The sequence below is a fragment of the Lactuca sativa genome, chromosome 6 (assembly GCF_002870075.4).
Source record: "Lactuca sativa cultivar Salinas chromosome 6, Lsat_Salinas_v11, whole genome shotgun sequence".
In the NCBI taxonomy this organism is placed as follows: Eukaryota; Viridiplantae; Streptophyta; class Magnoliopsida; order Asterales; family Asteraceae; genus Lactuca; species Lactuca sativa.
Window position 1 is genome coordinate 202,915,248 of NC_056628.2, and position 72,089 is coordinate 202,987,336.

The window sequence follows — 72,089 nt, forward strand, 5'->3', positions numbered from 1 at the left end:
TTGGTAAGTACTTGACCCGGTTGTGGATGGTCCTTTTAGGTTGCCTTCACCAAAGCAACATGATAGGATGATTTATAAATAAAGAGGTTATTATGATTTATTAATATAATATATGATTAATATATTAAAGGAGAAATCATATAGTTTAATTAATATTAGACAAGAATTAATTAAGAATTAATTATGTGGCTAAAAGAGATTAATTAAATAAAGGGGGTTGTAACTGTGAATTGTGTGATAGTTGGTTTTGGGCTATGGATCCTTATGGATTATAGGGTGGACGAAATTAAGGTGTATGGACTCCTTGAATTCGTCCAAGCCTTATTCAAGAAGGATCCTTGGACTGCTTAAGGCCTAAGTTATCCAATTAGGGTTTCAAGTTGTAACCCTAGCAGCTCAAGTATTTAAAGACCCCAAGGGCTACAGAAATCGGCTACCAAAAACCCTAAGGAGTTCCTAGAGCCGATTTTGTGCCCACAACCTCTCTCTAAATCATTCTCTTGCTCTTGGTGTTTGTAAGCCATTAGAGGAGTGACATTTGTGACTCTAAGCTCCAAGGATAACAAGATTCAAGCTTTCAAGAAGAGGTAATCATCTAGATCTACTTTGTTATGTTAGTTTCGAATTGTATATCATAGATCTAGGGTTTGCAAGTCTTGGATGAAAACATGTTCATTAGAGAAACCTAGATCCAAGTATTAGTGTTTGAATGTGCACATAGGAATGTTCTTATGGCTCAAACCCATCATCTATGTGCCTGTAGGGCTGAATGTTTAGTGTCTATGTGTGTGATTGTTGGTATGCTTAAAAGTTAGTGAGGGTTGATGGCACAACGAACAAAGTACGAAAGCCTATAGATCCGTGTCTATTTAGTTAGGGTTAATGGTAGACCGAACAAAGTATGGAAGCCTATAGACCCGCGTAGATCTTATGGCCGAACGATTAAAGTAAGGGAGCCATTATGTTTATGCATTTATAAGTATTTCGGTATATGATATATTGGAGGAACTCACTAAGCCTAGCGCTTACCCAGTTGTTTATAAATGTTTTTCAAGAACTTCATTGGTTCGTAAGAAGCGCAAGGTTTGACTGCACACACACGCATTCACAATCATGTTTCTGCATAATGTAAATTATACCCTAATGTAAATGAACATTTTGGGAATTAATAAAAATTGAAAATTTTGGGTTGATGCGATCAAGACGATTGAGAGATAGGTCGGCAAAAACATACCAGCAACAGGTCGACGACCGGGGGGGGGGGGGGAGCAGAAGGCTAAATGTGAACAGCCAGAGAAACCAATCGGAAAAAAATGTTGTCACTGGTGATGATCCGATGCAGAGGCAGTGGTCGACACTTCATAGATCAAGGGAAGAGGGAACGAAATCCATAGCTTGATACCATGTTGAATTGTGAAAATACTCGTTAGGGTTTCTATGTATTCCATTCCTTTAAATAGTAAATGTTGATAATACTCTATTCACAATAAAAACACTACGTTCTTCATGAACATGATATACCAAAAAGATATAAACTAACATTGTGTCTAATACCCATACTTCTGTTTTATATTTATTAGACTATATAAATTATTTTCGATCAAATTCGAATTCTAATCATTTCCCGGTTCATGAAATCCCATTTATGGATCAATCAAATTATTTTAAAGAAAGTTGTTAATATAATAAGCTAATCAATTCCCAGTTATTTGATTGCTTCATAGGTTAGTTTCTTTGTGTATTTTGGTCATAAAAGCCAAGGATCTAGTCATCTAGATGAGACATAAGATCATTTTTGTGGTTTTGCTATCTTTGATATATGTATGAAACATATTGATTAAAATAACGAAGCATATGCTTATTATGAGAAAGACAAAGTGCTACTAAACTATGATTGTTGACTCTTCACCATAATGGGCTCTAGAGATAGAAAGTGAAAGGCGCCTAGAAAGAAGACACAATACAAAAATTTAAAAATTAAAATATTTTTTTTAAATGAACAGGTGGGAATGGTCATTCGCCATTGATGGTCTTTTATACCGGTGGCAATGGGTTGGGTTGGGTAATAATGGGTTGACCTGTTTAATTAAATGTGTTCGGAAATCTCTATCCAATCCAATCCAACTTATTAACCTATTTAAGTAAACAGGTTGAGAATTCTCAACCTAACCCAATATTTTCAGTAAATGAGTTGAAATTATGTTGACATGTTTACTATTTTTCCAACCCAACTTATTTACTAAACATATTTACTAAACAGGTTAACCTGTGTTGACCCATTTAAATTTTCACAAAAACATCTTAAGAATCATATAATCCATCAAATAAAGTTACACATAATTTAAAGACCATAATATTTGTCCAAGTTTGAAAATTATACAACAATGACTTTATAGACCCATAATACAAACATAAATAAGTGTTTATAACCATAAAACACTATAAATGTTTAATTTATAAATTGTAAGCGACTATTATTTTTACCAACTTGAATTCTAGTAATGGTTACTCACCAATGGTTTTTGATAAATAAAAAATAATCAAAATATAACGATCAAGTAAATAATACAACCCAACCCATTTAATTAAATGTGTTAGACGGGTTGATCTATTTAATTAAATGAGTTAAAAATCTCAATCCAACCTGTTATTTATTGAGTTGGGTTCGGATTGGAGTTGAGATTGTCACCCCTAGTCTTTTACTCTTTTCGTTTTTTTATAAACATAAAATAATTGGTAACATTTTTTTTAATGGAGCCTTTCAAAAATTTTACTTCTTTATCTTTGTAGAAATAAACTGGTAACACAGTCTGTATTTAAAAATACAAAGTGAAAGTAGAATTTGTTCCAAAATGTAAATAATAATTTATTGGAAAGATATCTAACTATCCAAAATGCTATGCATAATTTATGCATTGTTGATAGTACAAAACATGTTTGTTGTTTTAAATTTACCAACATCCAAAAAGTTTTTTAGGTGGCCCCATGCTCTAGACACAAACCAATTCTGTTAGTGTAAGGTTTATAATTATTGTATTTTATCATTATATATATATATATATATATATATATATATATATATATATATATATATATATATATATATATATATATATATATATATATATATATATATATATATATATATATATATATATCCTTATTCTAATAAAAGAATAGTTTTTTTTTGACATGTGTCATCCTATTAGGCCTCCTAATTAATGTATAATTTATTCTTTTTTTGTCATGTGTCATTTTATTATGTCTCTTAATTAATGCGTGCTACTTGTCAACTCCATTTCAAATTTCAAATTTTAAATTTTCCACTCTAATTACATAAATTAATAACATTAGAATAAAAATTAAAATAAAATTAATACAAATTATATAATGGTATAATTTCACATATTTATTTAAATCAATGATTAAAATTTATATAACTAAAAAAAATCTCTTAATTAGTAATTTATTTAAAATAATTAATTAATAATTTTGATTTTTTACTATAAAAAAAATTAATTAAATTTGTAACCATGGTTCCCACGGGTTATAACTTATAAACTAGTATATATATATATATATATATATATATATATATATATATATATATATATATATATATATATATATATATATATATATATATATATATATATAAAGGATGGAGTCAGGATCCTACAATAAGGGGGCTTACGTCGAGTGTAGGATCTAGAATATGAAACCAGGGTATGTAGCAACCAACAAGTTCAAAAAAGATAATAAAAAAAATCACCCACAAAGCTCTAAATAATTATATAACAAATTAATTTTCTGCCTTTAATAATCATATAAACAAAAAATATACTCTTTCGTTCAAATGGAAAGCAACAATTTTTTGGTTTATAAACACGAAAATAAATAAGAATATTAAAAGATAACACATAAATTGATTAATAATAGACTAAAACAATAAAAGAAGAATTATAGATACAAAAGAAAGAAAGAAACAAGAAACAAGAAAAATAGGATACACAGTGCCTTTTTTGTGAGGAATCGTTTACTTTTTATTTTATCTACATTTTGATTGCATCTTTCCCCAATTCACAACTGTTAAAACTGATACACATAGTTAAAAAGCCTTAAAAGAAAAATATATGTAGATTGAGAGATCTTACAGAGCAATAGTCTTCAACGGTGACTGTATTTTTTCTTGAAGAGGAGAATGAAGCAGCAAACAAGCGGAATCTTGAAGGAAACACTACTGGATTTAGAACTCGAAGACTTCAGCCTTCAGGTACAATGATCAAATGGTAATTAAGGCTGGAAAATCATCTCCACTGTTCCAGAAAATAAGGATTCGGAATGATGATGGCGCACACGATAACCCTTTGAAAAAGGATTTTGATTTATTTGAAAGATTTCCGACTTGTTATTTTATCTATATAAGGAGCCTTCAAATTTTTTTGAAACATTTTGAAATATTAAGTTACTATACTTATCCCTCTAAAAGATTTGAGATGTATTTTTCCTTTTTTCTGTAAAATATATGGTTTTTTAATTAGAAAATAAAGTTGACGACTTAGATTAGATGTACTTGCCTCTTTTTTGTATTGTCTTCTTTCGTTTCAATGTGTGAGTATGTGCGATGGTTTTAGAATTGGAGGTATGTTAGTCAAAAAGTATGGTAGCCATAGACAAGTTAAGGGAGCCAAGCATAGACAAGTTAGGGGGGCCAAGCACCTCCCTGCGCCCTACTCACTCCACCACTATATAATTGATTACAGAGTCGAATTATACATAGTTTTGATTTGGGTGTCGTTCATCCACTATGTGTCACTGCCTCTTTATCTTACCACCGCTTACGATCCGTATTTATATTATATCTTTAATATATATTTCCAAGGGTTTATGCAGAAAAGTCTTGTTATTTTTGAAATTTTTTTGATAAAATTCTAAATTGTTTTTTTTTTCGAACAGAAAAGTCTTATTATTTTGGATCACATAATCATTCATTTTCTTTTAAAATAGAAAAATAAATTTATCGTTAATTTGGACAAAATATTAAATAATTGAGAATTTTCTGTTACAAAAAGAAAAAATAGAACTTTATCAAAAATATAGAACTTTTATGCATAAAACACTATTTCCGGTTAATGAGAAATGATCAAGAAATGATCATCATGTGAAACATTGTCCATGCTCTATACACAAACCAATTTTGTTAGTGCATGCACTACAAAAAAGATGCCAATTAGCGACGAAAACAAAATGGTTACTGACAATAGTAGGAGTCGTCACTAAATGATTTAGTGACTAGATTTTTGGTCGTCAGTTTTCGTCACTATAGAGCCGTCACAAAACCGATTAATGACCAAATATAAAAATGGTCACTATATCTGTGACGACCCATTTTGTCACTAAATATCGTCACAACGAAAGTTGTCACTGTTTTATCTACTTAGTGACCATAAAAAAAAGTGGCCATAAAAAATCATCACTATCTTATCCGATTAGTGACCATATAAAGTTGTCACTGATTTTTCCAATTAGTTACCAAAAAAACTCGTAACTGATTTTTGTTGTTATTTCTTGTAGTAAACCCATTAACAAAAAAGAAATCACCCCACTAATAAGGATTGAAAGTTACCACTATATTTTAGTATTTCTCATCAACTCTTTACACTACCAACTTTTTTGTATATACAAAAAAAGTATTTTCGAAAGGAGATTTTTACCAAAACTCATGCTTTTATACCGACATGAACCTCTTGCCAAGGAACCCAAAAGAAACATAAACTTAAATCTATGGACGAATTCATCATTAGACATCTCATTATTTTTCTCAACGTGATCGAGTATCATCCCTCAACCCGGATCATTACTAATCTTTCTTCAAAAATTTCTTGGAGGAAATTATTGGTTAGATTAATGTCTTGCTGTTGTTCCTGTATAACAAACATCTTCATCGTCTTGGTTTGTATGAACACGTGCATGGCTCAAAACTTTTCTGCAATCTTTATTTTCGGTGATTCACTTGTAGATGTGGGTAACAATAACTACATAACAACATTTGCTAAGGCGAATTATGAGCCCGTCGGGATTGATTTTGGGAAGCCAACAGGAAGATTTACGAATGGAAGAACTGTTTGTGACATATTAGGTAACTCAATCTTTTCCATATATTGTTCATCCATATTTAAAAGCTATTGTCTTTGTAGTTTATTTAGTTTCATTCTTATTAAGGTTTGTTAATTACCTCAGGTCAATCATTGGGTTTCAAACATTTTCCTCCACCATACCTAGCTCCAACCACCTGTGGTTCTGTAGTTCTTGATGGCGTAAATTATGCTTCTGGTGCTGGTGGAATTCTTGATGAATCGGGAGCAAACTACGTAAGCCCTATAAAACTGTATACTATACAATGGCTTTTTCTTATGATTACATGAATTTTAGAGGGTTTATGATGTAGATGAGCCGGTAGACAAATGGACAAAATATGATGATTCGCTGAAATTTGAAAAAGTCATAAGGTGGTGCTAATTTTATTAGAAAAACCATGTGAATTTTCACGAATTTTGCCCATGTGTGTGAAATTTCTTTAGAGAGTGTTTGGATTATTTTTCAAAAGGATTTTTTGACTTTTAGTTTTTTTAAAAAGTTAAAAGCTTGAAAATATGTTTGGCAATTCTAAAAATCTTTTTTTATAATGACTTTTTGGCAAAAAAAAAAAAAAAAAGAGTGATTTTAAAAGCTAGAAATTATGACTTTTTTGTGACTTTTGGCTTTTTAGCCTTTGCTTCCTCAAAAAATAATCCAAACACATTTTAAAACTTTCTTTTGCAAAAACCTATAAGACAAAAAATCCTTTTATTGAAAAGGATTTTTTAGGCTAAAAAGCAATTCCAAACACCCTCTTAATTTGCAGTATTAAACACTAGTTGTAAGACCCATGTAATATATGAGTTAATTTAAAAAAATTAAATATAAATATCAAAAGGTTTGAAAACTTTGAATTTATAAGAAAATAAAAAAAATTAATAAATTATTATAATTGAAATGTTTTTTTTATCTTAATAAATAAAAAAAACTAATGAGCTTTAATTTGAAAATTTTGTAATTAAAAGGTAAGTTCATTAATAAAATTGATATCTATTTATTACTACATTTATTGCAATTATTACATTAAAATATTATGTGAAATTTAATAAAATAGAAAAACTCATAAAATGATGTGGAAAAAAATTTAATTCAAAATAACCAAAAAATAATATTTGACAAATCGAATAAGAGTGTGACATTTGACAAAAATAGATACATTTATTAGAGAAGATTCTAACTAAGAGCATACATAATACAATAATACAATACTAGCTTATTAGCAATTTTTCCAAAAGATTTTTGAAACCAATAAACTATTAAAAACTGTAAAATAAATTTTTAATTATTTATTATTTTTTTAAACAAAGATTTTTGGACAAACTTATAATTTTATAAGTTATTGTCACAATCTTTTCAATGGTTAGAGTGAGTTTATAGATTTTCATCGGTTATAAATAAATAATTTATCCAAACAATAAGCAAAAAGATAAAACTCTCTTATTATAAAAATAATGAATTTTTTAATTAAAAATACCAAAATAAGAAATTTATTTATTATAGATGCTTTAATTTTTGCATTTTAATAAAGGAGAATTTTGTATATATTTTTGATAAATATTAAAATATTATATTTGTCCAACTTAATTTCTAAACATAAACATAATGTTTATCCTTTTAACTTTCAAAATATTATATTTAACCTAATAATTATTTTTAATTATATTTTTATCATTCTATAATCAACTTTTATATTTCAAAATTGTTATAAGTATAAAAAATATAGATTGACCACATTGCCCCTAAATATCAAAACCTAACTGAATCTAGACATCTGATCATATGAACAACGCATGGATTTTTCCCATAGCCTTCAACATCCCCATCCGTACATAGAATGTTTACAATGATAAAAATACATAATTTTCTGATTTCATTACACGAGTTGCATACCGCTTGACACATAGACTTGAATTAGGTACAACGATTTCTGTTATTTTATTTTTTCAATATCAAGTTTTATTTTTTTCAAAATTATGTTTTTTTTGTCAAGTATTAATCCATGTAATACATTTCTACGATTTTTTTAATTGATTCATCTTGAAAAAAATAGTACAATTTAAGTCGTTTTTTTAGGTATATATGTAATCAACTTTACAAAAATAAACTAATCAAATGATAATAATAAAAGATTAAGGATTAGACGAAGTAATTAGACAAATTTATATTATCATTATAAAAAAAAGTTTTATTTAATATTAAAATATCATATTTATCCAATTTAATTTTTAAATATTATATATATTTTTTAAAAAATTTAAAATATCATATTTACCCAAAAAAATTATAAACACTTTTATAATCTTATTAAATACATAGTTTAATCAACTGACTATTATACAATCTTGTAGATCTATGTTTAAAATATCACCTATACCGTTTATAAAATTTTTAAATATCATATTTATTCAAATCGTTTTCGGTATATGTGATGGAGGAATTAAGAATACATCTAATCCTTAATCTTTTTTTATTATAATTGATTAGTTTATTTTTGTAAAGTTGATTACATATATACCTAAACTAGTTGTGAAACCCGTATATTATACGGGTTGATTAAATAAAATGTTAAATAGAAACGATTAAATGATAAGTTTATTTGAATTTGAAATTTAAAATAAATAAAAATTATGAGAAAAAAAACATGCAAAAAATAAATAAGTTAAAATTATTGTTTAGTTATCAGACCCGTATACTAAACAGGTTAATTATAACAAAATGTTAAACACAAAAGTTTAAACTGTAAATTTATTTAAAATTGAAATTAAAATTTAAATATAAATTTTGAAATTAATATCATTATGGTAGGTTTAATTTATGGAAACAAATTAATAATATATTAGAAATGGAAAAAATGAAATAAATGACAAGTGTAAAATAAATATATTTCTAAATTATGACAAAATGACATGTGGCAAATTGAATGAGAGAAGAACATGTGACAAAATCATTCTTATTTATTAGGGTAGATGTATTTAATAAGATTATAAAAGTGTTTATAATTTTTTTGGGTAAACATGATATTTTAAATTTTTTAAAAAATATATATATATAATATTTAAAAATTAAATTGGATAAATATGATATTTTAATATTAAATAAAACTTTTTTTTTATAATGATAATATAAATTTGTCTAATTACTTCGTGTAATCAGCTCACATGTGCACACTCGCTAGCTAAGTACAATCTACATTGTTAAAAGTGTGACAGTACAAGACATATTCGGGAAAAAAAGAAACTTTGATCAATTTTTCCATTTTATATTACTTATAAAATATGTTAGATTGTGAAACAATAGTTAGTATTTTTTTTAATTAGTTAAAGGGAAAAATCCACAAATTGAAAGGCTCTATTTATTTAACGACTAAATTATTTTTTATTTTTAATAAAATTTTAAGTTAATTTGATCATTCTTGAAACAGTTAAAAAAATCATAGTAACATATTACTTATTTAATATAAACAATTATTACATATCTCTACATGATACCCCAAATACACAGATATTGAATATACTATTTAATTTGTTTTGGATAGTTATGTACATGTAATTATTATTACAATTATTGTAATAAATAAATAAAAAAACAAAACTTGGTCTCCATGTAATGGTTTAAAGAAGATCAAAATAAGCTAAATGGAATGTTGATCCGAAATCCGGAACATCATATTGAAATTAGTCAAAAAAAATATTTTTTTTTTTGGTCCGGAATACCTCATTCCGGACAAAGTGGTTATTTTTGCAAAAAAAAAAAGTTATTTTTTTTTCAAACATACATTAAAAAGTGGCTAGATTACTTAATTTCCCAAATTACATTGTTCATATTTTCATTAAGATGCTAAAAGATCCAATGTTTTAAAAACCGGTTTTTTAGTTGAACCGATATGGTGACCGGTTCACGGTTCAACCGGTTCGACCGTCGGATTAACCAGTTTCTATAGTTTTCATGTTTTTTTTTTCTTAAATTTTATTTTCCTACATATACATACATATATAAATTATGAATTTGATATTTATAAGTTCAAACATTAAAAATACACATAAAAATATGTTGTAGATGAATTCAAATACATTAAAATAACACATAACCATAAGTTTTAGTGTTTATATCAATCCATATATGTCAGAAAGAAAATAAAGTATAATACCGAAACGAAATATAGGTTTAGATGAATACAAACATATCAAAAAACATTATAATATTTACCATATGTTTTTATTTAGAGAAAACTAAATAGATTTGAAAAAAATTATCAAAGTTTATTATGTAAATTATTCATTTTCATGTGTTTTTATTCGGTTTAACCGGTTCAACCGGGTTTTTCTAAAAACCGGCCGGTTCAATCTGGTTCAGAAATCAATGTAAAACCGGTGATAGTTGAACCGCTCCTTCTTACGGTTCCCGGTCCAACCGGTTCGACCGGTCGGTTCAAACCGGTTTTTAAAACATTGAAAAGATCGTAAACAAACAAATATAAGCAAACATATATTAACATATATTAATTGATGTTGTAAAAATTGGTCTATGTGACGACACCTAGGTGTTTGGCGGGTCTTACTGTTGACGATTAATGCTAATGGTCCAATTAATCGGAGGCGGTCATCGTCGGTCCTTGACGGTATAGATAGTCCAAGCCGATGAAAAAGTAAGACATGCAAGAGTTTTACAACAATTTCCTGATTAGTCAATTTAAGATAATCGTTAAGTAAAAATAAAGTCAATCCGTTAGTCTAAAACTATGAGGTTTGGTGATTTTACTATTTAAAAACTTGAATATGTCAAATTTTATAGTTATTTACTTATTTTTGTAGGATATATGTAATATTTTTTTTAAAATAAATTCTATTACAAGGTCATCATCTAGACAAGTTAGTCATTTGACCCTTATCAACCATCAGACTACCGTCTAACAACTCTAACAATTTTGATATGAACATAAACAAAAATAGATATACGTATATAAAGGAAAATAAATGAACACCAACATCAAAATCAATAACCTTAAAACTCAATTTGGATGTAGTTAGTAGTTCTACTTTTGATATTTTATCAAATCTAGTAAGTACAACTTAAACAATTCTATAAGCTCTATTTGCACTTTCACTATTTGTATAATACTATATAGATGTAGTATAAAAGGAATGAGCATAGACGGCTACATAAACAAATAAACATAAATAAACATTCGAGAATGTAAATTAACAAGAGAAACCGTTGTAGTTATTCATTCGTTGATCTAAATGAAAAAATTGTTTTTATGTTCGTGCCCTTATTAAATAAATGAACATAAATGAGCTTCTTATAGAACAATTTCTTGAGTTATTTACTAAACGTTCGGATAGAATGAATTTCCAATGTGACAATGAAAAAAAGTTCAACTTTTTTATCGATTGAAATGAAGTTTCATTGATGCTTTTCTTTTTGCCGTAATAAAGCTAGCATTACTTTTGTTTTCTTTTAAAGATTGGCAGAATCGCTATGGATGCGCAACTCGACAATTTTGCAAAGACGAGACTCGACATAATCTCAATCTTAGGCGCTCCTAAAGCACTTAATTTGTTCGCTACTGCTCTCTTCACAGTAACAATGGGCTCCAACGATTTTATCAATAACTACTTCATTCTACCAGGTCATTCGCACCCGGTGCCTTCGAAAACTTTCATTAAATCCATGATTTCAGCATTTAGAAGACAACTTACGGTAACTTACTCCATCCAGCTACATATATTTTTCTATCTCTAACCAATAAATGATTTTATATATTTGACCTAAACAATGTTGAAAAGTTGACCTAAAAAGGTCGTATTTCAAACAAGTCTAGTAAAACTGTAAAAAAGTGGGTATCTTATATAAGGAAACCAAATACATAAAAAACTTTGGTGGTGAAAATTTATAGTTGTTTGTACATCTGATTTTTAAAATAAAAGAGGTTGAAATGAAGATTTGAGGAAAGTTGAAAAATGATCCAACCAGGCAATCATATTTTATTATATTACATTGTGTTTATGGATATGAATGGATGATATATGAGAGAAATGGAGATATTTATGATTCGTTTAGTTTTTAGGAAACTTTTACGAGACCCGGTGATCATAGGATGACCCAGATGGGGCCAAAGCGTTTAACTGACCAAGGGAGCATGGGAACCCTATGGGGTTCCTAAGGCGAAAGGCACAAGATAACCAGAGGAGATATCACTCTTGGTGTTAGGCACAACCAAAGGATATGGGGAAAGAGATGAGAAGTGAGAGAAAGGAAAATGGGAGAATAGGAGGAATATCTTCAGGGTTGAGGATGTTATAGTAAGAAGGAGGAAGAAAGTGATGAAAGTTATTCAAGAGGAAGTAATCTTTATCAAAAACCATATGTCGTGGGACGATCACTTTTTGAGTCATTAGATCAAGGCATATATAGTCGTGGTGGTTCGAACTTGGTCCAGATAGACGCATACAGATGATATTGGAGAAAGTTTAATTGTGTTACTTAGTAGATGACGTGATAGGGTAGAAACCCAAACACCTATCAATGAAAGTATAAGGGAAAGAAGACAAAAATCATCTCAAATTGAGGTTTTGAGAGCTAAAGGTGAGGTAAGTAATAGACTTAGAGTACGGACATGCACAAGTAATGCTTCAGTCTAAAAAAATATGGTGTGCATTAAACGTTCAACCTTTCCATTTTGATGAAAAGTATATGGACATGAAAACCAAAATTTGATACCATTAGATTTGAGAAATTCCAATGGTTGTTGGTTATTTAACTCACGTCCATTGTTGTATTGGAAATGCCAAATATCGGTTTCAAGTGATTTGAGACATAAGCACAAAAATTTTAAAAATCATAAAAAGTCATATGTGATACGTTAAGGAAACACCCATTAAAAATGTGAAAAAGAATTTAACAATAAAATATAATATTTAAATCAGAGTGTATTAATTAAACAAGCGCAAATTTTTTTAGTTGAAGAAAAAAAAAGGAAACTTACAATGTTTGCCAAGTTTATATGCATGGCCAAGTAGACAACTTATTTAAAGAATTAAAAATAAAAAAAATGAGATTGCAAAGACCGGAGGATACACATGCCAAGGTGTCAGAAGACAACGATACTAAGTAGGGAGTGACTAATATTGAGTGACTGTTGATTGTTGAAGACGGGAGAACCCGGTACAAATCACCAAGGGTATTTCAACATTAGACAATAGCACATGATTTAAGATCCTTAGCAGAAAAACCAAAATATCAAATTTCAACATAAACGAAATTAATATTAGTAAATTGACAAACATACAAAAATATTTAACATTTTTTTTTGAGATAACATGTTTTTAAAAAATATAGTTTTGCGAAAAAAGGAAAAAAAAAAATTGTACCCGTGTGGTTATTGGAAACAAAAGACCATTATCAACTATGATAAATTTAGGTGCTGTTTGTTTTTTCGAAGAGAAAATTTATTAAGTCTGTGAACCATCTCTTCAATCATCTGTAGCAGAAGAGGTGGAACAAACGACTGCCACATATAATAAGAAGCATGTTTGTTTTTTAACATCTACAAACTGTTGCAGTAAGCTGAAATTTAAATAAATTAATTTTATAAACTAAAAATAGTTTTCAACACCGAAATTGTAATAATTATAGTCTTAAAACATTGAAAAAAAATACTAAAAAGAACATGTAAAAAAACAAAAATATAAAACTTTTTTAAAAAAACTTTAAAAAAATATAAAAGAAGCTAACAATTTTATTCTAGAAAAAAACTAATTGTAAAAAACATAAAATAATAATAATAATAATAATAATAATAATAATAATAATAATAATAATAATAATAATAAAGTATTGCAAACGATGTCTACAAAATTCGTAAAAAGTTACACACATTAAAAATGATGCAACTGAAACCGAAAATATTATTAACAGAAACGGTAAAAAAAATTTAAAAATCGAAGGTTTTTTTTTTTTTTTAAATCAAGTTAAAAAAATTTGTGGAAACTATAAAAAGAAATTGTATGAAATCCGTAAATAAAATGTTAAGTTGTTGTTTTTTTTTTTTTTAAAGTTAAAAAAAATAAGTTATACTAAAACTCTAAAAAAAACATTGGAAAAAATGAAAGTTGAATAGGATTGAAGAGACAAGTCAAGTGCTATGCCACGCAGCACATGCACTCGACTTTCAAAGTCTGGCTGGATGGGAATGATTTCTGGGGAAGAAGCCCCGGCTGCCATGCCAACTCGATCTAAGGTGGGAAGGGATCCAGACCTTTCTTGAGAAGATGGTCTTCTATAGTTTAAACATCTCGACTTTAGAACAAAACTACTTTCTTTCTACCATGTCGCCATCGAAGGCCTGACTTAAAACATTGACTTGGGTCTTGCAGCTGCCAACCTTCAAAGTAGGAGTTCGGGATCTTGTCATGAGCATGCTCCAGAGAAGGCTTTTTTCCTTTATTTATCTACCTGTGAGCGAGGATGATCTTCTTCATGATTGGCTAAGTCCGAAAGCTGCAAGAAAAGGGGGCCAGAGAGAAGTTCTTTTCATCACCTCCTTTGGCTCTTATTGGTTCTCTTCATGATGATTGGTCAGGGCCTTTGTTCCCTCTTTTAAGTAGAGAGATGTTCCCGGAAAGAGGAAGTGGAATGGTCATTAGAAGGAGGTGAAGGGCTTAACAGCGCCTGACGGGAATAAGAAAATAAGGAAATTGGGTCGGGTTTGGTCATTCATTCTTGTTTTTTTGGGATTGAAGGATAAATTACAAGCAAGTCGTGTTTGGAGCGAACGAATCTAGAACCCTAGAGGAAGTTTTCTCCTCGTACGGCTCGAGAAAAAATGATTTGAAGTCTTCCAAAAAACAAACTGTTGCGAGAGGGAAAGTGTTGCGCGTGTGCTGTTGAAGAGGTTTTAAAAAAAAAACAAACAACACCTTAGAGTTACTGAGTTACTGAAGTTAGGTTGGTTGTTGTCGGCTGATATTGGGGTAGAGGTGGCATCATTGGCTAAAAAAGAAGGGTATCAGAAGGAAATGAAAGTTTTTGGACTAGGGCTAAAGCCGAGGCTACTTGGTGTAGCCGAGAAGTGTTGTAGAGTCGTGTACTCTCGAAAAACGCTTAACTGTTCCCTAAAATTATTGCATATTGAGATTGATTTGGATTTTTTTGTCCTACAAAAGGGTTAGGGACATCATAAGTACTAGAATTACCCTTGGAAATAGCCCGATGATTTTTACAATTTTTAATCCACTTAATTTTCAATTTTACAGATGTGTTTGTGGTGGAGTATCAAACCAATTTTTGTGATGTATTTGTATCATCTAATAAGCCAGAGTTCTCTTTCATGAAGTATCCGCATAACCAGTTCAACTTTGTTAATAGTAGAGTCTACATTTTCAAGAGCACATGCAAGATTATTGAGTGAATGACACACGATAATATAATTGATAAGGCCCCCTTTTTGGTGTTGCAAAACTGATATTATAGTTAAAGCATTCGAGACATTTTATTATCTTAAGAATAATTCGTCAAGTTTGTCTCATTGGTCTTTAGTAGTGCAGTTATCACTTGAGTTAATCTGAAGCAAATTTGGGTCACATATGGAGTAGAACTACGATTTCACCATAGAGTCAATGGACTCCTAATCCTCGTCATCGTCACGAAAGGGTTTTGAGTTGATAGAAATATGATGTAATACTTTTTACCCGTACAAACGTCTTGAAAAATACATCGCTAGAGTTTCTACTTAGAACCATTAACAATTAATTTGAAACTAAACTAGGAGTACACCTTGGTAACAACATAAACATATTAATGTGATGGTCGAACAATGGTCAGGATGGCGACATGAGTAGACATAGTAGTACAATCGAAAAAAAAAAAAAAGTAAAATACAAAATCAGAACACAAAGATCAAGAATTTTACCATATAAGGAGGAATATTAACATTCAAACTGCATTATCTTGATGGTAAACCATTATGCCAGAGAGGATATGAGTAGTGGCATGTGAGACGTAGGTATAAGTAGAGATCATTATGGAGCAACGACATACATTCCAAAGGTGTTGTTGGAAGACAATAGTTAATGTTGATGTGGCATGTCTATGACTTCAAGAAAAATAAAGGAGCGTGGGTGGTAGCCTTCCTGGCTCAATACCATGTATGAATATGAAATCCCTGTAGGATTTATACTATATTACTCATGGTATAATATATATATATATATATATATATATATATATATATATATATATATATATATATATATATATATATATATATATTATAAATATATATATATATATATATATATATATATATATATATATATATAAAATATATATATATATATATATATATATATATATATATATATATATATATATATATATATATATATATATATATATATATATTATAAAACAGACCTTAAACCTGACCTATCAATGGAACAGATTTTGACTCTAATTTTATCGAATTCCATAAGGAATATATATATATATATATATATATATATATATATATATATAGAGAGAGAGAGAGAGAGAGAGAGAGAGAGAGAGAGAGTGTACACACTAAGTTACTTCCCATTGCCTACCGGTAAATACCTATCAGATATGATTGGCGACTATTTGATTTCCCTTAATTTTAGGAGTGGCAATTTATGACACGACACGACATGACAAAAATACACGACACGAAATGAAATTGAGACGAAACTGAAATTTGAATTCGTGTTCGTGTTAACTGTAAAAATACGATTTCGTGTCGTGTTGTGTTCGTATTCATAATTTGACATGAAATTGACATGATTTAGTAGTTCTTTATCGTGTTTGTCGTGTTTTTCGTGTTATTTGATAAAGTATTTATTAAATAAACTAGTTTTTAGTGTATGATATATTTTCATGTCGTGTCGTGTTTGTCGTTTTTTAATTCGTTCGTTTTCGTGTTAGTTAAAAAAACACGACATTGTGTAGTGTCGTGTTTGTGTTACATAAAACATTGTCATGTCGTGTCGTGTCAGACAGAAACACGAAACGATAGCACGATTTGCCACCCCTACTTAATTTCTTTAAAAACCTTCATTAATCGTCAAAATTTTGTAACTTTAGTATTGTAAAATGGCCAGGTTAGCATGTTGGTATTCATTAATTCTGTCGATATGAATATGTATTCGATTATTGAAAACCATAAAGGTTAATTGAGTTCAAATTTTCAAATTTATTAAAAGGTCTTTGATTAAAAGTAATTCGCTTCAAATCTACCAAATTGACAGATCTAGCTTTAGTCATATACATTGAAAATAATATTAAATAAAATATATTTTAATACATCAGTGAAGATGTATATAATCAAATTACTTTAAGGTAATCATAATTGTTAATGCCCAAGTGCATACATTTGCTAATTTGGTTGTCTAACAAGGGTCCAAAACTCAAAATTTTGAATAGAGTAAATTACACGAATGGTTCCCTATGGTTTGGAGTAATTTACATACTTGGTCTCTAATTTATCTTTTTAACTCGAAAGGTCCTTACTGTTTGTTTTTGTTACGCGCTTGGTCCATACTATTTATTTTTGTTATGCTCTTGATCTCTGTCTTACCTAAAAAAAACTATTATTTAAATAGAGAAAAATGATGATGTAGACAATGTGATGTTAGAGGGGTGGGGTTGGGAAGTGTTTATTTAAATAAATTAAAAAATAAAGGAAAAAACTAGTCTTTTTAGGTAAGATAGTAACCAAACTCGTAACAAAAACAAACAATAAGAATCTTCCGAGTTAAAAAAATAAGTTAGGGACTAAACACGTAAATTACTCTAAACCATAGGGACCATTCGTGTAATTTACTCTTTTGAATATGGATGTTAAAAAGTAATGTGGGATCCTTTCCCATGTGGTACTCGTCTCGTATATGTGTATTTGTTTAAAACAATAGGGAGTGGGGGCAATCTTAACTCCCGTTTTTATTTCAGGGGCAGGGGCGAGTCGAAACCCCTATTGAAGGCCCCATTAATATATATATATATATATATATATATATATATATATATATATATATATATATATATATATATATATATATATCAGTGTCGTAAAAATCCCGATTAGATCCCAATTAATCTTCGATTAATCCCTAGGCGCTAGTTGACCGATATGAGAGCGCCTAACGATTAATCCATGCATACAAAATGACTGAAACAGTAGAATCCGATGAAATTTTAATACTTTGAAGAAGTTATATCTCAATCGAAACTATTTGAGGTATGATTAGTGTTGTATTTATCATATTAACCTATTTTGTTATGATATTAGTGGTATTTATGAACTTTTATATGATATTAGTCATATTTAATTTTTTAAAATCTAACAAATTAGCAATTAATGGTCCCCGATTAATCTCCGACTAGCCGATTAATCCCTTGGCCCCAGTCAACCGACTAGCTAACGTCGAACGATTTTTACAACCTTGATATATATATATATATATATATATATATATATATATATATATATATATATATATATATAATAAACAATAATATGATTTTCACTTGCCAAATTTATGAAAAAAACATGTCTTAAAGTTGTTTGTAATATGTAAAACTCTGTTATAAATAACTATTTGTTACCCAAAAATTAACTTCTTTTAGCCCAAACAATAACTTCGTTTAGCCCAAAGAAGGTAGCCCCAAATCAATCACATAGGTGGGGGGGGGGGTGTGGGTCGGGGGATACAACCCTCGTCCTGTTTGCCCCCGTTGAGATCCCTAACTTTGAAATTTGAATTATCGAAATTTGGATAGAGGACACATGGTTATCCAACTAGAAAACAAAAACAAAAGCATACTATAAACATATCTTTATAAAAACCGAAAAACAAACACAAACACCGCAAGACCAAACTGGTCTAAAATCGAGACTGGAAAAAATGGACCGTTCTAATAACGATCTGGGTCCAACCCTTGTAGGTCTAGGTATATGTTGGTGAGAGACCCCTACGATATTAGAGTTTGTGACATGTGTATGTGTTTGTTTTCTTTGAATTATATTGGAGAGCGGAAGATCGTCATAGGCCCAATAAAAGCTTAAAACACTTAGAAAATAAATTATAACATCGTCTCTAGCCTCAAATTCTGATTTCTAGATATACTAGGATCGCTACTTCTCGATGTAGTTATACTATTTTAATGCCTATACATACTTCATATAATGATCTTCTATGGATCCCTCTTAAGGACCAATATCTAGTATCCAAAACTACTCATATAGGGAATCTAATGTATTTCTACTTTCATCATAACTATTATTATAGTCGATTGTTTTTTACGTTATTAATACATAACACCATCTTGATCACACCAATCATATGTTGGTGATTTCAGTGTCACCATATCATTTTAAGTAACTAGAACTAACATGTAAGCTAAAGGGCTTCATAATTTGTACTCTAATATATGTACGGGGTTGTGTGGAGTGGACACATGTATAAGATCGAATTAGAAGCCGGTTCGACGACTAGTCGGGGGTCCGAGGGCAGCGCCCCTGGGTCCGGGGTTTCCAAAGGGGCAACTCCCCTAGCGGGGTCCAAGGGGCAGGGCCTCTGGCTGGGGTCACCGAATTTTACATATGGGAACATAGTGAAAATTTTAATTTCTTGAGGGCGATTATAGCAAAACTAACGAAACTTGTTAGTTTTGGTAACCCTAAATCCTCATTAAATCCGAATTATCATGACTTGCTTCCAAAACAACTAATGACAGCCCAACCCTAATGAAACTCTAATCTTGTTTAATATATAAACAGTTCTTCCTCTTCAGAAGAGGGTTACGATCTTAAGCTCTCGTTTTTCATCATACTTTCACAGAATCCTCTAGCATATTGGCTTACGATTTCTATACCTACAATCGTTAGTGTACATTTGGATTATCCTATGCTGAATTTCTTGTAACCCATACATAGGGTAGAAATATCAGTTCGGAAAGTGATATCACGATCCAAGTTGGTATCCAGATCTCCACCACAAACCCTAAATTTCCCTACATCATATACTTAAAATAGTAAAGTAAATGGATACAAATCATGTACGTCATGCTCTATAAATTCAACATGTGTGCCTTTGTGATTTTTTATTACCGTATCTCATGTACATGTTCGTATGGCATTTCCGTTTTTATCGTCTTAGGTTGGAGTGAGACAAGATGGGAAGCGGGTTGGGCATTACCATCAATGTCACCATTCCGTTGTGGGTGGTACCATGGTTTTTTTTTTTTTTTTTTTTTTTTGTGGGTTGAGCAACATGGCTAACCCGTTGCTCTCACTCGTTTTTACTCATCTCCACTTGTATCTTATGCATGATAACTTATTACAAAAGGTTCGAGACGGCCGATTTTTGTGAAACCCTGAGACCATTTTTTTTCCTAATGAAATATTCTAATTTTGTAAAAAAATATTGTTCATACGTTTTACATTGAAATATTCTAAAAAAACATAATATTAAAATATTATAAATATTATATTTTTACGAATACTAGAACATTAGAATATTTTACTAGAAAAAATTAGTCTCATAATCTTACAAAATTAAGTTCGTCTCAAATGAACTTGTTAGGTTCATTTTAAGGTTAGGTTCATTTGAGACAGACTTATATTTACGTGACCGTGGGTCCATTATTTCTAATGAAATATTATAATATTCTATTGTTTATAAACCTATAATATATGTAATATCCTAATATTGTTAACATATTTTACACTGAAATATTCAAAAAACATATAATGTTAGAATATTAAGCATATTATATTTACGAACACTAGAATATTAGAATATTTTAATAGAAAAAATTGGTCTTCCGGTCTCATAAAATTATATATATATATATATATATATATATATATATATATATATATATATATATATATATATATATATATATATATATATATATATATAGACTTAGGTTCAAATGTTTTCACTATCTATTGTGTGTATGTATGATTAATTCTGGACCAATCATTTTAGTTATTTTAAGAAAGTAACTAATGCATATTAAATGCTGAAAATGTAATTAATATCCATTATATCTTCAACATGTAATATGCATTAATTACTTTTTAATATTCGTAACCAACAAGCCACATAAACCCTATTTAGTTTTCTTTCCTTTATTTCCAGCTAATTGTAAGACCCGAATACTATACGAATTAATTAAAAATGACGAGATTACACGGATGATGATATGTTGACTAAAATAATCCCAATAAATTAGGAATCAAGAATATATATCTTTATTAGAAAATAAAGCATCAAACAACTCTTAAAACAACTCTTAGCTCGGTGTCTATGTCTTGAGTTTAAATCCTTTTGAGGACATATTCTTCCTTGCGCGTTGCATTTATTTTTCAAATCAAAATAACAAGTTGACGTGGCAGCCATGTCATATCCATATCTAAAGTGAAAAGCACCAGAAAATGAAGTGTAGATAAAATTTAATTTAAAATTACTATAAAATGACATGTATCAAAATACATGAAAAAATGACATGAATCAGAAATAAAAAAATGGCTTTATTTATTAAAGTAGATACTTCCACCCTATAACATATGATCTGGCATCGTTTCCATATCTTTTAATTATTATAACTTGTTACAAAAATAATTAAGACATTTAATAAGTTATATATATATATATATATATATATATATATATATATATATATATATATATATATATATATATATATATATATAGAGAGAGAGAGAGAGAGAGAGAGAGATATGAGGGTTCAAATGAAAAAAAATGTTAAGAACAAGGGAATGAATCTGAACCATTCATTTTGAATCTTCTGTTTAAATGCTCCAGCGTACTGGTAGGACTAAATAGATTTTATTCGTATATGAATACATATTCAAATATGAATAACTATACTTATTCATATATGAATATGTGCATTCATATATGAATTTCTAAGAATAAGCATATTCATATATGAATAAGTATGTGTCTGTTCACAAGTGATTGTTATCTAAATATGATGGTTGGTGGCGGTGACAGTGGTAGTGGAGGTTGTGGCAATGGTGGAGGCGGTTACGGTGATATCGGTGGTGGTGTCAGTGGTGATGGTGGTGGACATGATGAGAAAGGTGGTGGCATCGATGACGAAGGTGGTTGCACGAGTAGTGGCGGCGGTGGCAATGGTGGTGACGGGGATACCAGAGGTGGTGGTATTAGTTGTGTTAGGGGTGGTGGCCGGGGTAGCGGTGGCGGTAGAAATGGTGGTGGCGGGGTTACAAGAGGTGGTGGTCTACTATATTATAAAACATATTAGGCATATTTTAAATTTTCAAAGGATAAGATACAAATTTTTTTGTACAAATCAGTTATACATAAATAAATCATTAATACTTGCTCAAAGTTTGAATACTTAAATTAAAAAATTTAATTTTGAGCAAAATAACCATTTTATGATACTAAATTTATCTATATAAATTAATTTGCATTTCTTAAATTAGATACCAATAATAATTATTAATTTACATCATATGTATAAACAGATAATATAAATATAAGTTCTAAACATAAATATTTTATTTAAAATGGTAATTGTTTTGTTACATAATAACTAATAATAAAATTTAATAATTATTTCCCCATAAGAAAACTAATCGTTAAAAGAGCTATTTTATCGTTGTTACTTTGTGCGGGCACACATCTTGTATATTCGAGAATTCGATTTGGACACCGCGTTATTTGTCATCTGAAATTGGACACTGCATTTTTTTTTTTTTTTTTATAATTCTGACCACTTGACCGGTCAACCCGGGTGTCTGCTGACGTGGCAAGATAACGTGTTAGTTTTGATGATATGACATGTTGGCAAGACATGATGATGTTATGAAATTGAAAATAATTACACAAAAGACACTAAGTTTTCACTTTTTCGATTTTGACACTAAATTAATTTTTTTAATCAATTTTAACACCTTTTTTTGTTGATAATCGAACATCATTTTTTATATTTTTGTTCATTTTTAACAATTTTTCATTTGAAACCGTATAAATAATTTTATTTTTGCATTTGAATATATATTATTTTTATTTAAAAACAATATTTGTTTTTGTATAAATATAATGTTTGTTTTACATTCAAACCGTAATGTTATGTATAAATATGTATTAGTTATATTGTAACCGTATTTTTTCATTAAATACGTAACTTTAAAATGAGTTTAGTGTTGTAAAATGCACAGTCATATAAACTAAGGGTTGTGCTATAAGTACACCCCTTAACAAACTTTACCCTCCTAATATGAGTCTAATCAATCATTTACTTTTGATTTGACATTATTTTTTTGTTTCTTTCCTTTTTGTTATTTTTCTTTTCTTTTATATTTTAATCTTGTTATTATTATTATTATTATTATTATAAATTTCGATAACCATATAAAATTCAAATGACATTTTAAATTTCGGACAATATTATAAAATTCGAACGGCTATATAAAATGGAACAAAACAAATTTTGTCTTTATTTTAGAAACAAACCGATACCATTATCGTCTATTGATAAATTACAATTCATCCTAACCATTATGTAATGGTTGATTAGAAGGAGCATATCATGTTTTGTCCGGACTTCTCCGTACATATAAATCAGAATATTTGGCAGCATGGGTATACAATTGCTCAACTAAATGTTTTCAATCTGCATAACGCACCACGCAAATGTAATACCAATTTAATTAATATCCGTGATAAATAAAGACAAACTTTGCTTTTGTTCCGTTTTATATAACCATTCAAATTTTATAATGTTATCCAAATTTTTAATGTCGTCCGAATTTTATATGGTTATCGAAATTTATAATAATAATAATAATAATAATAATAATAATAATAATATAATAATAATAATAATAATAATAATAATAATAATAATAATAATAAATGAATAACTAAATAAAAAATAAAATAGAATTAAAAAAACAAAATAAGAAAAAATCAACACAAAAAAAAAAACATCAAATCAAATCAGAGGTGAAATTAAAAAAAGGGGAGTTATTCATAGCATTAGCCATAAACTAATGTGATTTGGAGATTTAATTATTTGCTTTTCCTTATGGTCCCTCACATTTCCTTTTTAATTTCTCGCCATTTGTTTTTGTTGTTTTTATTAAATTTTTGGTTTAAGTGTTTTTTTATAATCTTTTGAGAAGTTACATTTTATATACTTTCTGAAACACCCCAAATGTTCAAACAAAATTTTCATTTTAAAATCACATAAATCTCATCAACACATTTCACAAAATCCCAACAATATCAAATTATCAAAAACACATATTCATAATTGTTTGGATAAAATCCAAGATCCTCAAAACATAACTCCATCTTGTGTGTACAATCAAGCCGATGCCTTCCCGTTGTCCTGAGAAGTACCTGAAACACATAACACATAACACGGTAAACACGAAGCTTAGTGAGTTCCCCAAAATACCACACACATCTCATTAGCCTCTCATGGCTATATCTCGAATAAGACCCTCTGGTTAATATGTCTCAGTAGAACCCTCCGGTCCCACAATTCGGGTAGACCCTCCGGTCCTGACTCAGTAAAGCTCAGAATAATACACAACATAAATAACAAAGACATAATGCAGGATATCACGATACTCAATAAAACATATAAGACCATCCTGTCACACAAAATTACCACTCAAGGTAAGTTTAGTGAGAAGACTCACCTCGTAAGTAAGAAAAGAAAACCGCATACCCCTCGAATGGTCCAATCCCCGCCTACATGTCATAAGTATCTCTAATTAACACTTAAAATCATAACTCTAAATAAACCAAGCTATCCTCTCTCTAACTCTTCGGATGGGTACAAGATCATTTTACCCCTCCGTGGTCTCCATAATCCCTGTCTTGACCAAACCCTAAAAGTCAACATAAGTCAACACTCGAGTCAACAGTCCATGTTGACCCAACTCTTCGGGTGCATCTATGTGAGCCAACGAGTTCCCTCGTTTCTTCAGCAATGTCGCGAAAATCCAACTTAACTCATCGAGTTGTCTTATCAACTCGCGGAGTTACATATGTCCAGTCTCGTCGGGGGGAAAACCCTAGCTGACTCGTCGAGTTAGATCATCAACTCGTCGAGTCCCTTAAGTCTATTTTCTCATTCAGACGTTTTAAGGTAGAGTTACAACCCCAAACTCAAGATCTAGCCTCCCAAGGCTGAGATACCACGTAAAGCTGCAAACTTTACGTCCATGCATGGCACTTAGGGCTTGAAATGCCAAAACAAGTTCCATTTAGAGTCCTAAGCATAAAAGCTTTCCTCTAGCTGACTCGTCGAGTTAGATCATCAACTCGTCGAGTCCCTTAAGTCTATTTTCTCATTCAGACGTTTTAAGGTAGAGTTACAACCCCAAACTCAAGATCTAGCCTCCCAAGGCTGAGATACCACGTAAAGCTGCAAACTTTACGTCCATGCATGGCACTTAGGGCTTGAAATGCCAAAACAAGTTCCATTTAGAGTCCTAAGCATAAAAGCTTTCCTCTAGCTTGATAAAGCTTGGACTTTTGGGCTCAAGGGACCTCGTAAGGTCTGAATCTGTAGTCTCAATCTCTTAGCAAGCTCAAAATACTCAAAGTCTCAAGGAAAGATGGAAAAAGCCCTAAAACTTCCTAAACACGAGATCTAATGAAAATAATGAGCAAGGTGGTGACTTTTACCTTTAAACAGATGGATCCAACAATCCTTTATCGTTCCAATCCTTGATACTCTTCTCTTCTCTTCCAAAAGTCCACTAGAATGCCCAAAGTCAGCTCTTCTTTCTCTCTTAAATCAATCTAAACGATTACGGTTTCACACAGGGGATAAGGTGACATGAGAGGCAAAAATGTGGGCTTAAGGTCCTTTAAATAGGACACAACCCCGAAAAATTAAGGGTTCCTATCACAACGCCAACTCGTCGAGTTGGTTGTAAAACCCAAATGACCAAATCTTTCTCTACTCGACGAGTTAGGGCCCCTAACTCGTCGAGTTGCTCAGTCAAAATCATGAAAATTATATAAATATTATATCTGAGAGTCGGGATGTTACATTTTCTTATTATTATTATTATTATTATTATTATTATTATTATTATTATTATTTTTCAGAAAATCAATTTTTACAATGTTGCTTTATATGGATTTTCTTTTTATAAATTTATCACTTTTAAGGACTTTGCTTTTTTACAAATATTTTTCCAATCCTCGTATTATATGTGTTTTAAAATCTTTTGTAGCGCTTTTTTCTCCGAATCTTTTTTACGCATTTAGTTTTTAACTTTTTTTAGACAATCAATTTTTACAAAGATTTTTATATCTTTTTGTGTATATATTTGATTTTTTTTTAAATTCATAAAAGATCGGATTATCTCATTATTTATTGAGTAAATTAGGTCCCTGCGTTTTAGTCAAATTCGTAATTTTGGTCTTTAAGTTTAAAAACTGATAGGATGCATCCCTATGGTTTATGAATATTGTAGTTTATGTCATTGTTTCATATAAGAAGACTAACTTACTATTTCTTTTTCTTTTTCTTTTTCTTTTAACAATTTATTATTATTATTATTATTATTATTATTATTATTATTATTATTATTATCCGAAAAAACCTAAACTCAACCCAATTGCCAGACTTAGTCATGGGTAGGGCTGCAAATGAACCGAACAAAACGAACAAAGGGCTGTTTATGTTCCTTCGTTTAAATTATCCTAACAAACGAACGAATATGAACGGATAAACGAAAAAGTTTTTCTTGTTTATGTTCGTTCGTCTAACAAATTACATTGTTCACATTCGTTTGTTTATGTTCATGAACATGCTAAACGCACGAACATAAATGAACAAAGATAAACAAACACAATTAAACATATATGAACATAAACAAACATATAATATAATAATGTAACAAAAAAAATTTGAACATATATAAACATAAATAAACTTAAACGAACGTTCATGAACATAAATAAACGAATGTGACAATTGTTCATGTTCTTTCGTCTAACTAAATGTAAAAGAATTTGTGCTCATATTCATTCATTTATTAAATAAACGAACTTCCGCCGAACGATTTACTGAACGTTAAGTTTGTTTACAATTGTACTCATAGGTTTACAACTGATAGTTTTTCTACAAAACAAATGGTTTGTTTTTCCAATTTGAGGATATAGACAAGTGTCAACCGACATTGTGGATTTGTGGTAACATAGTTAGTTAAAATTGAGATATTATAGAAATGGTTAAGTATATAAAAGACTAGGTGTGAGACCCATGTATTACATGAGTTTATTTAAAAAAAATTAAATATAAAACTTTAACAATTTAAAAATTTTGAATTTATAAGAAAAATGAGAAATTTTTTGAATTATTAAAATAAATGAGACTTTAATGTTTTGAATACATTACATATATAAACAATTTCTAATAAATACCTTACATATATATTATCTTATTTATTAAATGTGAAATTTTAATTTAATAAAATAAAAAATACAATAAAATGACAAGTGGAAAATAGAAAATTTAAAAATTCTAGAAAATACCATGTGTCTAAATGAAGGAGAAGAGGACATGTGACAAAAAAAACTTTCATTTATTATAGTAGATTATTTGTGTTTTTTTGGATTAAATACAACTTTGATTTTTCTTCTACAAAAATTCTTTATCCTTTTTATATATTTGATTTTTCCAACCCCCTCCCTTTTTCCCGAAAACAATCACAATTTTTTTTTGATTGTTTTTGCTCGTAATTCCTATATTTTTCATGTTGTTATAGTTGACGGTATTCGTCTATTTTTGAAAATTGTAATATGATTGAGATTTTTTTTAAAAACGATACCGTGTCTAAATGGCAAAACATATATATATATATATATATATATATATATATATATATATATATATATATATATATATATATATATATATATATATATAAAAGATGCACAAAGATTGAAGCAAGTGAATAATAATGATTTAAGCCGACATGGTATCTTAAATCGCATGGAGTTTGGAAGTTTTCTTTCTGCTTGATTCTTAAAAAAAGCTATGGTGCCAAGCCAAGTTAGACGGCTGGTATTCACCTCTTAGCTCTCCTTTAACATATAAAGATTTTGAAATGTATTTTGCCAATAAGAATTGAACATCTTAATTATTAGACAAAACCTCATAAATGGTCAATGTAGTTTCAAAACTTTTAACGAATAGTCTTACTCCCACATAAAAAGACTTTTATATCATTTTAAATTTATTTTACATTTTCTTTTTGACTAATTTTACATTTAAAAGAATTCTTTTTTAAATAAAAATATTAAAACACTTACCCCATCCTATCCTACACTACCCCTTGCCTCTCCCTTTTCAGTCGACGCCCCCCATTACCACCACCGCCACCACCAGTTTCCACCACCATCGCCATCATCAACTTCCAACTATGGGACCATCATATACCGAGCAACGCAACTATCACATAACGTCGTCCACCACCACCGACTACCCCTCAACGGACCATCACAAAACACCACCATCACTACATACCATCACAAAACACCACCACCATTGTCTACTAGTATCGCCATCATCAACTCCCACTACCGTCAGACCACCTTTAACATCTTCCAACCAACATTTTCATAAACCACCCAACTCCCATGCATCACCACATATCCATCAGCATCGCACATTACCAACTAGCCCACCTTTCCTTATTTCTGATCAAATGCGGCTAAAAGGGCACTCCCTTATACTCACCTTCCATTGATGTTACCACCACAAATCAATCATTCACAAGTTGAGCTTAAACACACACACACACACACACACACACATATATATATATATATATATATTAAACCTAGAAATTAGTCACAAAAATATGTTTCCATGAAGGAAATACACCTAGATGAAATCAAAGGGTTTAGTTTCTCGATTGTGATGATATTAAACCTAGAAATCAGCATTAAAATTTGATTTTTGGTTCCATTATGAAAATCAAATATTTGTAATCAAAGGGTGGCCGATTTTGGAAATGAAGATGGTAGTGATGTTTGTTTCTTCTTCCCAAATGGTGGTGGCTGTTTCCGATTTTATCTTTTCCTAATTTATTATCCGATCATTTTTCTTGTCCTTCGATCTTAACTTTTATCTCTATAGCAACTACTATTGCTTCCTTATTCCAGATTCAATATCTAAGTCATCAGCGATGGATGGGGAAACCACCATAACGGAGGAAATCACCGGTGATCTTGGAGAAAGAGATGGAAGCAACAAAGGTTATGGAGAAGAGGAACAATGCAACATGGGTGAGATTGAGATTCATTTTCATTTAAAGAAAATTAATTGTAGAAAAATTTAAAAAGGGAAAATAAGTCTTTTTATGTCGGGAATTGACTATTTGTTAAAAATTTGAAACAACATGGACTATTTGTTAAAAGTTTTGAAACCACAAACACTGTCTATGAGATTTTCCAAACATAGAGACAATGCACTAAATTTCTGAAAATCGGGCCGTTTATAAGGCTTTGTCTAATTATTATATACTAGTTTATAAAATTAATTAAACTTTCATAATAAAAACTCAAAACTATTAATCAGTTATTTCAAATAAATTATTAATTTAGAGATATTTTTTAGTTATATAAAATTACAATAGTTGATTTAAATAAATATATGAAATTATATCACTTTATAATATATATTAATTTTATTTTTTATTTTAATGTTATTACTTTAATGTAATTACATTATGAAATTTAAATTTTGAAATTCGAAATGAAGAATTAATTATTAAGTTAATGTAATTAGAGTGGAAAATTTAAAATTTAAAATTTAAAATAAAGATTTAATAGGTTGACATGTGACATGATAAGTGACATATAATATTAATGATGATTTCTAATATTGTGACACTTATCAATTGACAAATAAACTTTTTTATTTATTAAAATACATATTTTTCCACAAGAAATTAGACATGTCAAGCTAAGTTAGACCGTTCGTTTAGATTTATGAAACACAAATGCTCATATGAATGATGTTTTCATTCATATTTAATTCTCATTTCTAAATTATATTTATTAATTTATCAAACTATGTTCTCTAAAATACAAATTCCTCTTGTCATGGAGCTCGTTGATTATAGAGTCTTATCCCAAAAGTGAGGTATTGTGTTCTTGGTATGCTTTATTTATTGTTAGTGTTCCATTATTAATTTGTAACGTGTGACCTTATGGTGGTATGTGTGTATCTATTATAGAGTATGATTTATCGATATTCAAAATACATAATAATTTAAATAGCTACATAAATTATACATGAGCTTGCCTACTAAAAAGGCTAAAAAGACAAAAGTAAGTCATCATTATTTTTTCTTTAGATATGAAGGTTAATTCCTCTAGAATTATCAAATTTTGTATCCATAGTAATTCAACTTTTTATAAAATTTACTTGAATTGGGAGTCTTTTGTTTATTATAAATAGAGACTTTATCATATGGGTGCTCGAAAGATTCTCGTTACAAATGTTCCTCCGGTTGGATGTTGCCCGTTTGAAAGAGATTTTAATCAACACTCCGGACAAGTGTGTGTGAAATTTCAAAATCTATTGGTGCAAAAATACAACAACCAATTGAAATGGATGCTCAAAGAACTTACGAACACGCTTAAAGGATCGACATTCGTCTATGCAGATGTATATCATATCTTCGATGACATAATGAAAAACTATGGATCATACGGTGAGTAAATTGTATGTGAAAGGCATAAAAGTACCATACATAAATATAAGTAATTTCATTCCGATTTGATGGATTGTGGCATTTTTGGAAGGAAATCTTATTTATGTAACTTATTAATTTTTTTTTCTCTTCTTGTAGATTTTGAAAACGTTGATAATGCATGTTGTCACATGTCACGCTTACATAGTGGTTTAGCTCCATGCCTACCACATGCTACTATTTGCCCAAATAGATCAAAGTATCTCTTTTGGGACTCATATCATGTTACTGAAAGCGCTAATCTTATCGTAGCAAAACGTATATTGGATGGAGATTCTATTGACATTTCGCCGATTAACATACATACACTTTCAAAGACATGAGAAGTGAGACAAAATATGAATGGTTGTATCATAAAATATTTTAGTCGAGTATACTCTTTTGGACTTGTTTAGTTGCAAAAATGGAGTTATCGAAGTAGACATGTTTAACATGATTGATATGTAGTATAATGGAAAAATATATAATTAAGTTATCATTAACTATAAAATTACAAAAACACTTTCACATGGAGATACTTTCTAGAATTGTGTTTAATGAAGCCATGAATCATTTAAGGAGCAACCAATCAAGTTTTATTCTTCCTACCGAATCAAATGAAGTATGTCTTCTTATTTTCTTATTACTCTTAATGGAAAAACTTTCTTAATGGACTAGTGGGATTATCCACTTTTTTATCATTAGTTTGGAGTAGGGATGCAAACAGGGCGGATATTTCCGGATAATGTAATAACCGTCCCAAACCCCACCGGATACACAGGGAACCAACGAATATCCATTTAGTAAAAAAAGTAAAATATTTTTATAAATATAAATATATAAAACACAGATAATCACAATAATTAAAACATTCAACAATTCATATTTTATTCTCGTAAACAAAATAGTAATAAAAAGATAAACACGATGTTCTCATGTCTCTTAAAGAACTAGAATAAAGACAATATTTTTTTTCATAAACTAAGTATCAAAATCCATAAAGCTTGGATCGACTTCATCATCTTTGCAAAATGTTTTTCTTTATTTGAATGTGCACCTAGCAATAAAACTAAAAAAAAATATTAGTATTGTTACAAAATATTTTATGTTAAAAAAGTTTAAAATAAAATATATAAAATGGTTGGGATATAGAAAACCATACCTAATTTCTGATCCCATAGCCAATTTTGTACACAAATCAATGTTTTCATTGTATTCGCATGAAGCCTATTACGATGAGGAATGACATGTCTTCCACAGGTACTAAAGGTTGATTCGGAAGAAATTGTTGGCACCGATATAGCAAAGACATCTCTAACAACTCATTGCAAAGTAGGATATTTAAGAGTTAAGACCGTTAGTCTTCTATAACACCCCTACTTTTAACTTTCCAAATTTACTATGGTTGTCCAATTACTGTAAAATTCAATCATAGTAAAATCTGATTTTACAAAAACCTTTCCATTTAGTTTATAAGAGTTACAATTGTTTGCTATTACAACAAAATATCAACAACCATAGTAAAAGATAAGGGATCAGACCACCTGTAGACTTCGCTAAGCCTTCTATAAGCCTTATCAATCAACATCTCTCTAAGAGTTACTTTGATACCTAAGTACATAGCACATCTAAAAATAACATGAAATTCGAAAAGACATGTGAGCTACATGAGTTTTAACCGAATAAAACAATGCAAACGGGCTTTCAATATAACAATTAAAACATACTAGAAATCTTTTAACATTTAACTATCATAGTAATAAAAAGTGAGGAATCCCACATTCCCAAAACATAACCTTTCATATAAAACTGTACACACAAGGATTTCATATCCCAAAACATAACCTTATAGATAACACTACCCTCCAAAACATAATCATGCATATAAGACTACATTGAAAGCATAATCCTGCAAATAAGACTACACTTCAAACATAATCCTGCAGATAAGACTGCACCTATAGATATAACTATGCATATAAGAGTACGCTCACATATATAACCCTGAACGGGACTAAATGTCCCAAAACATAAAATTGGACATACGAGAATCAATACCTATAATTAGTCCATATTCAAATATTTACTATCCATGAGAACATCAATTATACTGAAGCCAATGTGGAATAATTACTTCTTGTCACTTTGTCCTGCTACCAGGACCTATAAACTAGGTTATCTATATGAATTATAACCATAACCTATAATTAGGTGACCTGTGACCATAACCTGTCACTAGGAAACTCGTAATTGTAATCTGTCACTAGGTTATACAACATGAATACATTCATTGACAACTACTACATACGAGAAATAATATCTCGATAATTTTCATGTGTCCCAAATTGTACTCTCCAATACTCAATGTGGAGTATCTCACATAATGCATTCTAATACCCATTCGCTTAAAGCCAATAAGCTCATTTGCAACTATGCACATAATAACATCAATTGTCCCAATATGCAATGTCCCATTTTAACAAACATTTTTTTTTTCATTTTTAGTTAAGGTAAAAAAATTGTTTCCATAAAACCCAGGTTAAGAAAACTCTTTTGTTCCAAATTATAATTGCTTAAAATAAGAGTGATCTAATAAATGTAAAATCTCCAATGTTGCTGATGAATGTGTATGGCCACACCTTCACCTTCCCACGTTCACGACTGGTACATGAAAACATTTAATCCACAATTGTAAGCCAAATCTTAGTGAGTTCCCCTAAAATATCACATACAACAAACCATAATAATCAACTATGAGTTATCAACAATCCTGGGATTATCAGTAGTCCTGAGGACTACCAACAGTTCTATGGGCTTACATCATCCCTATGGGTTATCATCAACCCTATGAGTTATTAATGTAACACCCGATTCCAAGGTATTTCTCATTTTGACCATTTATATTAATTTAGTTTTCAAAATTGGTCCCAAGGGGTGAAAAGTGAAGTTTTAGTGGAGGGGCGTGTATGTTGGGAGTACGTTTGGTACGAAGGGCGTACGTAGTCAGGAGACAAACCCAAATTTTTAGGGTTTGGAGCCTATTTAAGGATCATTATGGGGCTTGAGGCTACCTCATCATTAGTGTCCTTCCCTCTAAAGATTACCCACAAAACCCTAGCTTGTTCTTGAGTTTTCTTGAGAAACGGTGGTTAACTTTTGGTGTTTTTACACACTTTAAAGAAGAAGGTGGTTAGTGTTCAAGCATTGTTTGGAGTGGAGCTCATAGATTAAGAGACTTCATCAATTTTACTAGCATCTGAAGGTATAAGGCTTCTATCTTGATGACTCTATGTGTTATATGTAGTCTAGGGCTTTGTTTTGGGTATATTATGGTCCATTGAGTCATCCTTGTGAGTATAAGATACTCCAAGAGCTTAGAATGTTAGATCTTAGCATTTCTGATGTTGTTAGTGCATAAAATGTCATCATTATGGGTTTTGATGAAACGTGCTAGAGTTGGTGCTCATATTATGGACTTAGATGGATAAACATGGTTTTGGGTCCTATTAAGACATGAAAAGGAGTATAATTTCCAACTTTACTGATTAAGACCTTATTTAGACATAGATCTGAGGTTTGGATGTGAAGGTCTTAAGGGATTAAGACCTTTGGTTGAAGATTGGGACTCTGGCCAGTACCCCGGACATACTTCTTGGTACGTTGTGCGTACTGGTTTTGAGGCCCGTTTGTGGTCAACATGAGTATGCAAGGGTGTACAGGTTAGGTATGCAGGGCGTACTACCTATTGTGGGCCTAGGATGCTTTTTGGGCTATTTTGAGGGTTTGGGCTTTCATTGAATTGGTATAGCCTTGAAGGGTAGAATGTTCTTTTATCCTAAGAGTTAGGATTAAGGACTTAGGCTATCGGTTATGATTTTAGTTTTAAAGGAGCGTATGCTGGTTGTATATTTGGTATACAAGGCGTACGTAGTTAGGGGACAAACCCAAATTATTACGGTTTGAACCATATTTATGGATCATTATGGGGCTTGAGTCTGTCCCATCATCAGACTCCCTCCCTTTCAAGATTCCCCACAAAACCCAAGCTTGTTCTTGAGCATTCGTGGTTAATAGGCCACTACCGGGTATGTTTGATGTTGTATTGTCGGATAGGGTGAGTCTGGGGTAAAATACCTCACAGTGTTAGACCATTGTTAGGCACAATTATCTAGATAACCATCCCTGACTTAATTGTCTTGTTGTATTTATGAATGGAGGTTCGTGGTGAAAATTATTCCATTCCCTTTATTTGATGTATTTATTGATCCTCATTTGCTGCTAGGGAATTTTCGAAGCAACATCGTCTGTTTGTTGTTCATATTGATCCTTTAGGCTAGATCTTGTAAGATCATTGTATAGGATCTATACGTAGGAATCGATAGGAGGGGATAAATTGTTTTAGAGATATGATATGTCTGTGTTAATGATAATAGTTGGATTTGCAGGTTTGAGATATACATTATTATCACATCGAGGGATTGAAATTCCTATGTACTCACCAGGTTTCCCAACATGATCCACTGTGTTTATTATATCACAGGTAGTTATATGAAAGATACATTCTGCTGAGAGATTCAAGGAGTATTCAGCTACTGGTTTATTTACTGTAAGGCTTTTAATATTTCGTTATTCTTATGTTTATGTATTGACGATAACATCCCAATTATGGACTTGGGCTCTCGGTTATGGTTTTAGTGGAAAAGGCGCGTACGTTTGGTATGCAAGGCCTTCGTAGTCAGGGGACAAAACCTAATATTTAGGGTTTGGACCCTATTTAAGGATCCTTATGGGGCTTGAGGATGCCCCATCATCAGCCTCCTTCCCTTTAAAGATTCCCCACCAAACCCTAGCTTGTTCTTGAGTGTTCTTGAGCTTTCGTGGTTAACTTTTGGAGTTTTTGCACACTTTGAAGAAGGATCTTGGTGTTCAAGCATTGGTCGGAGTGAAGCTCATAGATCCAAAGTCTTCATCAATTTTGCTAGCATCTGAAGGTCTAAAGCTTCTATCTTGATGACTCTATGTGTTAGATCTAGTCTAGGGCTTTGTTTTGGTTATATTATGGTTTGTTGAGTCATCCTTGTGAGTATCAGATTATCCATGAGCTTAGAATGTTAGATGTTAGCATTTCTATTGTTGTTAGTGCATAAAAATCTCATCTTGATGGGTTTTGATGAAAGATGCTAGAGTTGGTGTTCATATTATGGACTTAAATGGATAAACATGGGTTTTGGGTCCCATTAAGATATGAAAAGGATTAAAGTTGCCAACTTTATTGATTAAGACCTTATTTAGACATAAATATGAGGTTTGGACGTTTTGGAATCTTGCCAATATATCGGGCGTGCTTCTTCGTACGGTGCACAAACTGTTTTTGAGGTTCGTTTGTGGTCAACATGAGTATGCGGGGCGGACAGGTTAGGTACGCGGGGCGTACTACCTACTGTGGGCCTATGATGCTTTTTGGACCATTTTGAGGATTTGGGCTTTCATTGAATGGGTTTAGACTTGAGGGGTAAAATGGTTTTTTACCCTAAGAGTCAGGATTATGGACCTGGGCTCTCAGTTATGGTTTATAACTTAATTATTAATTAGGGTATTATTTAATTACATTTAGTGCAGGAATTTTCCGGATTAGCAGCCCGTGCATTTATCTAATTTTTCAGTAGATTGAGGTGAGTCTCCTCATAGTGTTTGGCAGGTCGAAGGCATCAATTCCGGTCCATGGATTATGTATGCTAGCTATATGTGTGACTATTGCATATGTTGTATGTTTTGTATGTATATCGGGCGGGGCTCGATGCCAGGCAGGGCCTGATGAGTGTGTTGGGTGGGACCCATCACATGATACTGACATATTTGTTCCGGGTGGGGGCCGATGTCAGGCGGGGCCCGATGGTTGTCGGGAAAGGCCCATTGTATGTATGGTATGGTGTATTTTGAGGAACACACTAAGCTTTATGCTTACAATTTTTAGTTTATGTGTCAGGTGATGGATTTGGTGTGTAAGCCCATAACTATAACTCAGATTTACTTGACCCGACTGTAGCATGGTCCTTTTGGGTTGCCTTCACCAGTGCAATTTGATAGGATGGATTTTAAGAATAAGGTTATTTATGGTTTATTAATATATTACAAGTATAATATATTAATATGAAATCATATTATTTAATTAGTATTGATCAAGAATTAATTTGGAATTAATTTTGTGGTCAATAGAGACTAATTAAATATATGGGGATTGATTATGTAAATCAATGATTCTTGTAGGATGGGCCAATGATCCATAGTTATATAGATGGGCTAAACTAATCCATGGATAGTCCATAGAGGTTAAATCCATGGAGCATGAGAATGTGGAAAGTCATGGTTCATTAGGGTTTACAAAGTGTAACCCTAGCATGTGCAACCCTATAAATAGAACCCTCATGAACCAATAGAGGCATCACACTTGAGGTGATAAAGCTTTCAAAGGTCAATAACTCTCCCCTACTCAAGAGGTAAGCATCTAAACTAAGTTTATATTGTATAGCTTCAATTGTATGCTAGCTAGGGAGAATGCTTTGGAGAAATTAAAAATGCATGTATAATTAGAGAAAACATAGATCCAAAGCATTTAGGGTTACATGTGCACCATAGGAATGTTATAGTGCTCAAAACCCAACAGTGGTATCAGAGCCTAGGATTGTTTTCTATTATATTTGATGCTTGCTAGTTTTTCAAAGTTGAAAAAGTCGAAATTTTGGCCTCTGACTGGTGAACTCGCCGAGTCCATGAACAAAATCGACGGGTCCATTCAGTAACAGAGCAACTCACCGAGTCCAGTTCATGCACTCGACGAGTTGAAGGCTCTGTTTGTAGAATTTCGAGTTTCTTGGCCTGGTTTGGATTGGGAACACTACCACAAACTCTTTTGGATCATTGGAAATGTTTTTTATGATATGGTAGTTCTTGTACTCATCCAACCACAAGATAATCATCAAAATTTTAAAATTATTGTTGTTTTTATATGATAAGCAAAATTGCTTTCAAATTGTTGACTTGAAATTATCTTGATTATGAGTTTAGTTTGATCATAGATTATGTGATAATTTTAGTTGTTAGAAAAATGATCTAGATGAATTTTAATGACCTCCATAAATTGTCCTCAAGTTATGGAAAATGAAAGGTCTCATACATTAAAATCCAATTAAACTCATAAGTTATAAATGTGAAGAGTTTTGAAAAGTTTCAAAACTTGCCCTCAAGTTTTGGAATTTGTAAAGTCTCATCAATGAAACTTTAATTCCAAACCCTAGAGTTTTGAAAGTTAAAATTCAACCGTTATACTTTATAATATTATAAGTCTAGTAACATATATATATATATATATATATATATATATATATATATATATATAAGACTAGTTAGTCTTACCGTTAGTAGGCCTCATTCACGAAGCCAGTCTATAAGGGGGTATAAGGTTACTGCCTATAAAATGACGGTTTAATGGGTGTCCACTCTCACCTACCGCTTCCTTGACTGGCGGATGGTCGTTAGTCGAACTGGTAGGATAGGACATTAATTCTCCCTCATTAAAAGTATAACGATAAATATAAAGTAACTAAATTTTTATTAAATTCCCAATCTTAGTTACTTTACTAAAAATGTGAAAATGGTGCTAATCCATGAAATTACACTTTGCACCTTGTTAAGTCGTTAGTGAAGCGTGTGTGGTTAACCGACACACTAATCTGGGATTGACAATGTGTGGCAAAGGGTAGCTTGATGTTAATCATAGATCAATGGAGCGTGTATGGTTAACCGGCACATTAATTAGGTGATTTGTAACATTGGGTGTACCAAGTTAATTTGCATGGTTATTCACACCTTGTTTGTGATCCTCGACATCCCAGTCACAAACTTGAAGGGCACAATCGAGATTGAAACATGCCATTGAAAATTTCAATGAATCTCAAAGATGTAGGAATTTCATACCAAATAAAACTTAATAATCTATTTCATTTTTTATGGTGGAAATTGGTAAATCATCATTTACCTACCTTCAAATATTTTACAATTGGATTACGACATCCCTCTTCGCAATTGTAGAATATTGTGTTGGGTCTTAGCCTTAATATTTCATATTGGGAGTAATATTAAGGATTATCATCTAACCTAAACTTTTTTCTTCTTCTTTTTAGGTGTCTATCCCAAACAATGCTTTCACACCAATTCCTTCAGGCTCTTTCTCCCTCATGAACCTATGTGGGAGGGTTATTTTTGATGGATCGAAATTCAATGACTGGATTCGTAACATCAGAATGGCTATTCGCTATGAAGACAAAGAATATGTCCTGGATAAAGAGCTTAAGGAGATTGATGTAACCACTGCCACTCCTCAACAAATCATTGAACACACTACTCATGAGAGGGATGCGACAACGATGTCATGTCTAATGATTGCTACCATGACTGCTGAGCTACAGAAGTACTATGAGGACTACTATCCCTATGAAATGTATCAAGATTTGATGGGAAGATACCATCAAAGTGCTCGGCAGGAGAGGTATGAGATCATTGCCTCCATGATCACAACCAAAATGAAGGATGGTGAACCCATCACGGCCCACTTGCAAAAGATGCAGAGATTCATGGACCGCTTGCTTAAATTGAATGTGAATTTTGATGAAGAGTTAGCCATATATATAATTCTACACTCTTTACCTTCTTGTTATGATCAATTTCGTATGAGCTATCATATGAACAAGGAGGAGGTCACTCTTAGCAAGCTTCAAAGCCTTTTAAGGACTGCAGAAAGCAACCTAAAAGGCTAATCGGTTGTGTCTACTCCTACTACTAATACTTCTGCCCCTGTTCTGGAAATCGAACATGGGAAGGGAAAGAAGAGGAAGGCTCCCTCCAAGAGTCGCAAGGGAAAGTCTCTTGATGGATCCTCTTCCAGTGGGACCAAAGCTGGTTCTGCTAATTCCTCTTCTAATCCGAAGGATGTAGAGTGCTTCCATTCTCATGAAAATGGGCATTGGAAACGAAGCTGCCCCAAGTACTTGCAGGACATAAAGGATGGGAAGATCAAACCCTCCTTTGCATGTATTTACACTATTTAATCTAATAAATCATCACATGCTAATTCTTGGGTCCTTGATACAGGTTGTGGATTTCACATTTGTTCTGATTTGCAGGGACTAAAAAGAAGTAGGGATGTTGAGCACGGGAAGATAAACTTAATCATGGGAAATAGGAAAATGTCGCCTATGACCAAGATTGGAGTTTATTCTTTATTTCTTAGTAATGGTTTAAATTTATATTTGAATAATTGTTGTTACTCGACCGATATGGCGAGAAATATTATTTCCTTTCATAGTTTGTATAAACAAGGTTTTACCTTTTCTTTCAATAATGAAGTTGGTACAATTAATGCTTATTATAACGGTGTACTTTATTTTGAAGCATTACCTTCCAATGGTGTATATGAAACTTGTTGGATTAGGTGTCTAAGTTCATAACTATTTCTGGAATGTACTTGACCCGATTAGCATGGTCCATTTGGGTTGCATGGCGTGATGCATTTGGATAGACCAAAATGTGAGAAATAACACTTAAGGTTTATTAAAATATTATAATTTCTAATATATTAATATTATTATTTAATTAGTATTGATCAAGAATTAGTTTGGAATTAATTAAGTGATCAAAAGAAGACTAATTAAATATATGGGTTGATTGTGTAAATCACCCATACTTGTATAATGGGCTAATGCTCAACGGATTATAAAGTTAGGCTAAAACCCATAGGATGCTCCATGGTGTCTTTGAACCCATGGATCATGGAAATGAAGAGCCATGTCAAGTTAGGGTTTACATGGTGTAACCCTACTTATGACACACTATAAAAGGAATATGTGAGCAACCAAAATTGGCAAAAGTGTGAGAACAAGATGGAATAGCCGATTTTAGAAGTGTTCTATTTCTTTCAAGGTTATTCCAAGTGTATTTGGTGTTGCGTGAGACATTTGAGGCATCATACTTGAGGTGCTAGGCTCACAAGGTTCTCAAGGAATCCAAGCAACTAAAGGTATGTATTTCTTATTATCTTTTATGATTAAAAGTTCCCCATGTATGCTAGATAGGTTAAGAACCTTGGAAAATCAAATTTTCATGTATCATAGATAAAACATAGATCCAAGGTTTCTAGGGTTGCATGTACATCATAGGAGTGTTAGAATGCTCAAAACCCAACAGTGGTAGCAGAGCCTAGGCTTGTTTGCTTGATATTTGATGCAAAATTGTGAAAAAAGCTGAAAAATTTGTTGTTTGGACAGTGGACTCGCCAAGTCCATGGGGGGACTCGAAGAGTCCAAGAACAAACTCATCCTACTCGTCGAGTAGGTTCATGCACTCGACGAGTAAGAGCCCCAGAATGCAGTTTTTCGACTTTTACTGCTGGAAATGGACTAGAAACATTACCCTAAACTGTTTTGGTCTTATAAAACTTGTTTTAGTTGGTGTAATGGTTATGCTAATCCATTTTCAATAGCTTTTATCAAAATTTTAAGTTTTATATGGTTAATTTTATGATTCTTGAAATTGTTGATATACATGTTCATGAACTTATGAGTTTAGAAGATCATAGGAATTATTTGTAACTTGCTTGTTAGTTTAATTCTTGATCATTATGTGTTTTAATGGAATCCATAATTTGTCCTCAAGTTATGGATTACCAAAAGTCACTCTTTTAAAGTCCATTATTAAACACATAGGTTACATAAAATGAAAAGTCTCTCATTTTATTAAACCTATAACTCATAAGTTATGAAAGACGAAAAGTTTTGAAAGTTACAAAACTTGCACTCAAGTTTTGGAACATGTAAAGTCACTTTAAAAACTTTAGTTCCAACCCCTAGAATTTTAAAATTTAAAATTCAACCCTTATACTTTATAATATTATAAGTTTAATAATAATTATATATGTATAAGAAAAAGTTGTTTTACCATTAGTAGACCTCATTCACAAAGCCGGTCTATAAGAGGGGGGGGGGTATAAGGTTGCTGCCTATAAAATGGCAGCTTAATGGGTGTCCACTCTCACCCACCGCTTCCTTGATCGGTGAAGGGTCGTTAGCCGAACGAGTAAGACAAGGACTTTAAATCTTCCTTAAAAGTATTAATGATAAATATAAAGTAACTAAATGTTTTTTTATAACTAAATGTTTTTTTATAATTCCCAATCTTAGTTACTTTAGGAAAATGTGAATAAGGTGCTAACCCATGAAATTACACTTTGCACTTTGCTTAAGTCGGTTAGTGGAGCACGTGTGGTTAACCGACACACTAGATGGACTTAACAAGGTAGGCAAAGGGTAACTTAATGTTTATCATAGTATCGATGGAGTGCATGTGGTTAACTAGCACATCGATTGAGGGGTAATACATTAAGGGTACTAAGTAATTTGCATGGTTAATTCACTCCTTGTTTTGTGATCCTCGGCATCCCAGTCACAAAACCTGAAGGGCACACTCGAGATTGAAACATGCCATCGAACGTTCAATGAATCTCAAAAGAATCTCAAAAGAATCTAGGAGTTTCAAAACCAATTAAAATCTAATAATTTATTTCGTTTTTCATGGTAGAAATTGGTGAATTGTCATTCGACTACCTTCAAATATTCTATAGGTTGGATTACGACATCCATCTTCCAAGTTATGAAATATTGTGTTGGGTCCTAGCCTTAATATTTCATATTGGGTGGTATATTAAGGACTTAAAATCAACTAACTTGAATATCTCCCATTGTAGATGTCCAGTTTAGACAACAATGATCTTCTCAAAACTCTTGGATTAAGCTTTCCTAATGAAGATGATGTCCCGTGACTGGATCATGGAAATCATTCTTCAATTCCTCCACCTCCTCCAATTATTTTCCCTATCCCACAAGTTCAAAGTCACTCAAGCCCTATTGGCAAGCAAGGTCTATGTGTGATCACATCTTGGAGATGAAGTCACATACTGAAAAGTCGGGAGAGTTGGGTGTCAAAGTCTTGAGAAAGTTGGTTGTTTAATCACTTTCTATGTCACATAGTGAGTGTCCTTTGGGACTACTATGTAAAAGACTATGACATGACCCTTAATGATCTTATCTATTTGCTTGGTGCTGCTGAATCAAAAATAATTTGGAGCTCTGGTAAAGCAAATTTGATTAGTAGATCAACTTCCCAAACTACCATGGACATTGACAAATTGGTGACATTGGAATTACATAAAGCTTTCTCTTCCCAATGGAAAGGGATCGGCCATAGTCAACTCGGTTGACCAGAAGGTAAAGAGAAAGGCTAACTCTGAGATGGTCTTGTGTACTATTCTCGAAGGGTCAATATGGTTCTATTGCCAAAAGGGAAGGGGCGTTGGTTGCAAAGCTGCCGTAACTACCTGAAAGATCTGAGAGAAGGTCTAGTCAGAAAGTTTGATTCTGCTTCATGTAAGTCCACTATCTAACTCTATTAAGTTCCTTATTGATGATTCTTAATACAAAATGTGACTCAGTTACATTTTGGTGTTTGGCATAATCAAGCAAATGGAAGGAAACTTAAAGAAAGAGTATGCTGAATCTGATTGCGAAGATGGATTTCAATCGCATGGTTCGAAGATCGGATTCTTGAGCTACTACTTATAGAGTTATGATAGATTGCTAGGAAATATGTAATAGCATAGTTTTCATTTGAAGCTGCATTGTAAGGACTTTTTTTCCGCATTTTTTGTAAATAAATAAAATTTTGATTTTATTTTAGTTTATATCTCCTTACAATGGATTTTATGGAAAATTGATGTTTATATGTTTCTAGGAATAATGGAAATATGAATTTGATTCTTTCATTTGTGGTAGTGTCTAAAGTTACTAAATAAGGACAGATTCTCATCGCCCAAGTTTTCAGTTGGATAGAAACTTGGAATCATACAAGTTGTATAGTATAATGAATGAGAATTTTCATATTTGGAAAATTAAGACTAATTCCTTGTTCACATTTATGTGTGAGTCAAGGGAAGGACTAAGGGATTGAGTATACTTTTTTTTTTGCACTGGTCAAGTCCACCACAAAAGATCGATATGACTATTCGTCATTATTTACTAAGTTGAGTAAATATGGTTATACTTACCAGTTTAAGTATAATTCTAAAACATTGGAAAAATTTCAATGTTTTGCAGGATGAATGAGAAGAATCAAATTAGGCAGAAAGATAAAAGTTTCTCAAATCTGAAAAGATGCGAGAGTACATTAGTATCATGTTTTGTGATCATATTAATGATTAAGAAACCATATCACAATTGGTTCTCTAAGGACATCTTAGTGCATTCGTATGGCTAAGAAGAGGAATCAAGAATTGCTAAAATGGTTAAATCAAGAAGATGAGTCATACTTTGTTCCAAAACAAGTCTTAGAGTCATACTCCAAGATTGTAATTTGAGTGACACATCTTAAAAAAGGTTTATAACGCTAGTCAAATGTAAGAGTAAAATGTGTCCTACTCTTGTACATTTGAAATTGGTAAGTTGTGATGTTTTGGATAAAACCAAGACCAACTAAGGCCAATTGTGTGAAGTGTTTGTCTTGATAAAGAGTCCACACTATCTCTTGAATATTTGGCAAGTGAGTCTTATATGTCAAGAGGGCAGTGGGAGTCTTAAAAATCTTGAAAAAGCTTCTAGATCTAATCAAAAGGAAAAACCTATAGTTTATCACTAGCACACGACTTGAGGTTTATAACCTATGTGTTGACATATTCCTATTTCTGTGCCCATTCCAGTTAAACTTGGCTTTGCATATGAGTTTTGAGAATTCTCAATTGGTTGCATAACAACTTGGAAGCAATGGTAGGCCCTTGAGCTGCCAGGTGGCAAGAAGTTAAGACTGCACAAGTTCAATCCTTAAGAGTTTGGATTTGTCACTAACTTTGTCTTGTGATTATGGTTTTGACAAATTCACATGGATAGGAACACATACACCAAAAAATGTAAGTGTCATAAGGTTTCTCTTCGATTCATGAAAATGATGGTAAGGAAACGCTTTCACTATGTAGACTTTAAGTACATAGCAATTGTGATATTTGCATTCTCAAAGTTGTTAGTGGAGCATGTGTGGTTAACCGGCACACTAACATGGAGTTGTGAGAAATGGAAAAGGTCTAAACAATTGAGACTATGATTACGACATCCCTTTTCATAGTTCTGAAATTGTTTTCATAGTTCTGAAATTGTTTAGCCACATATGTGTGCTATCTAAGGAAAGGTGTATGATTTTGATAAAGTTATATCAAAGAATCTCGTATCATAAATATGAACTTTGGTAAGAAGGAAAATAAAGTATTGATTTATAAAAGTCCAACATATTTTTAAGTTCATGTCAAAGCTAGTGGGAGCATAAGCTTCATGCTAATAATCATCATGTAAGTGGGAGCATGATAATTATAATAAGTGTTGCAAGTTAGCAATGTTAATTATAGAAAACAAAAGGTTTCAATTGGGAAAAAGTTGTTTTGCTATAATAATGGGAGAGGAAATTATACTTCACTTCAATTCTAAAAGCTTAGATTAAGGTTTTAATCATATTTAGTCAAGGATATATATATATATATATATATATATATATATATATATATATATATATATATATATATATATGTATATATGAATTTTATGTTGGAAGGGCTCAACATAAGGACATTCTATATATGGGTCCATTATTTGCTTTCTAAAATTCGATTATGATTACAACATTCCGTTTCATAATTTGAATTATGAGAAGTTGCAAATAGAAATAGAAATATTATAGCAAAAGACTGGTCTAGTATCATGTCTTTATGAATCGTGTCCCGTATGCTTTGGATGTAGGATCGATTGCATATGCTATAATATTCATCTGCTCTAAATTTTTCCAAATGCCCAGAGCATTAAGAGGGAAAAAGTACTCGGACTAGATATGACGAATTTGATTAAGCAATTGTTGAGGAAAATCTAAGGTTTACCAAAGATTGGTTGCTTAGGAACAGTTGGAAGTATAGTGTTAATTTTGGAAAGACCATATTGACATATTCTGAAAAGAGGCAACTCTTGTTCAGGAGTAATAGTAAAAAGGGGAATAGGAATTGTTCCCATAGGTGGAATTTATTCATTAAATATGTGTAAGATTAGGAAACTTAATGCAAGAAGAATGTTCAAAGGCAATAAACTTTAAATATGTGACTTCGGTTCCATGGAGTTGATCTCCATTGGAATACCCTGTAATGTCTGTTGACAAGTCTTTGTGACTTTGTGGATAATCATTACAAGAGGACCAATGAATATAAGTTTAGAATCTAACAGATTTAGGTAAATGGCAGGAATTTGGAATTCTTGCATTTGCGGTAATGATTTGCGATTGTGAAATGAGTATCATTGGAATCATGTTCAATCGATCTATTTCACAGAATTAAGATCATTGACAAACTTAGTGTGCATACTTGGTGTATGGCATAACTAATGTTTGGAAAAACATAGTGTGCATACTTAGTGTGCATACTTGATATCTAGAACAGAGGATTATATGATCACATATCTTAAATGGAGTATCATCGTCATCTCAGTTTCGTGAGACCTTGAAAAAGCTACGATTGCTGATCGGTTCCTGAAGTTATTCTTGCAGATATAGTTATTAGACTTATCCAAGTGGGATACTGTTGGATTAGGTGTCTAAGTTCATAACTATTTCTGGAATGTACTTGACCCGATTAGCATGGTCCATTTAGGTTGCAAGGCATCATGCATTTGGATAGACCGAAATGAGAGAAATAACACTTAAGGTTTATTAATATATTATAAGTTTTAATATATTGATAGTATTATTTAATAAGTATTGATCAAAAATTAGTTTAGAATTAATTAAGTGATCAAAAGAAGACTAATTAAATATATGGGTTGATTGTGTAAATCACCCATACTTGTATAGTGGGCTAATGCTCCATGGATTATCAAGTTGGGCTAAAACCCATAGGATGCTACATGGATGCTCCATGGTGTCTTTGAAACCATGGATCATGGAAATGAAGAGCGATGTCAAGTTAGGGTTTACATGGTGCAACCCTACTTATGACACACTATAAAAGGAATATGTGAGCAACCAAAATTGGCACTAGAGTGAGAATAAGAGGGCATATGTGATTTTAGAAGTATTCTATTTCTCTTAAGGTGATTCCAAGTGTATTTGGTGTTGTGTGAGACATTTGAGGCATCACACTTGAGGTGCTAGGCTCACATGGTTGTCAAGGAATCGAAGCAACTAAAGCTATGTATTTCTTACTATCTTTTATGATAAAAAGTTTCCCATGTATGCTAGATAGGTTAAGAACCTTGGAAAATCAATTCTTAATGTATCATAGATAAAACATAGATCCAAGGTTTCTAGGGTTGCATGTACACCATATGAGTGTTAGAATGCTCAAAACCCAACAAAACTATGAATGTTGTAGATAACATAGGAAATAATGAGTTACACATTGATTCTTCCAATGTTTTGGATAAGGCATGTTTATGGCATTGTCGTCTTGGACATGTCAACAAGAAGCGTATAGCCCAACTCCAAAAGGATGGAGTTTGGAGTCATTCGACTTAAAGTCGGATGACACTTGCGAATCTTGTTTACTTGGAAAGATGACCAAGTCACCTTTCATTGGTACTTATGAAAGGGGTGAAGGTCTGTCGGATCTTATACACATTGATGTGTGTGGACTATTCAGAACCGCCACAAGGGATGCTAACCACTTCTATGTGACTTTTACTAATGATTACATCAGGTATGGCTATATCTACTTATTCAAGCATATGTCAGAAACCTTTGAAAAATTCAAAGAGTTTAATCAAGAAGTGGAGAATCAATTGGTCAGGAAGATAAATATGTTGCGATCCGATTAAGGGTGAGAGTATCTTAGTATCGAGTTCCTTGACTATCTTACAAAATGTGGAATTTTTTCACAATTGACGCCACCTAGGACACCACAACTTAATGGTGTGACTGCGATGCATTATAGAAACTTGCTAGACATGGTTCGTTCCATGATGAGTCGAGCTTCGTTACGTATCTCATTCTGGGGGTATGCCTTAGAGACTGTCGCCCATATCCTTAATCTAGTCCCTACCAAAAAGGTTTCCAAAACACCTCACGAGATGTGGACCAGGAAGGTTCCCTCGTTAGACCATATCAAAGTTTGGGGTTGCGAGGCTTTCGTGAGACGTGAGACTCATGACAAGCTTGAACCTCGGAGTGAGCGATGTATTTTCCTCGGCTACCCACAAAATTCCTTTGGATATCCCTTCTATAGGCCGAGTGACAATGTTGTCTTCGTTGCAAAGAGAGGAGTCTTTCGTGAGAGAGAGCTCATATGCCAAGGGGACAATAGGAGACAAATTGAACTTGAAGAGTTTCAAGATTCAAGCAGTGAAGGAACCTTAAACACTAGCAATTAACCTGAGGAGGAAACTCCGGTTGAGCCAATTGATGAGTCCGTACCTCTCAGGCGTTCCTGTAGAGTAATGTGTGTGAAACCAACTAGTTTTAAACCTACTTTTAATTATCAAATAACACACAAAAGGCAGTGAACCTATCAATTGTGGTATAGCTAAATAAGCAGGGTATCGAACACAGGGAACGGCAAATAAAACTAAAAACTAATTTAATCTAAGTTAATTAAGAAGCAGGGGTTTTTCTCTAGTTTTACAAGACTAGAAACTTACTAATTATTACTAATTTAAAACTAGAAAATAACGATTTAACTAGATTCAATAATTGGAAAGGAACTTCTGTTTAGTTCAACTTGGTTAACTCTATGGTTGATTTTCAAGGTAATAGTGCAATGGATTAATTCTTTCGTTGGTTACCGATTCAAGTGATTAGATTTGTGTTCACTACCCTAATCCTTAGCAAATAAACTAACTCAAATAGTGGCCAATTGTCTAATTTAATTATATTTACTAGATTAATTATTCGGGTTAAGTTAGACTTGCAATAGTTAACTAATTTATTCTTTTTAATTAACCTCTTGTTTGATAGTCATCTTACAAGCTTGCACATGAATTTACTCAATTTTCTTATTAATTCTAGTTTCATATTCATTAATCCTAGACATATAACTATGTGGTCACAATATATCATATGAGGACAATAATCAATAGATGTTCATGCTAATCAATTATCTTCCTATTAACAGAAAATTAATTATTATTCACACACAAGGTTCTTTAGCAAGCTAAAATAACAAAAATTCACCAACTTGGAATTAATCCTACCAATCAATCAAACCATATTGTCAACTTTGTATCCCCAAACAGAAGTCTAAAGGTTTTAGCTCATAATTAAAGTAAATAACAGCAAACAAACAAAGTCAAGTTGCTTAATTATGATGAATAAACAAAAGAATAAGTGGAATGGTGAAATTTTGCCTTAATTACTCTCCGGAATTGAATTCTAGTAGATCCTCTTACAAAGGGACTATCTTGGGTTAAGCACTTGCCACATGCAAAGGTCAATGGGTTAACGGAGGATATTAGCTTTAGTGGTTGGATACATAGAAACTTATAATAGCTAAATTGTAATTGACATTTGATGATTAAATAAAAGGAGTTTTATTTATAAGTAAAGTTACTGTCTTGTGTCAATCATTTACTAATGTTTCAATTTGCATGTTTTGACTTCCAGAATAATAAGATTTAATCAAACTATTCACATTCGATCATAAGTTGGAAGTAAGTATGAAAGAAGACTGTCATGAGCTGGCTTGTAGATTGTCTAAGGCGTTAGGCATAACAACAGTTTGCTACACCATTCATGAGTACTTCTGAAATAAGATTTGAGTATTGGATCAACCCGCGCTCACTTGAATCACTTCATGGAATTTATCATGAGTGATCGTGAGACGATAATATCATATAAGTCTTCAAACCTAGATATATGAGTTGTTGATTACGAATTAGTTGTGCATTGATGATACGAAAACGCATCAGTAACCTGATGTTATAAAACGTATCGTTGTGCATGATTTAATGAGTAGTTAGTACAAGCATATATTGTCGAAGTTTATTTGTTCCTTTTTATCCTAAGAGGATTAAAAGCGATATCTTGGGCCCTTAGTTGATTCTGTTTTGACTTATGTACCGGGACCGGTCAGAACTAAATTGATGTGTTCAGTTATGTTCTATGTCAGACGAATCGGAAATCGCGAAACGGACTGCTGTATAATAAGTATGACATTGTTCCATGTATTTGTCCAGCTGATATCATGAGAACAGAGGATTATATGATCCCTTATCTAAAGGATGCGTCACTGATTGGGTCAGAGTTGAAAGCGGCTTTTGAAAGCTTACGATTGATAAGTCGGATCCTAAAGTTACATTGGCAACTATAGTTATTAGACTTATCCAAGTAGGAGACTGTTGGATTTGGTGTCTAAGGCCATAGCTATAACTGGGATGTACATGATCCGATTGTAACATGGTCCTTTTTGGGTTGCCTTCACCAATACAATTTGATAGGATGGATTTTGAGAATAAGGTTATTTATGATTTATTAATATATTACAAGTATAATATATTAATATGAAATCCTATTATTTAATTAGTATTGATCAAGAATTAATTTGGAATTAATTTTATGGTCAAAAGAGACTAATTAAATATATGGGGATTGATTATGTAAATCAATGATTCTTGTAGTGTGGGCCAATAATCCATGATTATGTAGATAGGCTAAACTAATCCATGGATAGTCCATTGAGGTTAAATCCATGGAGCATGAGAATGTGGAAAGTCATGGGTCATTGGGGTTTACAAAGTGTAACCGTAGCATGTGCAACACTATAAATATTTGGGGATTGATTATGTAAATCAATGATTCTTGTAGTGTGGGCCAATGATCCATGATTATGTAGATAGGCTAAACTAATCCATGGATAGTCCATGGAGGTTAAATCCATGGAGCATGAGAACGTGGAAAGTCGTGGGTCATTGGGGTTTACAAAGTGTAACCGTATCATGTGTAACACTATAAATAGAACCCTCATGAACCAATAGAGGGATCACACTTGAGGTGCTAAAGCTTTCAAAGGTGAAGAAATCTACCTTACTCAAGAGGTAAGCATCCAAACTAAGTTTATATTGTGTAGCTTCAGTTGTATGATAGCTAGGGAGAATTCTTGGGAAAAATTGAAAATGCATGTATAATTAGAGAAAACAAAGATCCAAAGCATTTAGGGTTGCATGTGCACTGTATGAGTGTTATAGTGCTCAAAACCCAACATCAGGTACTTCTGGTTTGAAGGGGGAAAGGCTCGGGATGATCACATTGTAAACACCATGATTTTCCTCTTTATTGACTCTGATGTATTTTGGATGATTATTGATCTACTATGATTTCCTTTTGGTTTTGATAAACACATTTGGTTGATGATTTACTTAATATAAAAATAAAATTTTTGGTTCTGGGTTTTCGAAACGTTATATGTTGGTATCAAAGCCTTTGTTTGAAGGAATCAGGCATACTCTCAGGTGTGTATAAACTAAAACTAAGGGTTTGATAGATTTTTAATAAAAAGAAATGTTTTAATAACATGCTAGAGTATGGCTAAGGATTTGCTTAGGGTTACATGATAGAATTCTAGGAGATATGCCTTTATATGCCTACAGTATGAGTTTATAGACTTGCATGCTAGTATTGGATTAGTCAGTGATAGGATGGCCTGTTTAAGTTATACTTTTAATTCCGATTACTCAATTCTTGAATGATGCTAGCTTTGTGCTTTTAGGAGTTCCCATTAACACAAGCTATCTAGTAAGAGAATGTGTCAAGTTACATCTTACTGAGATTAGATAATTTTAGAAGGTTAGGTTTAACCATATTCCGCAACTCTTGTCTGAGTCCAACCGTTGTAGTGTAAGACGTTTCATTTGAATAATTATATGGTTACGGTGGTATGTAGTTATGTTTGTAAGCTAGTTAGAGGTTGTTAGAGGGAGTTCTTTTCTGCAGCTGATGGCAGAGCATGGTGTGGTGGTAGTCCTAGGAAAACCTAGGCGGAGATTTCGTGCTGAGAGCTGTGCTTTCCTAGAAATTGTTTGAATCGTTAAGGAAGTAACTAGGGGGATTCAGAGCAATCCTTGAGGAAAGTACGACTCAATTGCGGAACTAGTATGTTGGTAGGGGTAGCACGTGCTACCCCTCAATTACCCCTTATATGTATTGAAAAAATGAATTTTTTAGATATATATTAGAAGGTGTGCATAGGTGAAATCAAATGTGCTTCTATGGAGGTTAAACTAAAGTCAATCATTTAGTAGCCCATTAAATAGAACAATGACACACTGATTAATAATTAAAGATGGAGTGAAAAATTTGGGTTTTCTCAATAGTTGCTTCGGCAATATGCTATTTTGCTTCACTTTTTTTACTACTAGTGAGACTAATAAAAATATTGTTTATTTATTTTGATTTTTGATGCTTTATTATTTTATTTTAGTTTAGTTTTTCGATTTGAAAATCTAAAATTAATTAATTATCTTGTACGTTTTTTGTTTTCTATATTGTTGGAGAATTAGGTTTAAATCTTTAATTGTGTTTATAGGGTTCCATTGGAGATAGCTGATGATTTTCAAATCTTTAAATGAATTTTAAATCTTTAAGTTGACATTGGTATTGTCCATCACAACCACAACCATTTAAAAATGAATTTTCGCAATGACGATATGTTATACCAACTTGAAGTAATAAAATGGGCGATAATGTTTTGAACGATGTTTTGATTTGTAGTGATGAAAAAAAAACTACTTATTTATGTTAAGATCGAACGAGTGATAGAGTGTTTTCGAAAAATAGGTAGATGTAAAGGTCAACTTTAAAATGTAAGACTTTTACGTTAGTTTGTAATATCTAATGAAGCGTAATTTAAAAAAAATTATACTACTATATTTTATGAGAATTTTTCTGTACTACCCCTTGTAAAAGTTTCTGATTCTGCCACTGGTACGGATAGATCTGGAAGATAATATGGGCTTGTAATACTCGAACTAGATGATCCATACTTGAGTCAAGAAAATTTGCGATGATACCAAGGATCTTGTTAAATGTGGGATTCTTCTAGTGTATTCTGATGGTTTGTATGGTTTATTTTCAGTATGGTGGTCATTCGAAGAAGTTCTGGTGGACATATGGGCGCTAGTGTTGGTTCTGGTGCTGATGATGGTTCGGGCTCAGGCTATGGGGACGGGTTTGTTGATGATCAGATGCGAGAGTTCATTTCATCAGAGATTACCCACATTATTCTTGAGTAGACTCCTGTGGTCTTCGGTATGATCAAGGAGGGTATTATGGAGATCCTGGATGAGCACTTTTTCACTTTTCGTTCTAAGATGGTGGCAATGGTGGGAGATCGCCTCTTAACTTTCCTAGAGATTCGGGCATGTGGGGCTCCAGAGTTCTTTAGGAAGAAGGACTCGATTGTGAGATGAAATTTGTTAATGGATGATATGAATGCCTTCCACACTAGCTATTTCCCCGAGGGGGGCAAAGGTCAGACTTACATCTTGTCTTCTGAAAGACAGAGCTCAACACTGGTGGGAGGAGGTTGGTTACGCCGTGGGAGGCGAGGGATTTGAGTTGATTAGTTAGGAGGATTTTGTGACGAAGTTTTAGGCTGATTTGCACCCGTGATTGAGGTCCAACAGTTCACGAGGGAGTTCCAGGACCTTCGCTAGACTACTAAGACGGTGGCTGAGATCAGCGCTGTGTTTCGTGATACTGGTTCCATAGTATATGGTGGACAAGGAAATGAAGGAGGAGAGATATCATGATATGATGAGGAGCGATATTAGATATTTTGTAAGTATATCCAGTTGTAGGACACTGGATGATATAGTGACAAGAGCCAGAGAGAGGGAGATTGACCTTGAGATGGAGAAGAAGAGGAAGCCGTATCAGGTTCATAGTGTAGTGGGTTCTGGCAAAAGGCCCAAGGTTTTGATTCGAGATTGAGGGGCCAGCATGGAAGGGGTCGCTGTGGCAAGTGTGGCAAGACACATGGTGGGGCTCGCTTGGTGGGTGGTTCTGGCTGCTTCAAGTTCGATAGGATAGGGCACTTCAACAGGGATTTCACTGACACTACTACCACACAGGTATCTTGTATGATTTGCTTCCATTGCAGTCAGAGGGGCCGTAAGAAGACCAACTACCCGAGTTTAGTAGCGGTAGGACTGATTTTAGTGCCCACTCTAGCGACATTGAGGATCACAGATGGCCGCTAGGGCATGGTGGAGGCGCCTGTTGTTCGGAGCAGGGTATTTCAGTTGACAATTGAGGAGGCTCATGCGGTACCAGATGTGGTGACAGGTATGTATCTTCTTCTTATCTCTTTATTTATTTTTGTTTTCGTGCTTATATCTATGTTTTGCTTTTAGGCTCATTCCTTATGAAAGGTATCTCAGCTCTAGTTTTATTATTATTATTATTATTATTATTATTATTATTATTGTTATTGAAAAGTTATTAAATAAACTTGAAGATCGATTAGATCTTTGTAATAGGTAGTGCGAAGAACATAAAACAATAAACAAGACAAGGTTGAATCACAATGTGTCGAATGATTAATTCAAACAATCCTCAGCAGAGCTCGACTAAGAACTTCCCCTGTAGAGGATTTAGGGTTACAGAATGATAATAAAACTTCTCTGATCAATCTACTCTTTCGTTACTATCGCTAACCTAAGATGCATGCAAGCACCTATATTTATAATAAACCCTATCAAGCTCACGGATGGACAGGCCCATACCGGAGATACAAAATTGAACTAACTAGCGAGCCCAATCGACACAATACTTAACAAAACACGACCCAACAATCTCCCCCTTTGCGTCAAATTGGAGCGAGACTACTTCTTCTTCTTGCTTGGGCCAGCAGCGGGAACTTTCTTCGTGGTATCAAACAAACGAGAGATTAGCGCAAGGATCGTCTGTCTGAACCAAATGTACCAATGTATCATGTCGTCGAAGTACTTGATATCATCCGCTGTGTTTTGCTTGCATCTGTGGATGATCCCCAAAACATGCTCTAAGCATGCAGTAGTGTACAGATGTTTGTCAGCCAAGGCGAAAAGACATTTCTGTCCTTCGTTCCTGGTGAACAATGCTTCAGGAAGAGCTTTGGTGAAGATGTCAGCCAAGGCGAAAAGACATTTCTGTCCTTCGTTCCTGGTGAACAATGCTTCAGGAAAAGACATTTCGACGTTCCCATCTTCCACATGATCTTTAATGAAGTGATACCTCATCGCTATGTGCTTGGTCTTGGAGTGTTGCACTGGGTTATGACAGATCCTAATTGCACTTTCAAAGTCACAATATAATGGGATCTTTTTCATATTGAGTCCATAGTCCCGGAGTTGACTTTGGATCCAAATCACTTGAGAAGTGCAGGAGGCAGCTGCAATGTATTCTGCTTCAGCTGTAGACAAAGACACACAAGTTTGTTTCTTTGATTGCCAGTTAACAAACTTCTCGTCAAGGAATTGGCAGCCTCCAGTGGTGCTTTTCCTGTCTAGTCCACAACCTCCAAGGTCTACATCTGAGTAGGCTTGAACGAAGAAGCCTGAGTTGGAAGGACACCATAGGCCTAAACAAGTAGTTCGCTTGAGATAATGGAGTATGTTCTTCACTGCAAGCATATGAGGTTCACGTGGATTTGCCTGAAATCTAGCACAGTAGCATACAAAGAACATTATATCAGGCCTGCTAGCAGTAAGATACATCAGAGAACCGATCATCTGGCGATATAGCGTAATATCAACTACTGGCTTATCCAAGGATGGAGTGAGCTTGGTGCCGAACGCCATTGGAACTTTAACCTTTGAATCTTCCATCATGCCAAATTTTTCCAAGAGAGTCTTTGTGTAAGCTTCCTGATTAATAAAGATGCCTTCGGGTCCCTGTCTAATATTTAAACCAAGGAAAAAGTTAATTGGACCCATTGAGCTCATTTCAAATTTAGTCTCCATCAGCTTTCTGAATTCAGCCGTTAAGCTAGGATTAGTTGAGCCAAAGATGATATCATCGACATAAATTTGAACAATCATAAGGTGGTTACCTTCCTTCTTACGAAAGAAGGTTGGGTCAACCGAACCTTGTTTGAGTTTGGACATCTTTAAAAACTTTGTTAGCGTTTCATACCAGGCTCTCGGAGCTTGTTTCAGTCCATATACGGCTTTTTCCAAAATGTAACAATGATTAGGGTACCTTTCATTTACGAATCCAGGAGGTTGCTCCACGTACACTGTTTCTTCAAGTTCTCCATTTAGAAATGCGCACTTGACATCCATTTTGTAGACTTCAAAATTTTTGTGTGCGGCATAGGCAAGAAATATTCTAACGAATTCCAGCCTAGCTACAAGAGCAAACGTTTCTTCATAGTCAATTCCTTCCTCCTGACAGTATCCTTTCACCACCAGATGTGCTTTATTACGTATCACGTTGCCTTCCTTGTCCATCTTATTTCTGAAGACCCATTTGAGACCAACAACTGAGGCACCTTGAGGAGTTGGAATGAGGCGCCAAACTTTATTCCTTTCGAATTCATTTAGTTCGTCTTACATAGCTTGAACCCAATCGGAGTGATCAAGAGCAGTGTTAACTGTCTTTGGTTCAACTTTTGAGACAAAGGAGTTAAACATACAGAATTCTACTTTTGAAAATAAGGAAGTTTGTTTTGCCTTAGGTAGTGATCGGGTCAGAACCTTTTCAGAGACATTACCGACAACTTGAGAGACAGGATGATCTCTGGTCCATTTGACAAGAGGAGGGTAATTTGGATCATAGGATGGATCCAATTCAGCGTTTACAATCTCTTCTAGTTCGGGTTAACTTTCATCGTCATAAAGCATATCGGCATTCTCCCCCTCGACAGATAAGCTTTCAGGTATTTCTTGAGTATCTTGAGCTACAGGGGTTTCTGGTGGTGTTGAGCTTTCGGGTGTTGACGCACCTTCGGGTGGTGAGGCACTTTCGGTTGGTGTGGCACTTTAGCGTTGTTGAAGTGTGTTCGGGAGCAGCTTGAGAATTGTTCTCCCCCTCAACATGTGAGCTCGGCTGTGATGATGAAGATGGATCCTCCCCCTCGACTGAAGCATTGTGCTGTGGAGGTTCGTTGGAACATGATACTCCTTCATTTATTTGTTTGGCAGCATCTTCAATGAGTTGCTTCAAATGATTTACTTTATTGTCTGCTGCACTTACTTCCGAGAGAGTAGCCTTCTCTGGTTCATCAAATAACTCGACAAACTTCTCGAATAGATTTGCGATCGAGGCTGTGACTTGGCCTGTTTGAGGAAAGATTTCTCCAACTGCGTGTTTATTGGCCTTTAGCTTTTTGACATAGCTATCATCAAAAGTCACGTAATAAGTCTCCTCTTTTTCTTGATCGCTTGTTTAATACCCTGTACGCTTTAGAAGTGAGAGAATAGCCCAGAAAAATCCCTTCATCGGCTTTGACATCAAACTTGTTGCGGTGTTCTTTAGAATTGAAGATGAAGCACCGTGAGCCGAATACATGGAAGAATCTGACATTTGGCTTCCTGTTGTTGATGATCTCATAGGGAGTGAGAGTGAATCGCTTATTGAGATATGACCTGTTTTGCGTAAAACAAGCAGCAACAATAGCATCAGCCCAAAAATATAAAGGCAAAGAAGCAAAACTTAGCATAGTTCGGGCCGCCTGACACAAAGATCGGTTTCGTCTTTCGACAATTCCGTTTTGTTGAGGGGTGTAGGGAGCTGATAAGTTGTGACTGGTTCCTTTTTCTGCCAAGAATTCTTCGAGTTCTTTATTTTTGAACTCCAGCCCATTGTTGCTCCTGATGTTGCGAACGACTTTCTTCAGCTGTACTTCAACCTGCTTGATGAACATCTTTAGCTTGTGAGTCGCTTCAGATTTATGCTTCAGAAAGAACACCCATGTAAAACGTGAAAAGTCATCAACAATAACAAGAATGTACTTGCTACCGCCGATGCTTTCGATAGATGATGGACCACACAAATCAATATGAAGTAACTCTAGTGGTTCAACAACTTTAGTGTTTATAATTGATGGATGACTTTGACGACTCTGCTTCCCCATTTCACATGCAGCACACAAATGTTCTCTATCGTACTTGAGCAATGGAAGACCTCGAACATGACATCTAGTGACAAGTTTGTTGATGTCCTTAAAGTTGAGATGAGAGAGCCGTCGGTGCCACAGCCAGCTTTCGTCAGATTGTGCTTTGGATAATAGGCAGATAGCTGGATTCCCTTTGATGGGTTTGAGGTTCAGGGGAAACATTTCACCTTTGCGCTCCGATTTGAGAATAACTCTTTTCGTCTTCTTCTCAATTATTTCTGAACCCTCATCGTCGAATGAAACCTTGAGACCGGTACCTCCAACAAGCTGAGATACACTGATGAGGTTATGTTGTAGTCCTTCTACGTATGCAACCTTCCTAATCGTGAAATCACCGTTTGTAATCATTCCATAGCCTTTTATGGTGCCGAAGGAGTTGTTCCCGAACTTGACATTTCCACCGTTTGAAAGAGACCGAAATTCTCTCAGTTCTTCCTTCCTTCCTGTCATGTGACGCGAGCAACCACTGTCAATATACCATTCTTCGTCAAACTGCTCGTCACTGATAACCTGCAAAAATTAAGCAGATTTAGGAACCCAAAGTTTCTTGGGTCCACGTGAGCCTTTCACAGGAACAGGAATAGTAAGAGAGATGTCAACAAGATATGTTCTTTTTATTAACGTTGTCTCATCTTTCTTTTTGATGGTGAAAACCTTAATTTTATTGGGATTTGTTGCTTTTGGTTTGGACTCTGGTTTAGGTTTCTGGACTTTAGGAAGATTTTGATTTGTTTTAACTGACGAAACCTTTAATTTTCCTTTCAGATCTGTTGATGATTTAGGTTTTTGAGAGCGAACAGAATAGAATTTAGAATGTGGTTGAGAGGAATTAGAAGAATTAGAAGAATTAGAAGAGTTAGAACGAGAGAATTTAGACTGAGATGATTTCTTGACTTGAGATTCTAGGTGACCCTTTTGTTTTTGATCATCAGTGGGACTGAACCTAGAATTTTGGTCGCTTTTGCTCTCTGAACCGAACCTTTGCTTTCGGTAGATTGTGTTCTCTGAACCGAACCTTTGCTTTCGGTTGATATTGTTCTCAGAACCGAATCTTTGCTTTCGGTTGTCAAATTTTTCAGAACCGAATGTATCCTTTCAGTTGTTATGACCTTCAAAACCGAACCTCTCCCTTCGGTTGTTATTACTCTCTTGTGATCTAACAGTACTTTTCTCTGACTTTAAATTTCTGTCATGATACGAGAAATAGGCATTTTGAGATTGCCAAAGCTGTTTTCTTTCAGAGAGATTCTTCTTGTATCTCTGATTCCTTTGCTGTTTTTGATTTGTCACCTGCTTCGGCTGATGATGGATATTCGCTTTTGGTTTTTGTTTTCTGTCAGCTGGTTCACTTTGAACTGATGATGTTTCGCTTAAAGGAGTGACATCTTTTGCAGGAATTCCTTTTTCTTCAGGAACATCTTTTGTACCACTAGTACTTGGTACGTTGAAGCTATCAGGCTTGTTCAAAGGTTCTGGCACATATCTGCCTTTGGTTTTCCATGATGTCCTTTCTGACAGACCAACTGTTTCGTCAGCATTGTCAATAGGAGCTGACCAAAAGAACTCATCGCAGCCATCAGCATTATCTTCGTTTAGAATGGCTGTGAGTTCGGCTGTCTGATGTTCGGTCACACCTGTGACCTTATACACCTGATTTGGAGTGGTTCTAACCTTTTGGTATACTACAGCCTTTTCTTCAAGGATCGGGGACTTTTGTTGGGACAAACAAGCAAACTCCACAGAATTTTCTGAAATAAGATTCTTGTGGTTTTTGGGTTCGCTCTTGGCAAACTCTGAACAGTCAACTACATCCTCTACAGAGATTTCACTCATATCATCGTCCTCATTAAGCTCAGATGCATTTTCAATATCAATTTTATTTTCTGAGCTCAAGTTGGTACTCAATGAGTCAAACTTTTGTATGGTTTCGGTCCTTAATTTTAGTTTATCATTCTCATCCAAAAGGTTTTTCAGCATGTCCCTATGGTCCTTGGACTTTATGAAAGATTCAATTTTGTCTAGACCATACATATATGTCGGATTAACATCCTCAGACGAAACAACACTTTCACAATTATATGCTTCAGCATCAATTTCATCCTCCTTAAACTCAAGGAAGGGCAAAATCATGCGATGAATTTTCTGCCCTATTTCACAGTCTAAATGAAGCTGAGTGATATTAGTATAAAGATGCTTAGCAATTAAACAAAAGACATTTCTCTGTTTTAAAAGTTTTAAATTGTCTCTTTGCAAATAAATGTTTTCATCCTTGGTTTTGATTAACTCCGACTCCTTCAGTTCGATCCACATCCTCCATTCCTCACTCTTTGAAGACACCCTGCTTATTTGGTCAGTTAGGTTAGAATTGGTGACTCGTGTTTGAGTTAAACTGCTGTCTAGATGAGAGATTCTTGAATTAACTTTTTTTAATTCTTTTTCATATGAACTTTGTGGGACTTTGAATGAAATAAAAACGGATTGTACCTTCTTGATTAATTCATCAAGTTCGTTGAACTGCACGCTGAGCGGTTTTGCTGTGAAGCACAAGTCCTCTCGCTCCTCTGTGTCTTGATTCCCACCATCTGTGTTGTATCCCCTCATCTGAGATACATCAGACACCATCAAGCATTTTCCACCGCTACCCTCATCTTTCGCCACATAAGCCTTTCCATGAGAAGGCTTCCTTACTTCATCATCCTCAGAGTCGGTTGACCAGACCTCCACGCCATCGAACTCATCATCTGCTAGCGAACCCTGCACAATTAAAGCATTCATTGAAGGGTTAGCAGTAGATTTCTTTCTCTTGATCTCTTCCAGCTTTTTCAACAAGACAGCTTCTTCATCTTTCTCCTCATCCTTTTCTGCCATTTTCTTAAGGACACAATCTTTGGCATAGTGGTTCTTTCCTCCACAATAATAGCAGCTCACTCCCGATCTCCTTCAGCTTTCGGTTCCTTCTTTGGTTCTTTTGCCTTTGGTTCTTCCCTGACCTTTTCAGAACTATAACTTCCCTGCCAATTTCGGTTCTTATTGGTGGGGAACCTTTTCTTGATGAACCTTTTTGGGTTTGACACCATCATTGCATAGTCTTTAGAGGTAAGGTCATAATCCTCTAGGTTGAGGTCTTCATCATCCATCACAACTTTGCTTTTGGACAGAAGGGCCAATGAACCCAAGCTTGAAACCACATTTTTCTCCTGTAACACAATCTTTTCTTGAGATTTCAGAATGCCTACCAGTTTCGCCAAAGAGTAAGATTTGAATTGCTCATGCGCTTTAACTGTGGACACAACCGCTCTCCACTCAGATATGAGACCGTTTAAAAAAGTAACCTTTTGTTCAATCAACTTCCTTTCAATATCATGTTTAATCATCTTACTAAGAAGATGATTGAAGCGATCGAATGTCTGAGTTACAGTTTCTTCAGGACTCTGCTTGAATTCACCAAACTCGGATACGAGCAAGGTTTGAATGGAATGCTCAAGATCCTCGTCCGTAGAATACAATTCTCGTAGCCTATCCCATATTTCTTTGGCAGTTGTGCATGAACTCACCAGCCTGAAAGTGTCAGATTGAAGAGCGAATCTGATTAATCTCAATGCTTTAATATTGCACTGAAATTTATCTTTTTCGTCTTGAGCAATATCTTTAACGTCTTTCAAAAGATCATTATACTCCTTCTGAGTTTTAATAATTCTTGAAGTTGCTGAATGAGCGAATGGTCCAGATACGATTGCTTCCCAGATGAGATATCCATTGTCCTCAGATCCGATGACATAATCTTCAAAATGATGTGCCCAGACTTCATAATCCTGGGTATAAAGGATGGGAATCTTTGTCGTTGATCCAATGCTGTTTGAGATGTTAATGGGATTGGATTGTGACTCGTCCATGCTTGATCGAATAACCTGTTTAAAAGATCAGACTTGTAATGTATTAAATTAGGGCAAAACAAATAAATGCTGAGTTACATCAATTATGGGATGACGGCTCAATAAATATTGATTAATGCAGAATAACCCTAATCGCAACCTTTTTCACAGAAAAGATGTGTATGAATTACACAACCTCCTGCTCTGATACCAATTGAAAAGTTATTAAATAAACTTGAAGATCGATTAGATCTTTGTAACAGGTAGTGCGAAGAACATAAAACAATAAACAAGACAAGGTTGAATCACAATGTGTCGAATGATTAATTTAAACAATCCTCAGTAGAGCTCGACTAAGAACTTCCGCTGTAGAGGATTTAGGGTTACAGAACGATAATAAAACTTCTCTGATCAATCTATTCTTTCGTTAGTATCGTTAACCTAAGATGCATGCAAGCACCTATATTTATAATAAACCCTATCAAGCTCACGGATGGACAGGCCCATACCGGAGATACAAAATTGGACTAACTAGCGAGCCCAATCGTCGCAATACTTAACAAAACACGACCCAACAGTTATTGTTATTGTTGTTTTTATTATTATTATTATTATTATTATTATTATTATTATTATTATTATTTTATTCGGGAGGTACCCGATCCTTTGTATCTCTTGCACTTAGCAAGAGGTTTGTTGATGCTCCAGGGGAGCTGGATTATTCATTAGAGGTTGAGATTACTGATGATCGTCCTATATGAATATCGAGGGTACATCGGGGATGCATATTGGAGTTTTTTAGTGAGTAGTACCTGATCGATTTGGTTCCCATTCCCCTACACGAGAACATGGTTATTGTGGGGATGGATTGGTTGAGCCCCAATGTGACAATGATTGATTAAGAGCATCAGTTAATACATATTCAGACTCCAAGTGAGGGAGAGTTAGTGATTCAAGGAGAAGGTGTTTAGCAGCTTGGAGCAGGTGCTATCTTCACTAGGGTTGTTCTAGATTTGTGGCTTACGTGATGGATACTCGGGAGAAGGGTAAGACGACTGTGCGTGATGTACCGATTGTTCGAGAGTACCAGGATGTGTTCTTGGAGGATTTTCCTGGACTGCCTCCAGAGAGGCTAGTGGAGTTTCAGATTGACTTGGTTCCAGTTGCAGCTCCGATAGCCAAAACACCTTATCATTTAGCATCCCTAGAGATGTAGAACTTGTCTACACAATTACAGGAGCTGTTACACAAGAGATTTATTTGACCGAGTAGTTCACTATGGGGAGCGCCGATCTTTTTTGTGAAGAAGAAGGATGGGTCGCATCGGACGTGTATCAACTACCGAGAGCTAAATAAGCTAACAGTGAAGAACCGTTATCTGCTCCCGAGGATTGGCAATTTATTTGACTAACTTCAGGGTGCATCTTGGTATTCCAAGATTAACATGTGTTCAGGTTATCACCATATGAGGGTTGGAGAGGAGGATATGCAAAAGACGACCTTCCGGATCGTTATGGTCATTACGAGTTCGTGGTGATGCCCTTCGGGCTCACCAATGCTCCATCCGCATTCATGGATCTCATGAATAGCGTTTGCAGGCCTATGCTACATCGATATGCGATTGTTTTTATTGATGACATGCTGGTCTATTCCAAGACCCAGGAGCAGCATGAGGAGCATCTGATCAACACAATCACAAATCGATGCTGCTCCTGGGTCTTGGAATAGAATAAGAGGAGGGAGAGGTTGTATGTGCTGTTCTCCAAGTGTTAGTTTTGGTTGCACAACCAAAACTCACACTTGGAGACTTTGAGGAGGGAGAAGTTGTATGTGAATTTCTCCAAGTGTAAGTTTTTTTTGCGTGAGGTGCAATTTATGGGACACCTTGTCAACCAGAACGGTACTCTAGTCGATCCGGCCAAGGTTGAGGTGGTGATGAGGTGGGAGGTTCAGAGGTCTCCATCTGAGAATCAGAGTTTCCTTAGATTGGCGAGTTACTATCAAAGATTCATTCAAGATTTCTACAAGATAGAGGTTCCTTTGTCTCGGGTTGACGAAGAAGACTATCACTTTTCATTGGGAGCCTAAACAACATGCAACTTTTGAGAATCTGGGACGGAGATTATATGGGGCGTCGATTTTGACCCTGCTTGAGGGTGTATTGAGGATTTTGTGGTATATTGTTGTTTTAGTTAAAAATTACACAAGTAAAACTCAACCAAATTGTATGAGAGGCTGTGATGTTCAGAATAAACAAGCACACTATGATGATCAAGGTGACACAAGTTTTTTACAAGGAAAGCCCTTGATCCTTGCTAGGATCGTCAGCACAAAACCTTGGGAGGTGATAGTGATCACCTGCCTTGATGATGCCTTGATGATTTTATTGACTGAAGAAATTGATTACAGAGATGAATGTAAAATGTGAATACAAGTATCGTGGATAAGCTAAAAATTGTGTGTGTGTGTGTGTGTAGTGTGATGAATACGGGTCTCATTTATAGTCTAAATCTAATAACAAGAAGTCCAATACTTCTGGGATCCTCCGAGATCAGCTTACATACGTTATTTGACTTGATATTTTGGGTCTTTTGCTTGGTCAATGTAACACCATAAATTTCCAAACAAAATTTTCATTTAAAATTCACATTAATCACATTATAACAACCATAAAAATTACCCAGTATAAAGTTATCAAAAGCACATGTTCATTAATTGTTTAAAACACAATCCAGGATCCTCCAAAAACATATCTCCAACTCGTGTGTGTACAATCAAGTCGGTGCCTTCCCGTGATCCTGAGAAGTTCCTCAAACACATAACACATAACACGGTAAGCACGAAGCTTAATGAGTTCCCCAAAATACCTCACACATCACATTAGCCTCTCATGGCTATGCTTAATAAGACCCTCGGGCCAATGCGTCTCAGTGGAACCCTCCGATCCCACAACTCGGGTGGACCCTCTGGTCCTAACTCAGCAAGCTCAGAATAATACACAATATAAATCATAAGACGTAATGCAAGATACAACAATACTCAATATAAGCACACATGACCCTCCGGTCACACAAAATTACCTATTTAAGGTAAGTATAGTGAGAAGACTCACCTTGTAAGAAATCGGATAACCTCGAACTCAAATCACCAGTCTAGCCTGCGCCTAACACATATAATAATTATTTCTAATTAATAACGGCTCTCCAAGAACCTAGACTAACCCTTCTACAAACTCACAGAAGGATAAAAGATCATTTTACCCTTCTATGGACTTAATAGTCCATAAATGGACCAAACCCAAAAAGTCAAGTAAAAGCAACGTTGTAAAAATCGTTCGGCGGTAGCTCGGCGGTCGACTGACGATAAGCGATTAATCAGACTCGGCGGGGATTAATCGGGGACCCTAAATTATTAATAAAATTATTTAAAAAATGAATATTTCCTAAAAAAATTAAGTATTTGGAAATTTTAAAAATTTTAGTATAATATTTTAAAATTTTAAAATTTTGGTGTAATATTTGAAAATTTTTTTTTTGAATTTTTTAAATATTTCCCGCCTATGACCGCCGAGGACCGCCAAGCCCGAGTTTGACCGATTTTGACCAATTTCCGTCAAACACCCTAATCGTTATCGGTTCAAGGCCGCCAAGTGATTAATCGCCGATTAATCGGTCGCCGAGGCTGATTTCTACAACATTGACTAAAAGTCAACTAAAATTCAACGACAACGTGTACGCCGCATATACCAGCCCTCTATGTTGGGCGTACTCCATCACCATGCATGCATCGGGGATTCTCGACCATATGCTGCACGTACTGGGATTACACTCAGAGTACGTCCCGATTTTGCTCTTCCTACTCATTTGGTCTTAATCCGTTAAGACCTTAGCTCAAATCTCAGATCTGGACTCCCTAAAGGCTCATACTCCATAAAGTCTATGACTTTTAGCCTTTTCATGGCTGATAAAGTCATAAACACCAAAAGTCTCACTCTCTATTCTCAAGAATGCTCATATCTCATGTAGGGTTGGTTTAAACTCCAAGTCTCGATTTTTATGACTCTACACCACTAAAAACACTTAAAGGAGTTGATAATAAACTCTGAGCTCAATATCTCATAAAGCATCCGAATTTGGGCCCAAAACCCTAAAATGATGCACAAATCAAAAGGGTGAGAAATCTTTGAGCTTTATACCTTTAACTGAAGCTCCAACCACAGATAAGCTCAGATCCAAAGCTTAGACTCCCACTCCTTCCTCTTCAAAGCTCCTTTTCCACTCCAAGGAAACCACAAGAACACTTAATAAGTCCCAAATGGGCACACCTAATATCTCACAAAGGGACGATAAATTAGGGTTTGAGAGGGTTGATGTCTGGGAATGGTGGCCAGAAATGAGGCCATCATGTTCTTTAAACAGGGGCACACGCTAAATTAGGGTTTTCACTTTGGGCCTAGTACGCCCAATGTACCCTCTGGTACACCCAACATAGTAGGCGGCTTCCGCATCAAAAACACGCACATGAGTACGCTGAACGTACACACGCGTACACCCCGCATACTCAGTTACCACCTTTTCTCAAGTAAGGGCCAAACTTGACAATTACCAACAGGACAAGGGTTTATATGGTATATCTGGTCTTGGGATGTTACAGTCAAGATGATTCTACATTGTGAATAAGTTCTCAACTGAGTATTTTTGCACATGTGATAAAAATAAAGAAGCATATAACCGTTATATATTTTAGGAAAATAAATGATAATAATCAGTATCCTGGAGTATGTTTAAGGATCCTGAGACTTTGAGGATCCTGAATGTAATTCTGGGATTTTGGGCCTAACAATTGCCCCCAAATTATTCCTAAGAAATATTTTGAAGTTAGTTTATCAATATTTAAAGGTATAATTGAGGTAAATTAAAAACTAATAAGAGATAAGATTTTGAAGTTTAACGGATAGGGTAATTTGAATTTCAACTGTTAAAATTCAAGTCGTTGGAATAGGTCACATCAACCTTTTACCTCTCCGTGAAGCATGTATAAATAGAACACCCATCCTTTTAGTTCTACCTCACTCTTTTAGCTTCTACTTTTTGACCATCATCGAATACCATTTGAAGGAACTATTCTGATTTCCTTTTCTTTTCATCCCTATTCAGTTCCAATTATGGGCAAGAAAACAACTCAATCTCGTTCAATTATCATTGCCATACCTAATGATGATTTCATAGATCAGAAGATCTGGTCTTATGAAGAAACATGTACCTTCACCGATGATGACATTGAGATGTTGAAGTCATCTGGAACTTTTACTGCTGGCATTGTCTTTAGGGCTTTTGATGCAAGAATTCAGCTCGATTTTGTTTCATCTACTTGGGTTTGTCTTCCCGAGTATCCTTTCACCTTAGGGCTCACTTATCCCTTCTCCGAAATCATTTTTGAATTCTTTGAGATCACAAAAATCTTGTACATCCAAGTTATGCCAACAATTTGGAGGGTCCTCTATTGGATCGATCATTTGAATCGCTCCTGTAACACTGTAAATTTTCAAACAAATTTTTTGATTTTAAATCACATAAAACTCATTATCATATTTTCTCAAAACCACAATGTATCAATTGTCAAAACACAAATCAACACAACAAATGATAATATCCTAGAATCCTCAAACATAATCTCGAACATGTATGTACAATCAAGTCGCCACCTTCTTGCGATTGTGAGAAGTACCTGAAACACATATCACATAACACGGTAAGCATGAAGCTTATTAAATTCCCCAAAATACCACATACACAAATAATACGCCTCTCATCGCTATAGCTCGCCCTGGACCTTCCGGTCATGTGCCTCGGTGTGGACCCTTCGATTATGTGTCTCAGTGAGGATCCTCCGGTCTCACAGCTCGGGGTGGGCCCTCCAGTCTTGTATCTCAGTGAAGATCCTTCGGTCTCACAACTCAGTTTGGACCCTCTGGTCCTAACTCAGCACAACTAAGAATACCATAACATATATCACAAACACAAATGCTTAATATAACATAGCTCAATATGAACATACAAGAACCTCCCGTCACACAAAGTTACCACGCAAGGTAAGTATAGTGAGAAGACTCACCTCAGATGATGAAAAACTCCCATAATTGTTGCTACTGCACACCGGTATCTAACACTGAGCCAAACCCACAATTAAATCAATTAAGATCTAAGACCAAAACTCACTCATTAGGTCTAAAATTAGCTTACTACCCGGCCCACAATTAAATCAAGCCAGTTGGGCCCACCAAGGTCCAATACTAAATGGGCTCTCCCAAGGCCCAACTCTTAAATTTAAGTACAAATGGAAATTCCTACACAAAGGTCCAAGACATAACCAATATTCCTCTCATCAAAATCTCCATCACAATAGGCCCAAAAATCTAGGCCCAACACTTAAGGCCCAATGTGGGTTTTAGCCCAAAAAGCCCACAACAAGGTTACCTGTGATGTACCTCCCTTGATATGGTCAACGTACGCATGAATCTAGATCGGGCCATCGAGGACACTTGTTTAGTACGCGGGGCATACTAGATTTACGCTCGGTGTACGTCCATACTTTCTTTTTCCACTCTCTTGGTCTTAACCCGTTAAGACCATAACTATACTCTCAGATCTGGACTCCCGAAAGGCTCATACTCCGTAAAGTTCATGACTTTAAGCCTTTGCATGGCTGATAAAGTCTCAAACCCAAATACACCTACTCTTTACTCCCAAAAATTCTCATATCTCATGCATGGTGTAACATCCCAATATTTGAGGGCAAAAATTTTGTTTTTAAATAAATACTTCGCAACATAGTTTACCAAAACATTACCAAGGTCATGTCATTTTATAAGAACTATAACAACGTGTTCGGAAACCATCTCAACATAAGTAATGTAAATTAGAGTACAATCCCAGAAACTCAATCCGGAAAACATATGTGTGTGTGTGTGACGCGCTGCTACACTGCCGTCATCTTCCCTTGGACAAAGAGGGGCCTGAAACCAAAACTGAAACTGTAAGCACAAAGCTTAGTGAGTTTCCCCCATCATATTGCATACCATACAATCACATAGCATATATACTACCGGGATATTCTGGGGCGCCCGTCCTACCCATGTCAAGCCATTCTAGGGTGATAACCTACCTATGTCAAGCCATTTTGGGGTGCTGACCTACCCATGTGAGGCTATTTTGGGGTGCTGACCTACCCATGTCAAGCTATTATGGGGTGCTGACCTACCCATGTCAAGCCATTTTGGGGTGCTGAACTACCCTCCGGTCTCTCCCAACCGAACACGGGGACTATTTCACCCCTATTACTAACACATAATATCATATCATAATCATGTTGTCAGACATATCTGGGGTCTCTGACCTACCCATTGGTCCTAACGACCGAATTGGGGAGTAGTCCCCTTCTACTAATACTATCTCATATAACATGGCAACTAGCAAACTAGCATACTTACATATCTAGCAGTCTAGCATACTCACATATCCAACAATAACGGACAAAACAATTATCACAAAGATAACCATCCCAACTATAAATTAATAGTGGGCCGGCCTTGGTGCCTTAGACCCACTTCTTGTAATACCCCGAGTTCAGAAGTGCAAGTTCAGGGTTCTTAGTGTAAATAAGGAAGGTCGACTCAGCGATTCGATGGATAGACTTGGCGAATCGAGTCGCGGTTCTGGTCACGTGTTAAGTCACCAACTCAGCGTGTCGGCAGCCGGACTCGGCGAGTTGGTGCTGAAGGGAGAAAACCCTAATCCGGGGATTGTTCCCTATATGAAGCACACTATAACCCACCTTCAGCCTCTTTGCTACCCATTTGAGATCCAGAAACCCTCATCTCGTGTGTGTGACTCCATTGATGAAGAATTAGAGCTTGGAAGAGAAATTTGGTGTAAGAAGCTTGGGGATTTGGAGGCCATCATCAAGGGGCTTGGGTAGATCTGGAGGCCATCTACTTCTGTTTGGGCACATTTCAGGGGTAAGGAACCTCCTCCTTAAGCTATTTCATTATTGATTCATGAATGGTGGTTAATTTGGGATTTATTAGCTTGCTTGGGAGCTATCTCGAGTTTGAGGCTTAGATATGAAGTTGCTACTTCAGATCTAGACTTGTGATGGCCCAAAAGGTCATAAAGTTCATGTCTAAGAGTTATTGGTGAAGCCCTTTGTCTTTAACCCTAGCCCTAGAAGTGTTTTGGGCTTATATATATCCTTTTTTCACGTAAAGTTTAGAACTTTATGTGAGGGTTAGGCTGTAGAAGAGTGGATCTATGAATTGGAGTCCCTGCATGGCTTGAAAAGCCTCTGTATGGAATGAGAACTTAAGAGACTCGGCGAGTCATATGGGTGTGCTCGACGAGTTGTATGAATATGTGCATGGACTCGACGAGTTGGAAGAACAACTCGGCGATTCTGTGCTTGGACTCGGTGAGTCTGGTCATGGAATCCTAACCTTTTCTGGTTGATATGTGAATCGGTGAGTCGAGGGATGACTTGGTGAGTTGAGCAGGAAAGGACTTAGAGCTTGTTGGACTCGATGAATCTTGGGGCGACTCGACAAGTTGAGTTGTCGCATGGGAGTTTCTGAGCATAGGAACTCGACAATTCAATGGGTTGACTTGGCGGGTAGGGTCAACCAGGAAGGTTGACTTTGACTGAGGACTTTGACTTGGACCAAGGGTTGACCAGTTTGAGTTCCAAGGGTATTTTGGTAATTATTGGTGTTTATTGGATTTGGTTAATTTGTATTGTTCAGTGATGGAGCTCGTGCTGGTGGTCGGAGCAGCGTGATCTTATTTCTTCAAGTCAGTAGTTGCAGGTGAGTTATCTACACTATATCAACAGGGTCTAAGGCGCCAAGGCCGACCCTTTATCGGATGAAAATCCGGGTAGTTGTTGTTATGTTATTGCTTTGCTATGTCTGCATCCTGTTAGTTAGGATGGTATATGTTAGAGACCTGGTTAAGGTCGTTATCCTGGTATATAGGATGATGCTATGCTAGTGACCAGTTAGGTCGGTATCCTAGTTAGAATGTTGCTATGTTATGTGATATGTTGTATCGGTTTGATTAGTTGTGAGATGTTATATGATTATATATTTATGTGCACATGGTTGTTGGACTGGGGTTAGGTTGAGGCGGGTCCTGCTTTGTGCTGTAGGCCAACATACCCAGGGCGGACCGGTTAGACCGAAGGCCCAACGAGTGGTCCGGATAGGCTGAAGGCCCCAAGCGTGCGGACCAGACGTGTCGAGGCTCAGAGAGTGGACCAGACAGACTGAAGGCCCGGTGCGGTCGGAAAAGTCATACTGTAGACTCAGAGAGTGGACCAAGTGGACTGAAGGCCTGGTGTGGGCGGACCAGTCATACTGTAGACTCGGAGAGAGAGTGACCGGGTGGACTGAAGGCCTAGTGCAGGCGGACCAGTCACACTGTAGACTCGATATGCATGGCTGTTCTGTTTATGATATGATATGTTATGTGTGTGGTGTTGTGGTTGGTATTTTGGGGGTTACTCACTAAGCTTTTGGGCTTACAGTTTCAGTGTATTGTTTTAGGTATTTCAGGAGACCGGGCTTACATTTACACTTCTACTGGAAGGTAACTCACCTGGATGCCGTGTAGTGTCTGAATTGTCCTTGGCGTGAAGATCGGCTCTCCTTGACTCCTCAATCCCTACACGACAACCTTCAAGTTATCAAACAGAACATACAACCCTAACCAGGGTTAATACCAAAACTGGGAAAAATCAACACTGGTCAAAGTCAACACCCAGCTGACTTGACTCACCTAGTTGGTCTACCAACTTGTTGAGTCCATACTCCACTAACCCAATCCAACCTCGACTCCACTCGTCGAGTCTAGAAAGAACTCGACGGGTTCTCCTTCATTCAAACCATCGGGACCATCTTCATCCAACTCACCGGGTTCTTCCTTGAACTCGGCGAGTTCATCTCCCTCATAACAATGTGTCCGGTCTATGACTCACCGAGTTGTATGAACAACTCTTCGAGTCTATCTTCAAAGATTGGGAGATTGCC

At 34.3% G+C, this 72,089-nt stretch overlaps 1 protein-coding gene across 1 annotated transcript; it reads left to right on the forward strand.

Moving 5' to 3' along the window:
• Positions 1–5,871: 5,871 nt before the first annotated feature.
• On the forward strand, positions 5,872–31,313 carry LOC111914075 (GDSL esterase/lipase At4g16230). The gene is made up of 5 exons (XM_023909817.3): positions 5,872–6,139; positions 6,241–6,371; positions 11,602–11,838; positions 30,658–30,913; positions 31,052–31,313. The coding sequence occupies exons 1-5, from the start codon at positions 5,908–5,910 to the stop codon at positions 31,273–31,275; spliced, it is 1,080 nt and encodes a 359-aa protein (XP_023765585.1). The 5' UTR covers positions 5,872–5,907; the 3' UTR covers positions 31,276–31,313.
• The last annotated feature ends 40,776 nt before the right edge of the window (positions 31,314–72,089 follow it).

What these genes read in the sequence shown, in the direction of transcription:
- LOC111914075 (XM_023909817.3), top strand. Translation starts at nt 5,908, where the DNA reads ATGTCTTGCTGTTGTTCCTGTATAACAAACATCTTCATCGTCTTGGTT. An exon ending in ATGAATCGGGAGCAAACTAC is followed by an intron (nt 6,372 to 11,601) that starts GTAAGCCCTATA and finishes TTTCTTTTAAAG; the next exon opens with ATTGGCAGAATCGCTATGGA. An exon ending in GAAAAACTATGGATCATACG is followed by an intron (nt 30,914 to 31,051) that starts GTGAGTAAATTG and finishes CTCTTCTTGTAG; the next exon opens with ATTTTGAAAACGTTGATAAT.